General features: G+C 43.4%; 1 protein-coding gene across 1 annotated transcript; it reads right to left on the bottom strand.

The window, feature by feature from the left end:
- Nucleotides 1-40,556: 40,556 nt before the first annotated feature.
- TSEN15 (tRNA splicing endonuclease subunit 15) lies at nt 40,557-68,479 on the bottom strand. Its single transcript, XM_075528289.1, has 5 exons — nt 68,266-68,479; nt 64,686-64,767; nt 64,178-64,313; nt 42,519-42,660; nt 40,557-42,125 (listed from the first exon to the last, which is right to left on the bottom strand). The coding sequence occupies exons 1-5, from the start codon at nt 68,380-68,382 to the stop codon at nt 42,105-42,107; spliced, it is 498 nt and encodes a 165-aa protein (XP_075384404.1). The 5' UTR covers nt 68,383-68,479; the 3' UTR covers nt 40,557-42,104.
- Nucleotides 68,480-72,089: the final 3,610 nt, after the last annotated feature.

The following is a 72,089-nucleotide window of genomic DNA, read 5'->3' as shown; positions in this document are numbered from 1 at the left end:
CTGTACATCGATCAAGAGAGAGTCTTACAAACAGAACAAGGCAATATCGCATGTTTAAAATCAGGACGCCATCAGGGCTGTGGTCTTTCACCGTATGTATTCATCTGTATGTTGAGCCAGTAACCCCAGAAGCTGGACAACTACATGAAGAAGAACCTGGTATCAAGATTGGACTAAGGCTTATCAACAACCTGAAATATGCAGATGACACAACCATGCTTGCTGCACAAGAGGACTTGAAGCATTTTCTAATAACTATCAAGGCTTCAGTATGGATTACAACTCAATGTACTAAAATAAAAACCCAAATCCTCACAACTGAGCATACAGACAACACCATAATACAGCAATCGTTAGACGTGTCAGAGAGTCCGTCTTGCTTGGATCTACAATCAATGCTCAGGAAGCAGTAGTCAATAAATCAAATGTCACAATTAATGGGCCAAATCTGGGGCACAAGACCTCTTCAAGGTGCTGAGGAGTAAGACTGTTCCTTGGAGGATCAAGGGGTGCCTGACCCCGCCTGGGTGTGTTCAATCACCTCATACACGTGTGAAAGTTGGAAAATGAATAAAGAAGACCACAGAAGATTGATGTGCTCGATCTATGGTGTTGGTGACAAATATCCAAAGCGCCTCAAACTCCAAAAGTACAAAGAAATCTGTTTGGAGAGAGTGGAACCTGAATAGTTCTTAGAAGTGAGGATGGTGAGACTTGATCTCACGCACTTTGGATGCGCTATCAGAGTAGTTCAGTTCCTGGAAAAGGCATCATGCTTGGCAACGGAGAGGGTCCGAGCAAGAGGAAGGCTCTCGGGGACACGGAGTGACAGTGACTGAGCGTAAACATACCAATAACTGTGAAGCTGGTGCCACACAGAGCGGCGTTTTGTTCCATTACACATAAGGTCACTAAGTTGTAAGCACCTGGACGCAGCCTAACAAGAATATGTATGTGGTGACATCACCAGTTCAGAAAAGAGCTCTCATATTATGCGTAGCTAGTTACACAACTTACGTGCTCACACTCAGGAACTCCTGAGAGTGTCCAGACTGGCTTGAAATGAGCCACCATAAGCAGACCAGGTATATCCTTCTAAAACCACATCACAATAAGGCCCATGTAACAGCCTTATTGTGTTTTTACCTGGAAGTCTGTCGTCAGCATTTTTCACCTAGATTTGTTTGAATTACCTTCCGACTTCCCCCCATGAATCCATGGATTTTCCTCCGGCAAAGAAAGACTTTTTTTCTTCTGAACTGTAAGACAATACTTCTCTGTTGTTTTAAGCCACATATATTGTGGTAATTTCTTATTATACTCCAAGGAAACTAAGACAGTTTCCTGGAAACCAATTTTAGAATGATGCAATCTGAATAGCATTTATAATGTATTCATAACACATTTTGGCCATCAACATAACAAACTAAAGTCTAGCTAATTAAATATAATGTTCAAATGAGAAAGAAATATAATTATATTCATCTTAATATTATTCTCTATAATTAAAAAATATCATTTTGTTTCCACTTTTTCTGAGTACTTCTTAGTATCAACAAATGTATTTCTCATGGTTCTAATATAAGATCAGTCCATTGTTGGTTCTTCTGAGGTCCACGGGAACCAAGGAATTCAATGTTTTAGTTCGGATCTTTGGTATTGGTTGGTTTAAATCTTATGAATGTTAAGTAGAAGCACTGTTGGACCAATTTGTCTACTCCTGGGTCTGTAAAGGATTATAATTAGGAAATGAAACAAATGGATTCGCATGTGAAATTTCTCAAGCGCATAAGGTAATTCTTTCCTTCCTCCCTTCCTTCCTCCCTTCCTTCCTTCCTCCCTTCCTTCCTTCCTTCCTTCCTCCCTCCCTTCCTTCCTTCCTTCCTTCCTTCCTTCCTTCCTCCCTCCCTCCCTCCCTCCCTCTCTTTCTTCCTTCCTCCCTCCCTCCCTCCCTTCCTTCCTTCCTCCCTTCCTTCCTTCCTCCCTTCGTCTCCTTGCCTCCTGTTCCTTTCTCATCCTCTTCCTTCGTTCTTCTCTTATTTCCCTTTTGCATTTCTCTCTCTTCCTTTCTGATGTCAAATCATCACACAGTGCAGCTATCCCACCAGGGCTTCTATCTACTGAGTCCATTTCCTGCTACTCAAGCTAAGTTGCCTGCCGTCCACCCTGACATCACCAGCTGCTTTCAGCCACACATCAAAGGGATTGATTCTCTTAAAAGCAGCCTGCTGACAACTTCTTTTTTCCCATCATATTCTTCCTCCCACGATTCTCCTCTCTTTTTCATTCTCTACAGAAAGGCCTCCTCCATGCTTCTTTGTCCACTCTTCAAAGCTTTACTCCGTGCTCTATCCTCCTCGGTGGCCATGCATTAGGACCTGCTTCTCTGGGTCTGCAGTGAACTGGAGCCCTTTGAGGGTAAATTCTGAGTCTCATATGCTCAGTTTCCTCTTAAAGAAGAACCGGTACATGGTGGGTTGCAGAGTAAATGTTGTATTCAATGAATGTACCAACAAACATACACTTCGTCCCTTCGTCTCTACACTTCTATGACAGAGGACCAAAGGGCAATGGCTGTAATGCCCCCCTGTCAATGCAGACTGTTATGTAAGTGATGAATTGCCAACTGAAGTGATGGTTCACATCCACCAATCCCTCCAAGAGAGAAATATGAGGCTGGCTGCTTTCATAAAGATTGACAGGCTCCAAAGAGTCAGAATCAACACAATGGCTTTAGTTTGGGGTTTATGAAGCTAGGATGGGTGAGGAGGTGGTACTAGGAAAAGACTAGAAATTTAAACTGTGCCTTATAACGTAGTCTCTGGGGATGGATATTTTTGCTACATGAAATCTTTTTTTTTTAAGTCTTAGGGGAAATTTTTGCAAAAGAATGTCTTCCACGTGGTTTTAATTAAGCCAATGTAACCCCCTTCCCATTTATCAAAATTCAGCACATTTTTTCTCCATCCTACACCATTTATAGCTCTGACCAGCGATCCCAGATGGTTCTGTTTTCTCAAATAGATTTCAGTGCTGTCTCTAATGCGAGTCATTTTGATCTGGAAATGAAGACGATTGCAATTGCTGGAGAGGCCTCTCTGCTCCCCTCCCCGGCATATGTCCAGGGGGATCTACACTCAGAGAGACCCGACAAGCATTAGGCAGACTTCAAAGAGGGATGGAACAACGATTAGCTGAAGCTCTCTTGTATTATATAAGTGCAACCAGCAATTCCTAAAATCAGCCAGACTGGCCAACTCCCATACACAGTCTAAACTACAGAGAGGTTAAAGCAAACGCAATCATCATATTTTAGTAGTGCCTCTCTGCCTGCAGCTCTCAGCCCCAGCATGTGGTCACCTGACACGTTCCCTTACTCCATCCCGAGGGAGGGAAGCATTTGGCTCACCAGTTAAGTGGTTGCTGTGAGCACATTTTGTTCCTTGGAGGAAAGACTGTCATAGTATTTGACACAAATCATTATGACTTATGTGCAACAATAGAATTGAAAATTTGAGTAAATGCAGTTTGCTTTCTTTTTGATGCCTCAATTTCTCATTAGAAGCTTAAAGTGGATTTGCAGGCTGTTTGGTAGGGGGATTTCCAGAATTTTCTCCTTCTAAATAAATCGGCATTGTATGAGACGCAATAACAATGGCATTATCAAACCCACTGTCATCTAGTCGACTCATAGGGACCCTCACAAGACTAAGTAGAACTGCTTCTTAGGGTGGTTGTTGTATTTTTAACCTCATTTTTAAAATTAATACATCATTTTATTGGGAGCTCTTCCAACTCTTATAACAATCCAAACATCAATTGTATCAAGTATATCTGTACATATGTTGGCATCATTATTTTCTAGACATTTACTTTCTATTGAGCCCTTTCTATCAGCTCCTCTTCCTCCACCCCCCACCCCACCCCACCCCACCCCCCACCAGGACATCTTTATGGGAGCCGATAGCCTCGTCTCTCTTTTGGAATGGCTGATGGGTTTGAACCACTGATCTTTAGGTCAGCGCCCTAGTCTCAGCCAACTGAACCACCAGAGCTCCCAAAAAGGTCATAGCAAAATACTTAATGAATCTCTTTGTGCCAAGTTCTATATCAAGCCCCCACTGAATCCCCACTAGAAGCTTTGGAAGACCAGCAGCATTGTCTGTATTGTATTGCTGGGCAAACTGAAGGTTGCATCATTTGCCCAAGGTCGCACAGCTACCACTGAGCTGGTGGGGCGGTGCTTTTCCTTTTGATAAGAGAACTGGAGCCACGGAGAGCACACTTGGGGAAACATTGCTAGGTGTCACAGGTGGATACTGGCTCATAGTGACCGCTCCATAGGGCCGAGGAGACAGTACCTGGCGCCGGGAACGTCCTCGCGAGCGTCATGCTCCAGCTCATTGCTGCAGCCCGGGCGTCCGTCTGTCTCGTTGAGCGTCTTCCCTGTTTTCATCGACGCTCTACTTAACCAGCGCACGGTCAATAGTAACGGTGGGCAGGAACGGACAGGTGAGACGGGAGTAAGCAGTAAACTCGCAGCAGTTCCGGAAAATGAGTCACTGCTCCCTGTGATGAGCTCTGGGGACACAGAGACCCGAAGACCTGGTCTCCGCCCTCCAGGAGCTCATAAACCAACAGCTGTCGCCAGGAAGTCTTCCTTCGCACCCTCAGGTTGAAACGAAATTGTGAGATAAGAAGCGTTCGCTTGCGCTCCTTGGTTTTCTGAGAGCATTTTTGGCCCCTCTGTGATGCTCCTAGGAGCCCTGGTGGTGTAGTGGTAGCATATTGGGTTGCTAACTGCAAGGTCGGCAGTTCAAAACTACCAGTTGTTCAACCAGAGAAAGGTAAGACTTTCTACTCCTGTATAGAGTTGCAATCTCAGAAACCCACAGGAGCAATTCTTTGCTGTCCCAAGGCGTCACCTGGAGTCAGAATCACCATTCAGAATCACCTAGATGGCAGTGCGTTTGTGGTGACGGTGTCGTCTCCTCAGATGCCGCCACTTCAGTGGCCACCTCGCCCCCACTCGGCACACAGCACCCCATAGTACTGGGGGGAGTACTCATGGCTCTCCCCTCATTCTCCACCACACCATCCAGAACTTTCTTGACCTTTCCTCCACTCAAACATCGTTGCTCTTTGTCTCATTCCCTTGAGGCCAGCATCTCAACGAGGAAACCAAAAGTCATAGCTCCTTTTTGACTCTTCCTGCATAACGTACTGACATTTTCCCAGTGGTCTCTGGAGCTGGGGACTCACAGCACACATTGTCGGCACCATCACTGTGGTGGGGATTTTTTTTTGAGGGTGGAAGGGTCTGTCGGTGGACATCAAACCCATGTTTGGGGGGAGGGGGTGCTTTGGTTTCACGAGACTGTTCCTGTAACCACACAGAACTGTGTTAACGGAGGTGTAATGGGCTCTACCAGTCCTTCCCTCACCTCCCTGGGGCCCTAAATACCAGTTTGTCCCCGGTACCATTATCTACATCTCCATGCCTGAAGGCCTTTTACAGAAGTGGAAGCCATGCTGCTTCTGGTTGCCTGCTGAGGACATTCCTGGGAGTTGCCTTCAACCACCGCCTCTCCAGAGATGCAGCAAAAATACCTCAGCTCTCGGGTAGGAGGTTTCTGAGACACGTGTTTATATCATGACCCCAAGTTTCCCTGTGACATTTTAGACACTCCCTGTGGAAGATGGTGTCATGGCACACCCATTGTGGGCTCTTTCCCCTCCCCTGCATTATATGTCTACTGCCTCAGGAGGTTTCCAGTACCTAATACATCAACTAATGCCCCGCCCGAAGCAACACCCCAAGCCTACCGCCATTGAGCCCATTCAGACACATAGTAACCCTAAGACCAGCTACAATTGCCTCTGTGTCTGATGCTGGACATTTATAGAGGAGCAGAAAGCCTCCTATCTTTCTCTCAGGAAGCCACATGGGGTCCAAACTGCTGAGCCTGCCATTAGCAGCCCAACTCATAACCCACGACAGTACCCACCAAACCAAAGTCAAACTCACGGCCATCCATCTCCTTGAGGGCCTTCTGCTCCCTTGCTGCCTCTCCATTTTACCAAACACAGTGTCCTTCTCCAGGGACTGCTCTTTGCTGATAACATGTCCAAAGGATGTAAGGTGAAGTCTTGCCATCCTTGCCTCTAAGGAGGACTCTGGCCACATTTCTTCCAAGACCGTTCAGGTTGACATTTCAGCAGTCCAGGATACTTTCAATATTGTTCTCCAGCACCGCAATTCAAATGCATCGATCCTTCTGTCTTCTTTAGTCAATGTACAACTTTCACTGTATATAAGAGAATTGAAAATACCCAGACCTGGATCAAGTGCACCTTAGTCCTCAAAGTAACATCCTTGCTTTTCAATACTCTACGGAGGTCTGTGCAGCAGATAACCTAATGCAATGCCTTTTCCGATCTCTTGACTGCTGCTTCCATGAGCACTGATTGTGGGTCCAAGCAAGACAATATCCTTGACAACTTCAACCTTTTTTCATATATCATGATGTTACCTATTGGTCCAGCTGTGAGGATTTTGGTCATCTTTATATTGATTTGTAATCCATACTGAAAGCTGCAGTCCTTGATCTTTATCAGCAAGTGCTTCAAGACCTTCTAGCTTTCAGCAAACAAGGCTGTGTTATCTGCATATCACAGTTTGCTAATGTCTTCCTTCAATCCTGATACCACAATCGTCTTCAGATAAGCCATCTTCTCTGGTGATTTGCTCAGCCTGCAGATTGACTAAGCATGGTGAAAGACTACAACCCTGTAATGCACCTTTCCTGATGTTGAACCATGATGTCCTCTGTTTGCACAAGTTCCATATAAGCACAATGAAGCCCTGGAATTCCTATTCTTCTCAGGCGAATACATGATTTGTTGTGAGCCATACAGTTGAATGCTTTGGTGTATGCAATAAAACACAAGTGAACATCTTTCTGGTATTCTCTGCTTTCAGCCAAGATCCACCTGATCTCAGTAATGAGATCCCTTGTCCCACCTTCTCCTCTGAATCTGGCCTGAGCTTCTGGCAGCTCCCTGTCAATGTACTGCCGCAAATGTTGGTGGGCGATATTCGGCAAAATTTTAACTAACATGTGATATAAGTGATATTGTCCTCTAGTTTGAACATTCTGATGGGTCACCTTTCTTTGGAATTGGTACAAATCTGAATTGCTTCCAGGGAGTTGGCCAAATAGCTGTTTTCAGAATTTTTTGTCATCGGTGAGTAAGTGCTTCCAGTGCTACATTAGCGCATCAGAACATTTCAGTTGGCGTTCCATCAATCTCTGGAGTCTTGTGGTTAACTAATGCTTTCAGTGCAGCTTGAACGTCTTCCTTCAGACCATTGGTTCTTGTTCACATGCTGCTTACTGAAGTGGAATGTTGACTAGGTCTTGGGGACAGTGACTGTAGTCTTTCTATCTTTTTTGATGCTTCCTGCATCATTGAACGTGGAGGCTTGAATTTTTTCTTTAGTTCTATCAGGATGAGTGTGTTCTTTCTCTTTGGTTTTCTAATTCTAGGTCTTTGCACATTTCATTATAATATTTCGCTTTTTCTTCGCACGCTGCCCTCTGACTTCATCATTTCTTCCATTTCTTTAGTTAGCACTCCAGGATTTAGCGCAAGTTTCAGAGTCTCTTATGACACCCACTTTCATCTTTACTTCTTTTTCTTAAGCAGTTTTATTGTCACTTCATCCACTTGTCATACGATTCAGTAATTCAACCATATCAAGAAGTATTGTGGTGCAATCTTTACCACAATCAATTTTAGAGTACTCTCCTTTCCCCCTTTCTTACCTGCCTTTTAAAATGAACTTTTTGCTTTTCCGTGAATAATGATCTTGATGTCCTCCCACAGCTCTTCGGGCCTTTTATCATTAGTGTTCAGCGCATCAAATATGTACTTGCAATGTTCTTGAAATTCAGGTCGTATTTTGGCTCCCATGATTTTGGCTTAATTTTTCTCAGCTTTATCCTAAAGTTACATATGAGCAACTGATAGTCTATTCCATATTCAGCCCTGATTTGGTTTTAGCTTACTGCATTGCCACTTATCATAGACGTTATCAATTTTATTTCTGTGTATTCATCTGGAGAAGTCCATTTGTATGTTGAAAAAAAGACAGTTGCTTTGAACAAATTGTTGGTCTTGCAAAGTGTTATCATTCAATCTCCAGTTTTGCTTCTGTCACCAACTCCATATTTTTCATCTACTGTTCCTTTCTCTTCATTTCCAACACTTCCATTCCAATTGTCACTAATTATCAATGCATCTTGATTGATCAATTTCTGACTGAAGTCACTGGTAGAGTTCTTCAATTTCTTCATCCCTAGCTTTTTTGGGTGGTGCATGAAGTTGAATAATAGTAGTATTGATTGAGTTTTCTTGAAGGTGAATAGATAAAATCCCATCAGAGACAGCATTGTACTTCATGAATGATTTTGAAATGTCCTTTTTGACGATAAATACCATGTATTCCTCTTGATTGTGCTTTTCCCAGCATAGTAAATCATACGATTTCCTGATTCAAAATGGTCCATATCAGTCCATTGCAGATCACGAATGCCTAGGATATCTATATTTATGTGTTCCGTTTCATTTTTGATGACTTCCATTTTTCCTAGACTCACATCTTGCACATTTCAACGTTTCATTCATTAGGAGATTCTCGGAATCATTTTTGCAGCTGATTCTCCTTACTTTGAGTAGTGGCCCATCAGCAGATGAAGATCCCAAAACTCCACTCCCACAGGCTCGTCCTGATTCACGTCACCGTGGTTGACTCCATGCCAAGCAATCAACTCCTCCTCAGTCATATTTTGAGTACCCTCCGTCCTGAGGGGCCCATCCTAAGGCACTGGCTCCAACCATGTTCTCTTTCTATTCATTGGGCCTTCAGTGTTTGAAATGTTTTTAATCTATGCATATAGTTTTCATGGGTTCCTTCCTCCTGAAGCAAGTAGAAAGTCTAGCCTTTCTCACACAGAGCCGCCAGTGGTCTCAAACCTCATGGTTAAACCGCCCAGCAAGTAACCCCACACCACCAGGGCTCCTTTAAAGCCATCAACCACTTGCAGTAAAATCGTTTCCTCAGGATTTGCTTTTCGGGGAACCAAAGCAGCAATGGTGTCAGTTGGAGAAATGCAAAAAGAAGGCAACTGGATGGTGCACAACCCTGGTTCTCCCATCACATTATTCGGGGGCCAACTGGTAGAAGTGGACTAGAAACCCTGACTAGCACCCTACTTTTTCCTCCTTTGCTTCAGGATGGGAGCCTCCCCACAGCTGGTCTGCCTTTGGTGAGATACGGAGAAGTCAGCCCCAGCTCCTCAGTGGGATCTACCTCTCAGACTGGATTCTTAGCCGAGTGACCCATTTCAGAGCCTGTCAGGAGCCCTGGGAATTCATTTGCTGCCACAGAGGCGTGGGCTTTGGAGTCTGCACCGCTGTGCTCGGACTCCAGCTCTACTACCTGTAAGCTATGTGGTTATCTAACTTCTCCGTGTCCTGTTTTTCTCATCTGCCCTAGAGGACTGTTTCTAGATACTGCTATTAGCTGCAAAGGGTCCAAGAAGCTTACAGGAACGTAACACATGGGTGGCCATGAGTTGGAATCAACTGAAGGGCAATGGTTTTGTTTTGTTTTTGAAAGGCTTAGGCCAGTGCACAACACCTCCACAATCCCTTACCTAAGACGCTTGGCTCCATAAGTTAAATGAGGTGCATATAACATATAACATGGAATTCAAGGAGGCCTGGTGGCGCAGTGTGTTTCCATGCCCCCGGTGGAATCTGCTGACTCTGTAGTCCAGCACACTTACCGTTCTGTGCTAGAACATGGGCATATTTACCATAAGAGTGTGCAAACTCTTTTCGGTAAAAGCTTTGGTTTTTAGATTTGGGAATTGCAGATAATGGGTTGTGACCCAGGGAAGTCAACAGCTTGCTCAAGGTCATACAACACAGTTTGAACCCTCGAGTCCAGCGCCACTGTCCCCTGCTCTGGCCACCAAGCTGTGTTTCATCTCAAAGGATGTCCTCTCACAAGGATGTCCTCTCACTCAAGGACTTGTAAATGCTTTCTAAAGGAGGCGAGAGATGCTTCTCCTTAGCAATGGAAATGAATTTATAGAAATTATGTCTTCCTGAAATAAAGTAAACACATGCTCATATTTAAAACATCAATGCCACGAAATACTAGCCTGCCCTGGTGGTGCAGTGGTTACGTGTGGGGCTGCTCATTCAAGGTCACCAATTCTAAACTACCAGGCGCTCCGTGGGAAAAGGATGAGGCTTTCTAATCGGAAAAGTTACAGACTTGGAAAGCCCCAGGCGCTGTCCTAGTCTATCCTATAGGATCCCTGGGAGTCAGAGAGGACTCCATGGCAGGGAATGTTGGACCGAATGTAACATGAACTACAATTTCTTGAAAGCATGGTGAGCAATGTGCATATGTGTATATCATTTAATCCTCACAAAAGTCCTAAGAGAGGGATTGTATTAGTGGCACCCCAATTTATGGATAAGGTTTAATAACTTACTTTAAAATATTTGGCGGGGCAGGAAATCTACCCTGGGTCTGGTGAATCATAGACTCCTTCTCCTGTGGACTCCTGGGAGTGAAGGAGGGATGCCTTACTTATCATCTTTGTGTGGTTTGCCCAAGGTCACAGGGAGAGCAGTACTCAGCGCTGAGGATCCTGGCCTTCCTGACTCAGAAGGCCTTGCAAGGGCTGACTTGACTTCTGCTTGGGAAAGCTTCACCACTCAGTATCATTTCGTTTTGCTGCCCACTCTTGACCTTCTGAGGCGAGAACAGTACTTTGTGTTCACCAGACGATGCACCAGAATTGATTGGAAAGAAAATTTTATCTTATTCCAGTCTTGTCTATATTGGTGTACCGTTCTATATTTAGATAAATGTTCCACACGGGCAGAGAGGCAATAAAAACAGGTTAAAAGGGAATAAACATGCCAGGAGTCAATAAGCTGTAAGCTCCCATTTGCTGCCCTAAGAATGACTATTAAAAAACAACAGAGACTAAAAATAAGCAAAGTCCATGAACATAATGATGCTTTGAGGTCTGAGGCATCGGATAATCTCAGTTCCAGAAGGATGAGGACAGCATGATCCTCTCCTGCTTTTACAGAGACTAGACCCTGAGGTTGGTACACACCCTTCTGAGGTCTCAGCCCCAGCTGCTTGTCAAGTTGGGAAGAAGGCCGGCAGGGAGGGAAGTCTTGCATTGTTCTGTGGGAGATTCTCAGTGTTCCAAGTTTCAGCTGCCACCTCTGGGTCAAATGTGATCTCTGTTGCTTCAAAAGGCGGGAATGAGTTTAAAAGACAAATGAAGTTCATTTGCTCATGGGTTTGTGGCCTTGATGGATAACCAACCTGTAAGCTCCCTGTATCCCTGAGAATCCCTGCTGTGTGCTCTTCCAGAACAAAGCACATTCTGGGAATTCCTCTATTTTTTATAGTAATGTGTGACTTTTCAGAGGAACTTCTTTCAACACAATTATTTGTGTACATCTTAGATGTTCTAGAAAATTCTGGACCCCTTGAGGGCAGAGAACAATCCCTTGATATGCCATAACCTCTGTAGAACCTAGTAGCTCACTGCCAGTCCATTCTGGATCATAATGGCCTTGTAGAACAGAGCAGAATTTCCCCTGTGGGTTTCTAACACTTCAGTTTTTACAGGAGTAGAATGCCTTGTCTTTCTACTATGGAGTGCCTGGTACATCCTAACTGCTGACCCAGTGGATAACAAACAGCCCAATGCATAACTCAGTACACCACTTGGGGTCCCCAGAACCTGGCATGGTGTCGATTAAATTGAGATTTTTTCATGGACATTTGTGGCTCACACCCTTTCGACCTTTCTTCTACAGGTTGGGGTCAACACCCAATCAACCCATTCAACCCTATAAAACAGCACATTCCTAGACTCTGTCTCACCCCCTGTATTTTACACCCCTAAAAGTTAACAATACTTGTCTGAACACCCCTCTGTCTATGATACCATTCTAACCAACCTCTTCCAAGGAGATAAAGGATTGTCAAGTACTTGGTTTGTCTTTGAAATTACCACCAGAAATGAATTTATCAAATGCTTTGCCATCCTTTCTGCAGGTCTCTATGTTCCCAAGCTTGGATATCAGGGTCTGTACACCCACAGTCCAATAGCGAAGACAATCCATACAATACATTCTAGATTTTGCTACATTAACCCTCACTGTGTGGTGACAATACCGAAATCTTCTAGGGTAATTAACACTAGTGTGTGTAATAAATAAACTACAGAAGCACAGTTATCTAAAATAAAATAAGCTTGTTTCTTCCTTATCATAATCCAAAGCAAGTATTCCCAAGTGGTAGATTCCTTTCATCCGTGTAACTCTACCATCTCTCTGTCGGCTGCTTCCAGCCAGTCAACGGGTAAAGAGATCTTGGAGACGCCACACCCTCTTCTGCAATCCTCCTCTCAGGAGGGACACCCCCCCTCCTATTTCATTGTCTGTAGATTGTACATCCAAACTTCAATGGAAAAAAGGCCGGTAGTTGTTTTCTGCTACAATAACCTAATATAATTATAGATAAAATACATTGTAGATTTTTCAAATTGTGTACATTATCTCATACAATATGCACAATCCTGGAAAGTAGGAATCATCATCACTGATTTGGAAATTGTAAAACTATATAAATAAGGACCTGTGAACATTAGTGACCTTAAACCTGGGTTTCAGAAAGTTCGTGGGAAAAGTAGAATAAAAAGACAATGGAATGTTCCCACCAATGTCTGAAGTCCCTGGTATATAAATGAATATGTTCTGGCCTGGCAGACACAGGTGGCAGTCTGCTTCCACAAAGATTACAGGTTTGTGAACCCTGTGGGGCAGTTGTATTCTCTGCTGGAGGATCGCTGTGATAATGACCATTTATGTCAGCGTGGGTGGGCCAGGATTTTCCCGTGACCTGATCTAGCAGAGTGTGGTCAACTCCATCATGGGATCTTGTGTGGAGCAGGGAAAACAGAGGGAGGTAAAAGGTCATAGCCTTGCTATAATTGAGAAAGCTTTCATTGAGGGCATTGCCTACTGAGTATAAACTGAATGTATGTTGAAGCTAGTTGACTTCTACTGCTGGGTTTGGGATCTGTACCTGATGAGTTGACCTCCTGGTTGATTGCCTGCCAATCCCAGGAGCCAGCAGCAGATTACGGACCCGTTCAGCGCCGCCTCCACAAGCCTGCGGTCTCATTGCTTCATCTTCCTGCTTCCTTTCAACCACCCAGGCAACTACGGAACCAGGCGAAGCCTTCCGCTTACATCTGACCCGCAGACAGGAACAGGACTGGACTTCCCCACGGCGTGAGCCCTGTCTCGAGATACATATCTCTCAAGATACAAACACACACAGGTGTCACAGGCACGATGAGTGAGAGCTGACTCGGCAGCAAGAGTTGGGATGGGATTTTTAAACGTACAATCTGGAGCTCCAGGCTGGGTAATTTGAGTCGTAAGAGTATGAGCTCTTTGGAGTCTGGCTTAATTTGTTCATAAAATGTTTTGAGATCCATCCATGCTGCTGTGTTTTTCAGTGGTTTGTTCCTCTCTATTGCTGAATGTATAGATTACATTGCTTGTTGCTTGTCCATGTACAGATTGACAGACATTGTTTCCGGTTGCTGTGAGGAGTTAGGACGCCATGGACATTTCTGTGTTAGTCCCTGGGCGGGCACTCTGGGTGTGATCTCTTAAGGTCAGTAGCCCCCTGCTGGCAGACACCGCCCAGAGTCCTAGACTCCTGCCAACTTCTAGCAACTCTGCCCCACAGGGCAGGAAAGAAAGAGCGAGAATAAAGAAAAGGGGGGAAGGGGGTCAACCCTTCTCTGCCACAATCCTAAGGCATGTCGCTCCAAGCATTTACCCCTTATTTTCCATCCCCAGTATTCCTCCTGTATTTGCCCTCACCTCATGCCTACCTCAATTTGTTGTTGTTTTTAAAACATCTAGCCTTAAGCAATGGAAAAGGAAAGAAATTGTTTTTACACTCTGAAGCCAGATGCTCTCCTGAATGAGCTTGGTGTTTGTTGCATGGAGCGATTCAATACAAGCTCGCCTTTGAAACTCCTGAAAGTGCATTAGAGGAGTCTCCACCAGGAAGTGAGCCAGGACCACTCTTCCCGCACCCTCACTGTGAAGCCCAAAGCTGCCAGCACACTGCCGTCTTCTGCGTGTGCTGATGTTCAAATGGGAAACGAAGGTCTCGGTACTCCACGGAGCACTGTCTACCTTCCAGAAGCGGGATGAATCAGCAAACTGGATCTGACGCATTTTCCCTCAGATATTAAAAATCAGCTCCCCCCCCCCAAAGCAAACCATGTGTACATTCAACGTTACAGTTGGAAGCATAAATAGGAAAAGATCATTAAATATCTACATAATTATCTACATAATGACAAAGTGTTCAGGCTGATGTCACAAACTGCTAGACTGTGGGCTGATTAGAGTCCACAGGCATCTTTTATTTGGCTTTTAGCATTTAGGTGACATTGCTCCAACATCTGAGTCTGTAACCCTACAAAAAATAAATCCACACACAAAATCAAATTATTTGACAACTAGGCACAAGTTGTCACTTGACACAAATCTAATGGCGCTGAGGAGCAGCAGTTCCCTGTGGTCAGGCAGATGCATTTTGGAGGGCTTGCTGGATGTTACATATTATCGATCTGGCCCTTCTCTGCATTTCGGTTTCAGCCTTTGCATTAAGAATCACCTCTGCTTATGAAAGGAAGTGGTCCAACAGACCTCTCTGTCAGCACACAGGCATCAAGGGTGGAGTGACCTAGGCCACATTCCAGGACAGAAAATCACCACTTCTGACGCCTTACCCAAACACGACTCCCTTCTGCTTGTACCCCCACCATGGTTCCTAGGCTCTTAGCTTCCCCATCACACGGAGAGGTGCCTGTGTCCCCTTGATATCATCCCTTGACATGTGTTCTATAAGTATGAAATACACAACAGGTTTTGAGGAGGTAATACAAATAAAATAAATATAAAATATCTCAATATTTTTTGTACAAGGATTAATGATTTAAATAACACTTTCTTTCTCTGGATATATATATATATATATATATATATATATATATATACTTATTGTGACCCTATATAGGCTTGATAAGCCTATAAATCTTTACCTAGTTACACTTTTCTCCCTGGGAGTGCCTGATTGGTTTGAACTGCTAATTTTACAGTCGGCAGTCCAACACTTACCCAATAGTGTCACCAGGGCTCTCTCTCTCCCATTACATAAATAAGTAAATATATATTATTCTATGTATAAATCTATTTGGACCCAACAAAATATATTAAAATTAATTTTACCTACTTCTTTTTGCATCTTTTAGTGAAGCTACTAGATAATAAAGTAATACAGATGTGGGCTGCATTATGTTTTAGACATTGTCCTCACTATATCTTCCTGCTTCCCATCATTGCCATCCTCAGCTAATTGCCACTGAGGCCCTTCTGACTCACAGAGACCCTATAGACAGGGTTGAACTGCCCCCGTGGGTTTCCCAGACTGTAACTCTTTACGGGAGTAGAAAGCTTCATCTTTCTCCCTCAGAGGAACTGGTGGTTTTGAACTGCTGAAGTGCTGACCTTGTAGTTAGGTTAGCAGTCTAATGAGGAACCACTAGGCCACCAGGGCGACCTATCTTCTGTCAAAGTCAAGCGTGCTAAATGACTGACAGTTTTCTAAAACAAGCCATGTTATTTCTTGAGCTTACTCATGCAGTCTTCTCTAACTGAAAATTAGAAAGGCTTTCACCCATCATAAGCTATCTCATTTGTGGTTATTTTAAAGAATGCCCACACATCTTCTCACCTCTTCATTTCAAAAGATAGACTCTAATTTCCTTCTCCTTGATTGTAGCCTGGGCTTATTCCCTAGAAGCAAAACACAGTGTTAGCGTGTGATTTCCAATATTAGGTCATAAAAAACCTAACTCACTGCAATTGAGCCAGCGCTGACTCATAAGGCCATAAAAGGCATTGGGTATTCCGCCTTGATCTCTCTATAATTTCACAAACTCTCATAAAGTCAGCTCCTGTATGATTGGAACACACAGCATGGAGTGCCACTATTGTGGGATTTTGTTCCAACTATTTTCTACCAGCCAGCAACTGGGACTCCTTCCAAGAGTCGTGTGAGTGAACCTTCTTAAAAGTGGGTCTCCATCCCCAGTCAAGCCTTCAGATGACTGCAGTTCCTACCAATGTCCTAACAGCTATCTCATGAGAAATCTTGAACCAATGCTAACCAGCTAAGCTGTTCTTAAATCCCTAAACCAGCTGTTTTGGTATGATTTGTTACATAGGAATACATGACTAATACACCACCCATGCTCTATACCCCTCCTTCCATCTAAGGCCACAGAAGAGAAAAAAGCAATTACGAAGAGAGCAAGCTCTTTACCCGCTCACCCACCACGACACAGTAGAAACCATTCTCTCTCACTAACCCACTCAAGGGGAGGGTATTGTTTTTATCTCCACAGGGAAAGAGGGACCAGGCTTCAACCAGGTGCTCCAGGATGTGAATGCAACATACCTGCATGAAGCAGGGAACCAGTAGACAAGTCTGAGGGGGTAGCCCAAATCCTGACTCTGTGGACAGCCACCTCTCCCCCCAGAAGAATTCATTTCAGAGGACAGCACTGACGCTGCAGCTCAGGGAAAGGGACATGTCTGATCAGAGCACACAGGAGCAAATGAAGGGGAGGGCGGGGAGAGTGGAACACATCCTGGCCCACCAAGCCTTGACGATGATATTTCTGCTCAGAGCAGCCAAGGCACAAAGAGGATCATATGGTTAGCCCCACTATGAGACATGACATCCCTCACTGGCCCATGGCCCTACAGGGAACAACACTGGAGACATAGTGTGGAAATTGTGCCCAATCTGACCCCACCACACTGAGGCAAAACACTAAGGGCGTGGAACAGAACAGCAAGGGGAGCAGAGCAAAGAAGTCCCGAGGTAATACTAAAAATAAACTTTGGGGCCAGGGCGTGGCACCCCATCAAACTCCATCCAGAAAAAACTCCTAAAGATCAACAAACAGACACTGAACTATTTACAGGTATTTCTTTTGGTCATTGGTGTTTTTTTGTTGTTGTTGTCATTGTTTTGTTTCCTTTGTCGCTTTGTTTTGCTCTGCCTTGTTTTTTTGTGCATATTATTATCTCTGCAGTTCTATCTAGATAAGATAGGCTGGATAAACAATCTGGAGGAGAACACAATGGGACCAGTGGTTCCAAGGGGATATGGGAGAGGGGGAGGTGGTGAAAAGAAGTGATGTTAACAAACACAGGGACAAGGGAACAACAAGTGATCCAAAATCAGTGGCAAGAGGGTGTAAGAGGCCTGGCAGGGACTGATCAAAGACAATGTTGCCAAGAGGAATTACTGAACCCCAAATGAAGGCTGAGCATGATAGTGGGACAAGAGGAAAATAAAGGAAATAGAAGAAAGGACTAGGAGTCAAAGGGCATCAATAGAGGTCTAAATACAGGCATGTACATAGGTAAATAATTTTTATATGATGATGGGGAAATAGATCTATGTGCATATATTTATAGGCTTAATATTAAGGTAGCAGATGGACATTGGGCCTCCGCTCAAGTACTCCCTCAATGCAAGAACACTTTGTTTTATTAAACTGGTATTCCATGATGCTCACCTTCCTGACATGATTGCTGAAGACAAATGTGTGCATATGCAAATGTGGTGAAGAAAGCTGATGGTGCATGGTTATCGAAAGATGTAGTGTCTGGGGTTTAAAAGCTTGAAGGTTAAACAAGCGGCCATCTAGCTGAGAAACAACAAAGCCCACATGGAAAAGCACACCAGCCTGTGTGATCATGAAGTATTGAAGGGATCAGGTATCAGGCATCAAAGAACAAAAAAATCATATCATTGTGAATGAGGGGGAGTGTGGAGTGGGGACCCAAAGCCCATCTGTAGGCAACTGGACATCCCCTTACAGAAGGGTCACGGGGAGGAGATGAGCCAGTCAGGGTGCAGAGTAGCACCAATGAAACATATAATTTTCCTCTGGTTCTTAAAAGCTTCCCCCCCACCGCCATTATCTTGATCCCAATTCTACCTTACAAATACGGCTAGACCAGAGGCTGCACACTGGTACATATAGGAAATGGAAACATAGGGAATCCAGGACAAATGATCCCTTCAGGACCAGTGGTGAGAGTGGTGATACTGGGAGGGTGGAGAGAAGGTAGGGTAGGAAGGGGGAACCAATTACAAGGATCTACATATAACCTCCTCCCTGGGGGGCGGACAACAGAAAAGTGGGTTAAGGTAGACATCAGACAGTGTAAGCTATGACAAAATAATAATAACTTATAAATTATCACGGGTTCATGAAGAAGGGGGAAGTGGGGAGAGAGGGAAAAAAATGAGGACCTGATACCAAGGGCTCAAGTAGAAAGCAAATGTTGTGAGAATGATGAGGGCAACAGATGTAGAAATGTGCTTGAAACAATGGATGGATGGATGAGTTGTGATAAGAGTTGTATGAGCCCCCAATAAAATGATTTAATTAAATAATTAAATAAAAAATAAAATTTTTAAAAAGAAAGAAATCATCCTCTCTGAAGTCTTTCCCAGCAAACCTCAACCCATTTCCATATGTTTATAGAATGTCTTCAAATGTAAAACTGTTTTATTTACTTTGAACTCAGTATCTTAACATTGCCTGTTTTTAATTAACTTTGAGGGAAAAAAATTTTCTGTAAAGAAATTATAAATGGTAGATGTCCTAGAGCAGTCTAAAAATAAGGGAAATGTAACCTCACAGAGAAAGCCAATCCTGATGTCTTCAGTGGGAACTCTGTTGGCACAGTCAGTAGGTTGTGTGCTGGGCTGCTAAACCCAAGGTCAGCAGTTGGGAGCACAGCAAGAGCTCCTTGTAAGAAAAACCAGGCTCTCAACTCCTGTAGAGACTTACGGTCTCAGAATCCCACAGGGACAGTTTGCCCTGTGGAGTCATGATGAGTCAGAATTGGCTCAATGGAAAAACTAATCATCAACTTTATTTGGAAAGAAAAGAGATCCCAAGTAAGCAAAGCACCACTAAACAAGAACAAAGTACGACACTTCTACCTTTCTGATCTTAAAACTTACTACACAACGAGAATGCAAAACACTTCATGACGCAGATGAACCTGGAAGATATTATGCTGAGTAAAATCCGTAGATTGAGGAAGGACAAATATTGTGTGAAACTACTTGTAAAAAGTCAAGAAAATATTTTCATACTAAAAGCAATATTCTTTAATGGTTACCAGAGATAATAGACAGGGGTGGAAAGTAATGGGCTAACACATTATTGTTATTAATTTCATGTCAACTTGATGTTATATAAAATTGTATGCGGTGGTTTCTAACCTGTCAGTCAATCACAGCCTGATGGAGTAGCCTTCGCATAAGGAAGGCAGCGGGAACCTCACTCTTCCCTCTGCCTTCATCTTCTGGCCACTCTGAGAGCTGATGCTTCCATGCCATCGGATCCACATGACCTTGCACCCACCAACCTGTGACATGCCTGCTCTGTGTCACAGCTTGTGCTTTCCGTGAGGCTGAAGAGGGACTCATGGGCTAGTGTCAGAGTTAAGGACTTGAGTTGACTGGGCTGGGATGCTTTCTTGACATACGATTGCTTCTTGATACAAAGCTCCTTCTGGCACATATACGAGTGTCCCTGAACTTGTGTCTCTAGTCAACCTGGCCTAAAACACACATCAACGTGGGTGAAGGGAAAGGCAACATACGAGAGAGATCAGTTTTAAAAAGGGTAAAACAGCTAAAGACAAGAGATAAACACTGTTGTATACAAAACTCTGCAGTAATAGTGATTTATGGGTAGATGCATGGATAGACTTGTGAACTGGATGAGTGTGGGAGTAGGACTGTATTCACAAATATATATAGAAAATATATATAGTATACATAGTATACAACATACAGTGTGTACTAGACAGTGTATATACTGTATGCAGTATGTACTATGTGTTATATAATGTGCGCCACATGCTATAGACTATATATACTATAAATAATTCTTTACTGTATTACGTATATGTGCTATATGTTATAAAATATATATTATTCATATACAATAGTGTGGTATTTACATAATCTGCTGTCCACTTGAGACTATGAACAGTGAAGGGGAGGAGTTTAGTCTGTCAGTCAGGTCACAGTTTGATGACTTTGCACTAAGGAGATAAATAGCTCACTGGAGGTGGGACACAGACACTCTCGCTGAGAGACATTCCTGTTGACAAGCCACAAGGAGCTATGCTAACAGAGCCAGAACCCTGGAGCTGGAGGAGCTACATGGAGACCCACACCAGTGCTGAGATGCTTCTATCACCACTGGATCCATAATACTTTCCATCCACTGGCCTGTGGTCTTCCTCCATTCAGTGTCATTGCATACGTTGCGTGAATCTGAAGAGGACTTTATAGATTGGTATCGGACTTATGGGCTAATATCGGTTTTATGGACTTGATCTGGACTGGGCTGGGATGTTTTCTTAATATACATTTACTCTTTTATATAAAGCTCTTTCTTATATACATAAGTGTCTATGAATTTGTTTCTCTAGTCAATCCAGACTAACACAAAAATATACTATATATTATATATGTGATATGTTGTGTACATATGCTATATATAGTATATATGCTATACAGTATATATAAATATATGTTTGACAGAGTGTATTGCTGCAATTATATTTATGAATGTGGTGGATCACATGGGGGTGAAGTTAGGAAAACTGCTTAGACATTATCAAGCACATTGCGGGAATGAGACATTGGGACTGAGAGCTCAGGAATATAATCTTGGGAGACAACAAGATCGATCAGCATAGCATAGTCCACAAAGACAATGTTCTATGTCCTATTTTGGTGAGTAGCAAATGGGATCTTAAAATGTCATATAATACTCTATACAACTATTGATATCTCCCAATCTGGACGGGGAAAAGTGAAGAAAATTAAAGACTCATAAGAAACCATTATTCCAATGGACTAGTGGATCACGTAAGGATCAGTCTTAGACTAGTGGATCACATAAGGATCAGTCTTGGACTAGTGGATCACATAAGGATCAGTCTTGGACTAGTGGATCACATAAGGATCAGTCTTGGACTAGTGGATCACATAAGGATCAGTCTTGGACTAGTGGATCACATAAGAATCAGTCTTGAACTAGTGGATCACATAAGGATCGGTCTTGAACTAGTGGATCGTATAAGGATCAGTTTTGGATTAGTGGATCACATAAGGATAAGTCTTGGACTAGTGGATCACATAAGCAAGCGTCAGTCTCCATGATCATGAGACCAGAAGAACCAGCTGGTGCTTCAGCACCACTGATTACTGTGAAAGAGATCACATCAGAAAGTCCTGAGTAGTATGGGAGAAAAATGAAGAACAAAACTTAAAATCATAAAAAATAAAAAGATCAGGTGTAGAAGATAGATAGACACTTGTGGAGTCCCCAAGAATATGATCCTTCAGGTCTGGAAATAAATTCACACTGATGGTTAGAGAAGATGGAGAAACGGAATCAGAAAACACAGGGAGAAAGTGGATAAGTGATATTACTTTTCAGGGTTTACAATCAATGACATGAAGCAAATATTATGAATTGTTGAATGGAAACATATTCTGCTTTGTAAACCCTTATCCAATTCACAATAAAACACCACAAAATTGCTTTTAGTATTTTGCTTAAACAGTATATGATACCACCATTTGTCTATCAGTTTGTTGCACGGTGGTGTTTGTGTGTTACTGTGGTGCTGGAGGCTTTGTCACTAGTATTTCAAATGCCAGCAGGGTCACCCATGGGGAACAGGTTTCAGCAGAGCTCCCAGACTCACAACAGACTACGAAGAAGCCATAAGTTGTTAATTTCAGAGGAATCAATAAGTGAAATTTTATAGATAGCATTGAAACATTGTCAGATAATAAAAGTAGATGCATTTAAATTATGGTGTTGGCAAAGAATATTGAAAGCACCATGGACTGCCAAAACTACAAACAAATTTGCCTTGGAAGCCAGAATGCTCCTTAGAAGCCAGGATGGGGAGACTTCATCTCACACACTTTGGGCATGTTATCAGGAGAGACCTGTCCCTGGAGAAGGACATCATGCTTGGTAAAGTAGAGGTCCAGCAAAAAACAGTCAGCCCCTCAACAATATGGATTGACACAGTGGTTGCCGTGACAGGCTCCAACACAGGAACAATTGTGTGAGTGGTGCGGGACTGTACTCTTGTACACAGGGTCACTATGAGTCACGATGAACTTGACAGCACCTAACAACAGCAACAGTAAATGACAGCAACAAGATGAGCAATATGTCTCTGGTAAGAGAAGAGTTTGTGCAACTTCTTTCCAATAAACTGGAACTATTGATGAAGCGCATAACTTTTCTAAGAAGTTATTCAGTCTAAAATGAATCTCAACATAGGTGAAGGGGATCAAGGACCTACTTCTGAGTGATCAGTCAGGTTAGATAGGTTTGCAAGTGTAGTCTATACATATCAGAGAACACATATTGTAGGAGTGTTGTATTGCTCAGAGGAACGGGCGTGCACACCTTCAGTTGCTTGGCACTGCATTTGTCTTGGGCACTTAGTGATGGTCGCTCTACAAGCTAAGCATGTCCACGGCCAGTTGTCAATGTTTCCTTCAAGGCCAGTGCCACTTGGGAGACTGGTGCTGGAATGAGCATCCAGGCATCAGGGGTGCACGGTGGAGGGAAAGCAGCAGCCTCAAAAACATCCCTCAGGTAGTAAAAGACACAGATGGAATACCCCAAACCAGCGGCACTCCGGTGTCATCCAACCATCCAGCTTCTCCAAACCTATGCCGTGGTTGGGGTGGGGGTGGGCGGGGCGTAAAAGGGGCAGCAGAGGTCCAGACTAGCCATCAGAAGGTTCTTTCCAGTAGTCTCTCAGATCACATTTGCATCACTTAGCACTGATGAGCAGAAAGACAAAAAGAAAATTTTGGAAGGAATTGTGAAAGATATGGAAGCCTATGGATCTACAGGGCAGTGGATGTTTCTTCTTTACTCACCAGTGAAAGAGAAAGCTAGTAATTCAGCACTTATTGCTATGAAATCCTCAACAAAGACATCCAAAAAAACTATTGTTTCCTCAATGGGATGAAGGAAAACATGTTAAAAATTTTCAAAGAATTCAGAAAAACAATAGAAGAAAAAAACAAGGAATTTAAGAAAAAAGATAGAAACTTTAAATAAAATGCAAATAGAAAATCTGAAGCATAATAATAAAATAAGAGAAATTAGAAGCTTCTTAGAAGAATGCACTGATGTTTCTTTGGTCTTCCTTATTCAATGTCCAACTCTCACCTGCATGTGAGGTGAATGAAAATACCATGGCTTGAGTCAGGTGCTACCTAGTCCTCAAAGTAACATCATTGCTTTTCAATACCTTAAAGTGGTCTTGTGCAGCAGATTTACCCCGTGCATGGTATAGTTTGATCTCTTGGCTTTTATTTCCATGAGAACTGAATATGGATCCAAGCAAGACAAAACTATTGACACTTTCCATCTTGTCTCCATTTATAACACTGTTCATATTGGTCCAGTTGTGAGGATTTGGGTATTTTTGCATTGAGTTGTAATCCACACTGAAGGCTGCAGTCCTTGACCTTCATCGACAAATGTTTCAAGTCCCTTTGGCTTTCAGCAACCAATGTCGGATCTTTTGCATATCACAGCCTTCCTCCAGTCCTGATGCTGCATTCTTCCCACGCAATCCAGCTTCTCTGATGATTTGTTCAACATAACAGATCGAATAAGTATGGCGAGAGGATACAACCTTCACATACACCTTTCTTGATTTGAAGTCATGGAGCACTCTTGTTATGTTTGCACAACTGCCTCTAGATCAAGGTGTAGCATCCTCGGAGCACAAAAGGTGTCCTGGGATTCCCATTCTTCTCAAGGTCAGTTATGGTTTGCTATGATCCAGTCGTGTGCCTTAGCATAATCAATAAAACATAAGTCACCATCAGCAATGACAGCCTTTGCTTCCAGTCCTCTGCTGAATCCAGCCTGACTCTCGGGCAGCGCCTCGTCAATGTGCTGCTACAACTATTGCTGGGTGATCCTCAGCAAAACGTGTGTGTGCACGATATCCAGGATGCTGTTCTATAATTTGAGCACTCTATTGGATCTCCTTTCTTTGGAATGAGTACAAATATGTACCTGTGCCAGTCAGATGACCGGGTAGCTGTCTTCCAAATTTCTTGAAATAGATGAGTGAGTACTTCCGGTGTTTCATCAGCTTGTAGAAAAACTGGTGTTCCGTCAGGTCCTGGAGTCGTGTTTAACTGCTGCTTTCAGTGCAGCTTGGACTTCCTCACATTTCACAGAACCTTGAACCACCGAGTTCAAGTGAGCCTGGAGTTCTTGTTCATATCCTACCTCGTGTAATTGTTGAAGGTCGACTAGTTCTTTTTGTACAGTGACTCTATATATTCTTTCCATCTTCTTTCGATACCTCCTGCATCCTTCAATATTTTCCCCTAGAATCTTCCATAACACAAGTTTCGTCCTAAACATCACAGCCCCTCTCAAAATGAGATATTTTGAATTGGGCTTTATATTATAGAGCTAAATTAACTTCATTGTTTTAAATCCCAGTGAATTGTCCTAGTACAGCTTCCTTGAAGTAGAAATGTCTCTTATTTGACATTAGCCTCCAACGACACAGCTGGTGGTTGTCTTGTTCCTGCGCAATTTATAGGAGTTCAAAGGCTTCCCCAGTGTGAGACTAAAAAATTATAATCGTATCAGCAGCAGTAGCGATAATAGTAACAATTACAGTAGTGCTAAACCTGCTGAAATATTCATAAGGCAAAGTTTACCTTTGGTGTCTTCCCGCCTCTTTCTCCCATACAATCTTCTGATCTTGAGTGTCCATTTGGTCTCTTTATTTATAAGTTCCCACTTAAGGTGGCAACTTGCCCATTAATGAGAAGTACTTAGAAACAGCAAAAGAAAAAGAACACTGGTTACTTGTTGCGAGCCAGGTTTCATTTATCCACACCCAAATACTTCATATGTGAGCAAGCATAACCCTGGGAGGACATATTTTGTGCCTCATTTTGAAGACAAGAATCTGAGGTTCAGGGAAAACACCCAACTCAGCCACGTTACCCTGGAGGACCTGAAATCCCAGCTCTGCCTTCAAGTCTCTTGAGTCGTAAAGGTTCCGTGGGACACCTTTCTAATGGGGGTTATGAAAGGACAGGTCTGGAAGGACTTTGTGGAAAACGGCGTGGTGGGGAAGAGAATGATGATGAGAAGATGGAATCTATACTGCCAAACTGTTACCAACTTTAGAGCTAAAAGGGCTCTTAGATATTATCTGCAGTATTTTATTAAGATGAATAAATAAAGATGAAACTCACTGCTTGTAATTGATTCCAACCATCTATGCTGTAGAGTACAACTACCCCACAGGGGCTCCAGGGTGTAATCTTTATGGAATCACATGCCATATTTCCCCCATGGCATGGCTGGTGGGTTCAAACCACCAACCTTCGGGTTAGCAGCTGAACAATTTAACCACTATGCCATCAGTTTTCCTTCATGCAGAAGTGGAACTTTGATGCCCCAAATGGATACATTATAATAAATCATTGATAGCGGAGAACATACAGCTAAGGAAAAACCTAATTATATAATAATATTCACAAGAAGTAAATTTTCTAATAATTGTACTTGATATGGAAAAAGGGGTAAATATATTTCCACTTATTTTTTTAAAACAAGAACATTCCTATCCACGGTCAGCAACAGAAGCCCAATCACCATCATTTTCTTCTCATGAGTGGGGCATTCCAACTTCTAGCAGAACTGCCAGTTTGAGAAATGCTTCTTGTCTCTTTTTCCCCCCTAAAAATGTTTGATAAATGAATGCACGTGTTTGAAGTAGGAAAGAATATTTATATCAGGTAGATATATTTTTGTTTAGACTTCCTTGGTTTGATTTTTCAAAAATACTAAGGCAAGCGATAAAAATATATAATATCTCATGCATAAGCCCAGCATAAACATGCTTACAAGAGCTTATAGCATAGAGTGCGATTTTTCTTGTCATCCAGGGAAACCGGCACTCCTCCTTCTAGACTGGGGGCCAACAGAGAGGCAGGCAACAGTTTCCTACCCTGCCATGGAGTAGCAGCAAGAGGATGAAGTGGAGAGCAGCCCATTTAGAAACATTGTAAGATAATAAAATACAACATTGATTGAACCCCTAGCATGTTCCAAATACTGTATTAGCAATAGGTGTGGTGTAGTCTGGTAGACAAGAGATACACTAAGAAAATGAAATCATTTTGTGAGTATAAATATACTTGTTAATGATAATTAACACCTTCTGTTTGCAAATGTAACAGGATAATATTTTGATATATTAACTGATGTTTCCTCTTCTCAGAAATGTTTATTACCTGTGAACTTTTTCCCTTGCAGGCTTTCTTGGCGCCCTGCCTTGGGGAGAGGATTATACCACAGAACAAAAGAGGCAAGAGCTTGGCTTCAGAATTTCAAAATTTGAAAACTTGGCACAAACAGTATCTTGGGGAAGAAAATAGGTTGGAAGTGCCCAGAGTCACTTTTCTCCACCCCTAGGAACAAGCCAAACCGAGATCCAACTAGAGAGATGGGACAACAAAAGCAAAGAGTTAGCCCCGGGAGTGGGTCCCTGACCATAATAAGGCAGCATACGGTCTGACCGATTTCCTAGTGGAGAGAAGAGAAAACAGACACTGCCATGAGGTTTGGGGGACATCAAGGGAGTCTGTGCCTGGCAGCCCAACCCCATCTCCCCAGTGGCCTGCACGCAGCTCAAACCGCCACAGACCCCAGGCTCTTAGGGGCTCTCCACAGACTGTTGTAGGAACAGCAGAAATAAGTGGTTAGCTAGGAAATAATATATAAACAGAAAGGATGAAAGATAACCTAAATGTTTCCCCCCACCCCCATGCCTAAGGAGCTCAGGGACAAAACTATCATATATACTCGTGCGTAAGCCGAGTTTTTCAGCACAAAAAAATGTGCTGAAAAACTGGGGTTCGGCTTATACACGGGTCAGTGGTACCCAAACGAGGTGTAACATCTCACCCCCCCCCCAGGTAACGGGATGAGCACCCGTTATCTCGCGGGGTGACTGCCGTTTCTCTGCTGTTCATTCAAAGCCCCGCTGACACTGCAGGGTTTTGAATGTTTGTTTACTCACATCTAACCAATCAGAGCCGCCCAATGACGTGTATCTTTGAATAAGCCTTTTAAAGACCATGTGCGAAGGATGTGGCATGAATGGATGTCATCTGGTCAAGCCCGACTAACAAAAGGAGGAAATCTCATGAAGCCTGACATAGAGTTAATAGCAAAGTGGGTACGAGATGCATGGGAAGACATTCCAGAAGACATGGTGCGACGTGCCTTCCAGAAATGTAGTATTAGTAATGCTATGGATGACAGTGAAGACTGCGCTTTGTATGAAAATGACAGAAGTGATGGTGATGACGGCGATCTCAGTGAGGACAGCGTCTATGATGAACTCACACCAGCTGAAGCTCTGCATTGGGATACAGATGATGATGAGGAATCCAGTTTCGAAGGATTTTAACTCTTTACTTTTTAACTTGGTTGATGATTGAGTTCAGGGAATAGTACTCCTAAGGTATCACTGTTGATACCTTATTGTTTTTGTTGAACCTATTTTGCACTTACTGTGCTGGTTTACTAATGTTAAATGACTTGTCCTTTTATGGTTTTTATTTAAAATAAATATTTAAATACATTACTCCACTGATGTCTCAATTTTTAGTAATTTTATTTTCATTTGTTTTGATTATTGAAACTCACCAATAGCTTCTGCATTTTCCACTGTAGGCTTATACTCGAGTCAATCAGTTTTTCTGGTTTCCCAGGTAATAATTAGGTAACTAGGCTTATACTCGGGTCGGCTTATATTCGAGTATATACGGTAATTATTTTCCAAGTGCCCAAAGGAAACAACTGAGGGAGACTAGGATCTGAAAGCTCTGTCAGGGAGTAGGAAGACACGGCAGTGACTTCTGCGGGCGCGTAACCTACGGTCCTGCAAGACGATGCTCAGTTCAGTTGGTGTCAGCGTGAACTGAAAGGGGACCCTGAGGAATGACGTCCACCTCCTCTTCCGAATGTCTGTTCGCAGAGTTCATGTCAGCACACCTAGAAAGTCCTCCAAGGCAGGACTGGGTAGTGTCTGGCCCCTAGGTCATATACGGGCCCCAAAATCATTCATACCAGTTGTGTCACGTGTCTCACCAGAGAGGAGCGGTTCCAGCCATCACACCGGGGTTGAGTTCATTAAGTGTGTGACGGATATGGCCCACAAATGATGTTATGAATATCCACATGGCCTGTGGCAGTGAAAAGACTCCCCATCCCTTCTACAGCAACATAAATATGATCCTACACAGATATTTATGAACTCCAGAAGCACTATGTCCCCCTCTACCCACCCAGCATCGACTTCCTTCAGAAATATACGTTCAGGGGTCAGTTAAACTGTCTGTGCCACAGGCACATCGACTATTTGTTCCATTCTTAAGAAAGAACAGACCGGAGCAACACAGTTTGTGCAATACCCCACTCTGCGTGTGGTATGAGTTGGGGAGCCACTAATCACGGGTTCAGTAAGCACAACTGTACAGTTCAGATACATAAGTGTTATATGAAAGTCATCGAGAGCAGGAGAGATGGAAGAGAGACTGAAATAATGGAGTCAGACACAATTCCTGGTAGCATGCTCACCTCAGCCCCACTTGGTGTCCACGTGGACAGAGGGGAGGGGAAGGAGATCAGGGGAAAGGGAACAGGGGAGTGAGGATGGGAGAGCAGAGGGGGAACCGAGAGGTCAAGGGAGGAGCCGAGAGATCTATAGGCTCTATTGCTAACCCAGGCCTATATAACTTTGGGGGCGTGCAAGCCCACTAATCACAGGTAAAGGCATACGTCACAGGAAGGGGCTGCACTGTGGGTTATACAGCAATGAGAGGGGGACAATCTAAGGACATACATGCAATAGGAAGAGAAGGGGCTGGGGGAATACATGTGACAAGATGGGCGGATCCTAGATTTAGGACGGCAGCTTCACTTTGGATGTCTCCAAGCAGGTTTGGTCTGTTCTCTGGATCCCCATAGGAACCATTATCAGTAGGGTGTGAACCCCACCTATAGGAACCAAGCTAATGGTCCCAAGTCTTAGCCCACTGTCCCCAGCAGCAGGGAGCGGGGCCTACCTTAGTCTGGTGACTGATTGCCTTCAGGGAGGATGTCTGTAAGCATCTGACCTCCCCCCCAACTATGCGTAGGAAGAGAAAGTATACAGGGACCCTAGATTCCGGAGCCAGACCATGGCTGCCTCCTATGATAAGATACTAAATGGAGACCCAGACCAGGGACGTGAGAAGCTGATCTCCAGACACTCTTCTTCGCCTCGGCTCCCCAGATGACCGTCTCCGACGCTGCTGTGCTTGTTGTTCGGTGCCATCAAGTCAGGTCCCTGCGCACAACAGACCAAGAGCCGCCTGCTCCTGCACCCTCCTCAAGGTCACGGGCAGTCACTGTCCACCCATCTCCCGGTGGTCTTCCTCTTGGTTACTGACCTTCCACTTTGCCGGGCATGATGTCCTTTTCCCGGCACTGGTCTATGAGACTCCAGGGGTGTTTTTATCCCCTCTTCCCTGCAACGTCCTATCGCTGTATTCCCACTGCAACGGGAAACCCTCGTATGTCAGTGACACATGATCTAAAGGAGGATTCTAAACATTTGTGGGAAAGTCCACTTTTTAAAATTTTAATTTTTCCGTGAACCTTCGGAAGCTCCCTTGTACTGTGAGGTCTGACTCTTTTCCTTCTTGGTTAGTCACGGCCAATCAATTGCTAAACGTAACCCCTTCCTACCTCTCCTTTCGGTTCCTTTAGCAGGCAATACTGTTCTTCCGACATTTTTCTACTCCTTAGCCAAGGCATCGGATGGACGGTCTGCTTCTTGAATTTGATCATGACCAGCCATGCAGCTGGCAATGTGAACAGGAATGATATTCTTTCTTCCCGTGGAAACACTTAGTCACAGCGTAAACACTCCAGCGTCCTCTTTCACAGACCAGGAGAACAAACAATATTGCAGGCAGTGCTTTCTCTGTCAACGTGGTTACTAGAATGTCTTAGCTGATTCTCTAGCGAAGAAACTCAGTGACGTTTAGATAGATATATAGATAGATAGATAGATAGATGCATAGATAGATAGATAGATAGATAGATAGATAGATAGATAGATAGATAGATAGATAGATAGATGATAGATAGATAGATAAAAACGACAGACTGCTAGCTCCCAGGCTATGGAAGCTAATAAGTCCAAGAACAGCAGGCAATATGGCGGGCCACTGGCTCAAGCCCCAAGAAGAAGGGGTTAAACAAGCCAGAACAGGGTGATAAATAAGCCAGCTGCAAGAACCAGAGTGAGCAATATTGGATCCACAGACATTGACTGGATCCATCTCCAGCATTTGGGACCACTTACATTGGATGTAGGTCACATCAAGAGAAAGCATCCTCAATGGACTGACAGCTCCTAGGCGATCTCAGTATGGAGGCAGCTGCATTATCAATCTCATCATGGGGGAGGGGGGAGTGACTACAGCATTACACAGCTTCCAGACTGCATCATAACTACCAGATCACTGAGAGCCACGGCCCACCCAAGTTCACATACAATCTTAACCATCCACAAAGGAACCTCAGTTGAAGTGCAATGGGGATGTAATGTGAGCAGGAAACAAGCATGTGTTAGAAGCTATTGCATCCGAATGTAGTCCATCTTGGGTGCCTGGGCTCCTGCCGGCTTCAGGCACTTCTCCTCTGCGCTCAAGCACATGCTATGCAAAATGTGGGGCACACATGTGTCAGTCCACAAAAGAGCGTGTCAGAGGTAAGGTCATTTAGAAGATCTTGTAAGAATGTCACTCATTGCGTGTCTTGAGTATCATAATTAAACATTTGGATCTGTATCCCCCATAATTCTGGCACTGTGACTTACCCACGGAGGTGCTACAGAAGTATTTGTCAGATTTAAGCTGAATCAAGGCTTCGTGATTAAGAATTATGGTAGGCTTTACGTGATTTCAAGAAGCGTTGGGGGATATTTGAGTTGCAAGACCCTTCCTTGTGATGACATGATGATTGAAAAGTTCCCTGGGTCTATTTTTTGTGACAGCATAACATTTAGCTGTTGAAAATAGGGAAACTTTTCGTTCTTTCTCGCTTAAGATTAAATATTGTTTGGGATCTGCCTGCATAGAAAACATGGACATCAATGCATATGTCCTTTGGAGTTCGGTTTTGCAAACATATTGCCTATGAATATAGATGTCTAAATCATCCACAAACAGTTTGACATTTTGTTCAACAGTGTAGAAGACACATCTGTTCAGGATCCCTAGATCTCTTCTTATGGCCCCCAGGGCTAAATAGAGTTAGGTTTGGTTTTTTCTCTCAAAGGCACTTTGGCAAACAGGCATACTTTGTCTTATTGTACTTTATTATTCTTTGCATATATCGGGTTTTTTACACACATTGAAGGTATATGGCAGCCTTGCCCCAAGCCCGTCTAACCGGGGACATTTTTCCAGCAGCACCTTCTCACGTTGTGTCTTTGTGTCATTGTGGTAATTGTGGCAATGTAGAAAACATTCACATAATGCTACTGCCTGTTTCATAGACTACAGCACCATGCAAAGACAATCTTTATATGAAAAGGGAAACAAAAAACCCCGGGACTTACTTTATTGCAATATTTGCTTTATGGTGGTGATCTCAAAGAGCATTCATATTGTCTCCAAGGCATATAAGGTGTACGAAGTATCGGGTGTATTTCTCTGCACTACACCAGTGATTGCATGTGATTCTGAAAAGAAGAGTGGACTGGATGTCAGGGGAACTGGTTCTGAGGCTCACTTCTACCCACTCACTTGCTACGAACACTACATAACTAGTTGGTGCCCTGGTTTTACCATCTATTAGATGGGGATTATAATATATGTAAATAATAACAGTAACATCAGCCTTGCTGTGAGATAAAGTTGTGGCAGCTCTTGATCGTGAGAAAGCTCTACCCAACGATAAGGTAGTCTTTAAATAGAACGGTACCTGTAACGCTGCTCTCAAATAATTTCAAATGCATGATGTTTCTCCTCTCTAGTCAACGGGCTCCCTCAGAGGTTCACGGTGAAGTTCAGCACTTGCTGGCATCATAGTGCATGTCAACACTTAGGGAGAGTTCACCCACACATGGACCAGAAGCAGATGAACTTCTTCACCCGTAAGTAAACGCCATAAATTCCACAAACTTCATAAACTGTGTGGGATGAGTGTGCACTTTGGTGAGATGTTTTTAGAGTTTGGGCTCTGGAGAGTTTTCACTGGCGGCCAGAGTTCCCTGAGGGCAGGGGCCATGCCTTCTTCATCTCTGCACGTGCGCACACAGGTGGGGTCGCTCTGAGTCAGAATGGACTCGTTGGCAGTGAGTGTGTTGGGTTTGTTGTTCTTTTAAGACACATAGAAGAAACTTAGTCAACAAATGAATGAGGTGAACGTTAATGAAATACCTCTTAATACTTAAAACATGTCCATCTTGATGTGATCATGATTGAATCGGTTTGGGGCAAACCTTCCAGAATCATCTAAACATTTATGATAGCACATCCACCCCACAGACATGTGATTTTCCCATCTTCTTTCCACAGTGAGCCCAAGCAGGTCTGAGTAAAAGATCATGCAGAGGCTGGAGGAGTCAGGGTGCTGAGAAACAGATCGTTTATCGGCCAGGAAGGAGAAACTACACTGCGATTGTTCCAGGGCTAGCATGTTGATCAGCCATGTAAACAGCTACGCTAAAATATGGCAGACGAATAAAGCGTTTCTGAATTGAACTATAAACCAGTCAGAGTCACTGCGGGGTGGTCAAAGGCCCTTGCTGGGGCAGCAACGGGGGAAAAAATGACCTCGGAGAGGAATTCAGGACAGAAAGGAAGAGAATCCTCAGAACAGGAAATTCAGAATTGAAGTCGAAGATGGAGCACGGTGACATTTGGGTTAGATTATTTGGTCCTAGGCTTAGAAAAGTGTAAAGGTTTTTTTTGTTGCAAAAAAACACAAACAGATTACTCGAACTGTATAAGAGGATACTATTCTAATTCTAGATAGGGATTCCTAAGTGCCTTTGTACTCACATGCTTTCAAGAAATCTATGATGCTTAGGAACATGTTCTAGAGAGACCCAGCCCAGGGAAGAAAAATTAATCTGAAGCCAATGGGCTAAGATTGCCCAATGTCCCCTTGAGCCATCCCAGACAAGGAGAAGCAGTAAACAAGGAGTCGTTCATCAAATCAATAATGGGAGCTCAGCACCAAAGAGGAATCAACCACCCTCTCCTACCCTAATGTAGAGAGGACCTCCTTTGATGGGATAAGCCAAAACCGCCATTAAGTCAATTCCGACTCATTGCAACCCAGTACAGATCTCCAAGGTTTTGTAAATCTTTTCCTGGAATAGACAGCCCCGCCTTTCTCCCAAGGAGTGACTAGCAGACTTGCCAACCTTGAGGTTAGAAGAACAGTGCTGATCCCAGGGGGCCATAAGGCGGCCTTTTTAAGGACTAGCACAGATACCGCATGTGATAGCAGTAATCTATGTCTCTAACCACCAGGGTTTATTTAGCCAGTACAACAAGTGTTGCAGCTGGGATTTCTTATTGCACGAGCTGATCCGGAAATTAATTGAATAAATCCGGCTTTTGCAAGGAAAACTTGAAATGTATAATTTCATATGGAGATGATTTCACGGACTGAGGTGCATGATCTTTTCCATTGCCTCCTAGGCATGTGAAAGTTGAGCAATGAGTAAAGAAGGGGGCCAAAGGAGTGAAGCATTTGAATGACGGTGCTGGCGAGAATATTGAACATGCCATGGCCTGCCCTGCGAGTAAACCCCTCTCTTGAGAGAAGTACAACCAGAATGCTCTTTAAACAGGAGGCTTCATCTCATGTGCTATGGGTACGTTTTCTGGAGCGTCCAGTCCTGGAGAAGAACACCATGCTAGGTAGAGAGTCAACGAGAAGGCCCTCAAGTACATGGACGGACGCAGTGGCAGCAACCACAGGCTCGGAGCTGACACTGACAGTGGGAATGGCAGAGGACCAGCTGTGCTGCCCTGCCGCACACAGGGTCACGCTGCGTCGCACCGAACAATCGGAACTCGCCTAATCTTGAAACAAAACACTTCCCAAGCAGCTTCCATATTAAAAATAAAAATTCCCATTTTCAACAAAGCATGAATCGAATCACATATTGAAGAGTGTAAATTTAGGGTCAACACCCCCCTCGATAGAAGGGGGTGTGAGCACATAAACCTTTTATTTTTACTTATGCTACTTCCTACAGATTGAAAATAAGTTTTCAAGAGCACCAGTTTTTAAAACAAGCCTCCGCAGCCTGTGAGTTTGTGCTTATCCAGCAGCGCCCTCTGCTGTCCAAGTGGATCACGTCTATTTACAGGGTGGGCAGGACACAGCGTGGGCTGTGGAGAGCTTCCGTTTGTAAACGGGAAAATTTTTGTTGTTCTTCAGTTTCCATAAACTTTTTAAAGCCGTGTGTGTGTGTGTGTGTGTGTGTGTGTGTGTGTGTGAATTCATCAAATGTTTCTTGAGCGCCAACTACTGTATGTCAGACACTATGGCAGGTGATGGGAAACAGACGTAGGAAAACAGACATGGCTCCTTATTCTGTCTTAAGGGGCTCGTAGTCCAGCAAGGGTAACAAATGTGAAGATGATTACAAAATCACCTCATAAAACAAATCGAGCCCCTTCACCTAGTTTCCCACGTAAATGAACAGACAGGGCTGAATTGCCTCCCTTTCCAAACCGTTCTGGACGATTACCGTGTTGGCAGACAGCGGCCAGGCTTTGGACACAGGGCACATTCTGAAAGGGTAAATGCTCCAGGCCAGCCAGTAGCACCGAGGCTTAGTCTTAAAGGTTTCTTTGAGGAAGCACTTTTCACAGTCAACCACAAAGACACTTTTAGTCTCGACGGACACCAATGAGATCGGACACACGCTTCTGACACTTGTTAAACCTTACACTTCTTTCTGGAAACACAGCCTGTTTTGCTAGGACTATGATGGACAGAGGTAAAAAAATAATAGGATGGAAGAAGTCCCAAGGATTGATGATAAACTGTTTTAGGGTCCTTAGATCTGCACAGGGCACACTAGTCACAGGAAAACAACAACATATTGTTCAGAAGTCTGCATCTTCTGTCCTGCTAGGGAAGCAGAGGGCATCTGAAGGAACTGCCAATAACTAGTGGAGCACATCCTGGCCCACCAGGCCTGGAGGACCACATCCCCACTCTGAACAGCAATGCAGTGACCAGATGTCTGATCCCACAAGACATGCCTTCCCTTGCTGGCCCAGGGCCCTTAGAGCGACAACACTGGAGACTCGGGGTTGGGACTGGCCTGGACTGACCCCACAACACCGAGGCAAACCACTAAAGGCGTGCGGCAGAGCAACCATGGGAGCAGACCACAGATCCCCCAAGGGAGTACAAAGGACAGACCCTGGGGCCAGAGTGTGGCACCCCATCGGACCTGACTGAAGGACACGCATAGAGGTCAAAAATCAGACCATGATCTATTTACAGGTTTTTCTTTCTTTTTAAAATCTTTTTTCTTTTAATTAATTTATTCTTTTATGTGTCATTGGTTTTCCTTTTTGTTGTCATCGCTATGCCTATCTTGCTTTGGCTTGATTTCTGGTGCATATTATTATCTCTACAGATCTATCTAGATAAGATAGGCTGGATGAATAGTCTGGAGGAGAAAACAACGGGACCAATGGTTCCGGGGGACATGGGAGAAGGGGAGGCGGGGGTAAGGAGGTGGTGTTGATCAACCCAGGGGCAAGCGAGCAACAAATGATCCAAAATCAGTGGCAAGGAAGGTGTGAGAAGCCTGGTAGGGATTCAGCAAGGGCAAAGAGAAATTACTGAAACCCCACATGAAGACTGAGCATGATAGTGGGACAAGGAGAAAGTAAAAGGAAATAGAGGAAAGAACTAGGTGACAAAGGGGATTTATAGAGGTCTAAATACTGGCATGTACATATGTAAATATATTTATATAAGAGTGTGGAGAAACAGATCTATGTGCATATATTTAAAGGTTTAGTATTAAGACAGCAGATGGATATTGGACCTTCCCTCAAGTACTTACTCAATGTTAAGAACACTTTGTTCTACTAAATTGGCATTCCAGGATGCACATCTTCCCAACATGATTCCTGAAGAAAATGTGTGCATAAGCAAATAAGGTGAAGAAAGCTGATGGTGCCTGGTTATCAAAAGAGATAGCGTCTGGTGTCTTAAAGGCTTGAAGATAAACAAGCGGCCATCTAGCTCAGAAACAACAAAGGCCACATAGAAGAAGCACACCAGCCTTTGTGACCACAAGCTGTCAAACGGATCAGGTATCAAGCATCAAAGAACAAAAAAGCCATATCACTGTAAATGAGGGTGAGTTCAGAGTGGAGACTCAAAACCCCATTGGTAGGCAACTGGACACCCCCTTACTGAAGGGTTGTGGGGAGGGGATGAGCCAGTCAGGGTGCAGGGTAGCAACGATGAAACATCTAACTTTCCTCTAGTTCTCAAATGGTTCCTCCTCCCACTATCATGATCCCAATTCTACCTTACAAATCTGGCTAGACCAGAGAATATACACTGGTACAGATAGCAACTGGAAACAGGGAATCCAGAACAGATGACCCCTTCAGGACCAGTGGTGAGAGTGGCAATGCCTGGAGGGTGGAGGGAATGTGGGGTGGAAAAGGGGAACCAATTATAAGAATCTACCGTAAAGAGTTATAGCTATAACCCAGGTGGGGACGGAGCATAATGGGGAAGGAGGAAAGTCAAGGGAAACAGAGGAAAGAGCTGGGAGGCAAAGGGCATTTATAGAGGTCTAGACAGACATGCACATATGCAAATATATATGTGGATGGGGAAATACATCTATGTGTCTACATTTATAGGTTTAGTATTAAGGTGGCGGAAGGACCTTGGACCTCTACTCAAACACTCCCTCAATGCATGAATACTTTCTTCTATTAAATTGGCACTCTATGATGCTCACCCTCCCGACACAACTAATGAAGCCAAAGCGGGTGAACAAGTAAATATGGTGAAGAAAGCTGATGGTGCCCAGCTATCAAAAGAGATAGCGTCTGGGGTCTTAAAGGCTTGAAGATAAACAAGTGGCCATCTAGCTCAGAAGCAAGAAAGCCCACATGGAAGAACACACCAGCCTGTGTGATCACGTGGTCCTGAAGGTATCAGTTATCAGGCATCAAAGAACAAAAATCATATCATTGGCTGCACACCTCCATGATACAATCACCAAGGACAAACGGGTACATATGCAAATGTGGCGAAGAAAGCTGATGGTGCCCGGTTATCAAAAGAGATAGTGTCTGGGGTCTTAAAGGCTTGAAGGTGAACAAGCAGCCATCCAGCTCAGAAGCAACAAAGTCCACATGGAAGAAGCACACCAGCCTGTGTGATCATGAGGTGTCAAAGGGATCAGGTATAAGGCATCATCAAAAAAAATCTTACCATAGTGAATGAAGGGGGAAGTGCAGAGTGGAGATCCAAAGTCCATTTGTCGGCCACTGGAGATCCCCTTGTAGAGGGGTCTAGGGGAGGAGATGAGTCAGTCAGGGTGCGATATAGCACCAATGAAGAAAATAGCTTTCCCCCAGTTCCTAAATGCTTCCTCCCCCCTCCAACTACCATGATTCGAATTCTATGTTGCAAGTCTGGATAGAGTAGAGGTTGTACACTGGTACATATAGGAGCTAGAGGCACAGGGAATCCAGGGTGGACGATACCTTCAGGACCAGGGGTGTGAGGGGCGCTACTGGGAGAGTAGAGGGTGAGTGGGTTGGAAAGGGGGAATCGATTACAAGGATCTACAGGTGACCTCCTCCCTGGGGGACGGACAACAGAAATGGGGGTGAAGGGAGACGCCGGATAGGGCAAGATATGACAAAATAATAATTTATAAATTACCAAGGGCTCATGAGGGAGGGGGGAGCGGGGAGGGAGGGGAAAAAAGACCTGATGCCAAGGGCTTAAGTGGAGAGCAAATGCTTTGAAAATGATGAGGGCAAAGAATGTATAGATATGCTTTATACAACTGATGTATGTATATGTATGGATTGTGATAAGAGTTGTATGAGCCCCGTTAAAAAAAAAAGAATCTACATATCGCCTCCTTCCTGGGAGATTGACAGCAGAGGGCAGGGGAGACGTCGGACAGAGTAACATATGACCAAATTATAATTTATGAATTAAGAAGGGTTCATGAGGGAGGGGGAGTAGGGAGGCAGGGGGAAAATGAGGAGCTGATATTAAGGGCTCAAGTAGAAGGTAAATGTTTTGAGAATGATGATGGCAACAAATGTACATATGTGCTTGACAAAATGGATGTATGGATTGTGATAAGAACTGTACAAGCCCCCAATAAAATTTTTTTTTAAAAGAATAAAAGCAAATACTGTCAAAGGAAAAGTCAGAATCTCTGCAGACCAAGAGCCATGCTAGGGGTCCTGGTGTCAGTGGGTACATGTTGAGCTGCTAACCACAGGGTCAGCAGTTCAAAAGCACAAGCTCCTCCTCAGGAGAAAGATGAGACTGCTCGTGTAGCTACAATCTCAGAATCCACAGGGGCGGTTCTATACTGCCTCTAGGCTCACTGAGTCACCGAGTTGTAGGGACATGCTCTGTATTCTTATGCAATATTCCTAATTTTTTAACTGTTTTGAATCAGGTGGCTTATAGAAATCAAATTTCTATTCAACAATTTTTTAATAAAAGATCACCTTATTGGGGGGGGGTCTTACAGCTCATGTAACAATCCATACATCAATTATAACAAGGATATTTGTAAATATGTTGCCATAAGTTTCTAAACATAAATTTGAGCCCTTGGTATCAGCTTTTTTCCCTCCCTCTTCCCTCCCACCCTTGTGACCCCTTGATAAATTATAAATTATTTTCATATCTTACAATGGCTGCTATCTCCCTTCACCCCATTTTTAGACAACCTGTTTAATGCAACTGACAGCATGACCCCACAGTGCACCATTCCTTAACCACTTCCTTGCTGCGTTTCTCACTTCTGGTCCTCTTTCCTAACCTTTCTGAATGCTGTCCTTGGGTAAATGCTGCATCTGATCTCAGATGGACTATTCTGAGGAGTGTACCCTCAATCGTGCTATTTTTCCTTGGACCACTGTTTGGTTGAAACTTGAGTGTCAGATCTGAAGGACGACTGAGTGCCATCGTCTTGGGGGTTTCGTTGGTCTCTATCCAACCATAAATCTGGTCTTTTAAAAATTTTGAATTTTATTCGCGTTTGCTGTCAGGAGCATGGAACGTGTCGCTCTCAGAGTAGTTGGTGGCACCATGTAGTTCTGATCTCCAGGCCGTAGAGGCTACTGCTCCAGATGGTCCATTAATCCACTGGACGGATTTGTTTTCATGTGTCTTCAAGTTTCTCCACTGGTCTTTGCTCCAGATGGGGAGAGACCAATACTTGCACCTTAGAGGGCCACTGGTGAGTTTTCAAAAGCCCAGTCCCTCCCCCCTCCCCCAAGTATAATGTAGATCACTATGTGGACTGTTATGTTGATCCTGGTAACCCCAAGACTTTGTCATTTTTCTGATTTTGTCATTTTCCCATTTTTATCATTGTGCCCTATTGAGCTGTGAAATTTTAGAATATGGGTGGGATCTTTGTCTTGTTTCTAACCAATAGAATATGAAAAGGAAGACAGGGTGTAATTCACTATGTTACACAGACTGTAAGGGCCGTCTTCCTGAGGCTCTCTCTTGCTGGTACTGGGGATGTAGCCACCACGTCGAGAAAGGAGGCCAGGGATGAAGGGTGGCTTCATCCAACTGAAACCTGAGGCCTCAATCCAACAGTCGAAATGAACTGAAGACTGTGAACAAGCACAGGAGTGATGAAATGAAGCCTTCCTCAGTATAACCCAAGACTGCAGCCTGGGAAACACCGGCCCAACTCAGCCCACAAACGTTACAGAGGACCAATGAACCTGTGCTCCAGCCTCAATCCACAAAAGCTGTGAGACAATTAGTGTGAGCTCTTGTAAGCTTCTAAGTTTATGTAATATTTTGCAATAATACATATTTGCAGAAAGGACACATATTTTCAAACACTTTAAATCTTAAAATGTTTTTATTATAAAAGTAATACAAATCATGGAAAGAAAAACTAAGATATTGGGAAAAGTCAGTCACCCATCCTACTCTATCAGTTAGCAATATGGCTTACTTTGCCATTTGTAAATTTTATGCTTGGTATATTATTTACAGCCATAATCATGCCTATTCATGTGCTTTTGTACCTCCAGTTTTCACTAACAATTTATATTTTTATAATATTCATATATTTTACTAATTTTTAATTAATGTGCCATTATATATATATGTGTGTGTGTGTTTAAAAAAACTACTTCACTAGACTAGGGATTACCAAATGAACTAAATTTGGTCTAGAATTTTTTTCATATAGTGTCCAAATGAAGTACAAATTTTGCATTTTTAAGGGGTTGTAAAGATAAAGTAAAATAGTCTGTGTAAAGCTTACAAAACCTAAACTATTTACGACCTGGTTCTACTTAAGATTAAAAGAAAAAAAAGGCTGGCCCTTGCCCTTAGAGCAAGGTTTGGCAAATGATGGCTGCGTGCTTATAAACAGTTTAACTGGAAAAGACATGCGCACTTTGTTGACACATTGTCTGTGCCGCCTTCACACCACAAAGAGCTGAGCAATTGTGACAGTTACTACATGGCTTGCAAACTGGCTAAGTTTTACCATCTGACCTTTTACCAAAAAAAAAGTTGTTGATCCTGTCCCCAGATTTTCAAGTGGTTGATCATGTGGGGCGTTACAAGTCATGCTACCGGAAGCTCTGTGCAGAGAGCTTTCCGTGCTCTGGACAAGAAGCTGGAGGAGATTCATGAAAATCGAAGGGGATCCAGCTAATGAAAGCGCATCTCTCACAGGGTTCTCTGTGTGGTGCATCAGCGATGGTGCGTCAGAATGAAGAGGAAAGCCTTTACTTCTCTGGCCACTATTCTCTGCTGGACTGCAAGTCAACAAAAGTGAGAATACGAGTGATTGGGATATAAAAGCCAATGAAAAGAAGCCTTGTACTTTCTACTATGCACTGCATAATAACGGTAACAAATTTTTATTAAAATGTACTTGTCAAATTGTTAAGTAACTTAGTATTTCATTTAAGAAGCATTTTATTTAAGTGTCCTTCCGCTTAAAGCTTCAATTAATCTTTATCTGCTATGTAAGTTATTCATTAAAACTCTCTAAGAGGCAAAGTGGATGTGAAATGCCACTCCAGGCTAGCTTTAGGGTTAACATTATGTGGGGGGCCGAGTAAAGGAAAGTGATGGCTGACTCAATAAGAAGCTAACAACAGTGTCACCGAACAAGAGAGGCAGTGCTGAGTATTCTCAACACATCGTTGGCATATGTCTGTCTACATCTGTAATGATGCTGTAATTAAACTCTCTCCAGATAAGAACATTATAAAGCTGTTGTCTTATTTTCTGTCTGGAAACGCTTATTCTTCGGGAAGAAAACCTCTGGAAAACAAACCAGTTAAATCAAGTCCCTTTCTGAGATGAAGCTGGTAGGTCTCAAATCCAGTCTTGTATGAACAAAGCAACCATCAGGAAATAGAGCTGTCATCTTCTAAGTGAAATATTCTAGAACATAAAATTTTTTAAAAGATCAGAATGTACCTTTGTTAAAATACACTTGTCAGATTGTTAAGCAACTTAGCATTTCTTTAAGAAGTGTCCTTTAACTTAAAACGATAAACTGCTACCCAAGTTACTCATTACATAACTGGTGACATTAAATACTCTGGGAAAGGATGAATTTCTCAACAGAGTAGTAGAATCAAGTTACTGTTTCATAAATAACTAGGAACATATTACTTTGAGTTAAATACAGCCAGTTTTCTAAGGTATAAAAATGAAGCAAAAAAAAAAATGAAGCTTTTTTCCCCTTAAATTTCTTCACATTGCTAAAGTAGTTTGAGCCACACTTCAATCATCTCGTACTTTACCCCGCTGTCTTAGGGGCCTCAAACCAACCTGCGGGTCTGGCAGCATGAAGCCATCCGTGAGCTTGTAGTAGACTATCGTGGAATCCCAGTCCACTATGGCCAAAGTAAAGGACGTCGGCAAATCCGGGTCACTTTGCAATTTTCGAGATGCCTTTAAGATCTCCCTTATCCTGAAAATAAATGTACAATATATTTAGGATTCACAGAATTATTCCGTTAATGATAAAGGCAAAGACTGTAAAATGTGGAAGGTGAGCAATTACATTTGTACTGAGTTGAATATTAGTTTCCAAAAAATATATATATATCCAACTCCTAATCTGTGGTACCTGTGTGATTGTTAGGTGTTGGGGAGTCGGCGCAGACTGACGATGCCCACCTTCTGTGTAACAGAATAGAGAAGCGTCCAACGCCTCACAATTGCTGTTATGCCTGCGCTCACTATTACAGCCTCTGAGTCAGTCCTTCTCGTTGATGGCCTTTCGCCTTTCACTGACCCTTTGAAGCCTCTGTTCAGCTCCTTTATTTCAGCACTGCCTCACCTGGATTTAGGTATCTGACACTGAAGATCAAGTTTTAAAGTCTCTTCTGACATCCATTTGGTCTTTTCCTTTGTACCTAGTTTGAAGGACCTTCGTTTGCTTCGTGAATTCCTTGATGTCATGCCACAATGCATCCAATTTCCAGCCTCCAGCATTCAATGTGCCAAACTGATGAATGGGTGATCTCTAAAATCTGCTGGCCGGTCGGTCACTATGGTTCCGAAGCAACTCAAGGCAGTGAGTCCGGAGTTTTCGTTCTCGGGGACTTGTTTTCATTTTCTCCAGCTCCCGCGTGAACTTGTAGCAGCGGACGGTCTGTTCTACAGTCAGTCCCCGGCCATATTCTGACCAAGAATGAGCGAATCCATCTGTTCTTTCCAAAGCTGTAGCTGACTTGATCCCTGTGTCTGTATGCTGGCTGTACAGGCACCGTTTATGTTGTTGAAAGAAGACATTTGCAACGAGGAAGCCAATGACTGCAAAACTGCATCATTTGATCTCCAGTGCTATTTCGTCACCAGCGCTCTACTTCCAACCACTGACCCTGCTTGCTCTCCAGCTTTTACGTTCTCATCGCCATCATTACCCACGCATCTGGATGGGGCATGCTTGGTCAGTCTCAGACTGAAGAAGTTGGAAGAAACCTTCAATCTATTCAGATTTAGCATATGAGTTGGTACATAAGTCTACATAGTAGTTGAAATAACTAATCTTTCCTTGTAAGTCACAAAACAGGGACCTACAAGGAAGTCATATTGTCAAGAGCAGTGTTTATCGTTCAGACCAGGTCTTGGAAGGTTTTTTGATTTTCCATTCCCTGCATAGTAGACCATATGATCGGCCAATTCAAAATAGCTAATACCAGACCATTCCAGCTCAGTAATGACTAAGATATTGATCTTCATGTACTCCATGTCACTTTGGCAACCTCTAATTTTCCAAGATTTATACTTCAGCTATTGCACATTCTGATTATTAATGGATGTGTGCCGCTCTTTATTCTCATTTTACGTCAGGCCACAACAGCAAATGGAAGTCCTGAAAACTTCACTCCATCATGCAGTAATGCTGACTCTCTAAGGCAGCTTGTTCCCTGTCGGATTTTGGGTGCCATCCAATCTGAGAGGCTCATCTTCTGGCTCTCTATGAGAGAATGTCCTGCTGCTATTCATAGATTTCTCTGGTCAGTTTTTAGAATTAGAGCACCAGCCCCGTCTTCCTAGGCTGTCTTAGTCTGGAACCTCAGCTAAAACCTGTCCGCCAGGGGTGACTGCTCGCACATGGGAAAAACACTGGCCCCGCCTCCAGGATTGCAGCAACAGGTAAGCCAGCACAGCGTGACAAACTGACAGGCAAGTGATGGTGGCACCTGTGAATGTGACCTTCTTGGAAACAGGGTCTTTGAAGATGTAAAACATTAAGGATATTAAGATGAGGTCAACTTGGATTTAGGGAGGATCCTAAATCCAATGACAAGTGTTTTTATAACAGAAAGACGATGTAAGACTCAGAAGGGGAGCCCATGTGAGGTTGGACGCACAGACTTGACGTGACAGACCTACCAACCACGTAGCCACCAGAATGTCAGCAGCTAGGAGGAGCCCTGGTGGCACAGTAGGTTGCAAGTTGGGCTGTCGCCGCAGTCAGAAGTGTGAGATCACCTGCCACTCCCAAGCACAAAGATGAGGCTGTCTACTGCCGTGCGTAGACGCGCTGTTATGGGAAGCCAAGGGCAGTGCTCATCTGCCCCATAGGCTTTCCGAGAAGGAGCAGAAGCACGGGACAGACTTCCCCTGAGAACCGCCAGAAGGAAAGCTGCTTGATAACAGATTTCGGGCCTCCAGAACCAGGAGAGAATAAAAGTGCATTGGTGCAATCCCCTCCTCTGTGGTAAGGCTACAGCGGCCCTAGGAAGCCAAAGGGCACTGTATCCATTCTGCTGGCCGCATAAGCCTCGGAAGGCTCTTCTCCACACAGTCCTGCACTAAGGATGGCTTGCTTAGGGCTGCCATAATCCAAGTGACAGGAATGGGGCCTTTAAAGGACATGAAGTTATTTTCTTACAGTCCAATAGGCTAAAAGCACAAAGCTAGGGCGTGATCCTCCAAGGCAGTCCTTTGTTGATTTCAGCTTCCAGCAAGCCGCAGACGGAGCTCTCCGTAATGCATGTCTCTTCCTCTCCCTCCTGTGTGCTTTGTGTCCATCGATTGTTCAGATAGCCCAAAAGGGACTCATAATTAACATAATACAGGAAACCATATTACCAAGCTTTTTTTTACCTATTTATAGGTATGCAACCAAAGCCAAATCTATTGCCATGAAATTAACTCGACTCACAGTGCCTCTCTCTATATGGGGTTTCTGAGGCTGTAACTCTTTACTGAAGCAAGTAGCCCCATCTTTCTCCCACAGGGTGGCTGATGGCTGGGAACCCGTGGCTTTGAAGCTAGTAGCCCACTGTTTACTCACCAGCACCAGCAATCAGTGGCCAAGACTTACTGCATATTTAGAGGGATACAATTCAATCCATAGTGCAGGGCTATCCACTGACTTTCTGTCCCCCCGCCCCACATCTCTTGATCATCACCACTAAAAGAATCAAACAGCTCATGAATTTACACTTGGTATTCAAGAGACACTATCCTATTTTTAAGCAAATCATGTTCATCTTGTATTTTTTGCCAGTCACACCACTCCCTGTCGTATGAACTGTTTTCTGAATTGAGATGATTTTTTAAAAATAGCAACATGTAAACACAATAGCCTATCAATAGTATAAAAATACCTCTTTGGGGGAAGAGACAATGTATAAATATTAATCTATATAAAAATACTTATTTGATGTGACCTCTTCCCTGGGGGATGGATAACAGAAAAATGGGTGAAGGGAAACACCGGACAGGGCAAGATATGACAAAATAATAATTTATAAATTATCAAGGGATCATGAGGGAGGGGGAATCGCAGAGGGAGGGGAAAAAAAGAGGACCTGATGCAAAGGGTTTAAGTGGAGAGCAAATGCTTTGAAAATGATTAGGGCAAAGAATGTACAGATGTGCTTTATACAATTGATGTATGTATGGATGAGTCCCTAATAAAATGTTTTAAAAATAAATAATAAAACTGATGTTATTTAATTTAAAAATACTTATTTGTGTAATACTATGGCAATGGTGTTTAGTACATCTAAACTGCTAGGGATCCTTGGTATTCATTTCCAACTTACCAACTTGGTATATTAAATATGTGGGTCACAATTTGGTTGTCTGGCTTTTTGTTTGTTTTTAATAAACTACAATAAACATTTCCCCTATAGTCTTTATACTTTGAATTTTAATGGCTAAAATTCCATTAAGTTGACAATATTTCCCCAGCCTTTGCACTGTTGCTGTACAGTTCTTTCATTGGGGGCTAATAAAATCGAGCTGCACGATTATCTGCCTACATATAGCTGCCGCTTTCTGTTCACTAAACAACTAGCACACTAACAAACAGCATAGTAAATAACTGGACTTCAGCTTTCCTGCTGTGGAAAATAACAAACCAAGCCCAACAGGTTGGTCTGCAAAGCACTATTAATCTTAATTTACCACAAACTAAAATCCTTATTACTTACTCGATCCCGCTGGGTTCAATAATTCAGCAAAATACAACCTCCAGAGGAACTTTCTTAAAAAGGTATTTCTCCTGCCCCTCCCCCGAAAAGAACTTGTTCCAAAGGACGACATTGACCCTGCAGCTATGGGAGATGGTCATATTTGACCAGAGCACACGGGAGCAGATGAAGGGGCAGGAGGAGAGAGTGGAGCACAGCCTGGCCCACCAGGCCGTGATGATGATGTTCCTGAGTAGAGCAGCCAGTCCACAGAGAGAACAACATGGCTGGCCCTACTATGAGACATGATGCCCCTCAGTGACTAAGGGCGATACAGGGGACAGCACCGGAGACACAGTGTGGGAATTGCACCTGACCTGATCCCACCACACCGAGGCAATGCACTGGGGGAGTGCAGCGGAACAGCAAGGGAATGGAGTGGCAAGGTCCCCAGGGAATGCTGAAAGTGGACTTTGGGGCCAGGGCGTGGTGCCCCAACAGACTGGACTGGAAAACGCTCCTAAGGGCCAGCAAAGATCCCTGAACTAACTACAAGCTTTTCTCTTGTGAACTGTTTTGTTCTGTTCTTTTTCAGTGGTTTGTTTTGGTTGTTTTGTTGTCCGGTTATATACTGTTGCTTTGTGTTCCTCTGTCTAGTTTTCGTGCATGTTAGTGACTCCACAGGTCTGTCTGAATAGGACAGGCTGGATGAACTATCGGGAGGAAAAACAACGGGACCGACAGTTCCGGGGGGACTTGGGGTGGGGGGTAGGGGGGGTAAGGAAGTGGTGTTAACAAACCCAGGGACAAGGGAAAAACATGGGACCCCAAAGGGTAGAGAAGGGGGAGTGGCAGGCCTGGTGGGAAATGATCAAGGGTAAGGTTGATTAGAGAAGAGGTATACTCTAGCCCAGGTGGCAATGAAGCATGGTAGTAGGGCAGGAGGAGGGTCAAGGGAGATGGAGGAAAGAGCTAGGAGTCAAAGGGCATTCATGGAGGTCTAGACAAAGACATGTACATGCAAATATATATAGGAGGTTGGGGAAATAGATCTTTGTGTCTATATTTATAGATCAAGTATTAAGGTGGCGGAAGGACCTTGGGCCTCTACTCAAACACTCCCTCTATGCATGAATACCTTCTTTTATTAAATTGGAACTCTATGATGCTCACTCTCCCGACACAACAGCTGGAGCCTACATGGGTGAACAAGTAAATGTGGTGAAGAAAGCTGATGGTGCCCGGCTATCAAAAGAGATAGTGACTGGGGTCTTAAAGGCTTGAAGATAAACAAGCGGCCATCTAGCTCAGAAGCAACAAAGTCCACATGGAAGAACACACCAGCCTGTGTGATCGAGTGGTCCCAAAGGGATCAGTTACCAGGCATCAAAGAACAAAAAATCATATCATTGACTGCACACCTCCAATGATAGGATCGCTGAAGACAAATGGGTGCATAAGCAAATGTGGTGAAGAAAGCTGATGGTGCCCGGCTATCAAAAGAGATAGTGTCTGGGGTCTTAAAGGCTTGAAGGTGAACAAGCGGCCATCTCGCTCAGAAACAAATAAGCCCACATGGAAGAAGCACACCGGCCAGTGCGATCACGAGGTGCCCAAGGGACCAGATATAAGGCATCATGCAAAAAAAAAATATATAAGTGTGTGTATGTATGTGTATTTATGTGTATATGTATATATGTATGTGTATATATATATTATATTAAATGAAGGGGGAAGTGCAGAGTGGAGACCCAAGGCCCAAGTGTCAGCCAATGGAGATCCCCTCATAGAGGGGCTTAGGAGAGGAGATGGGTTAATTAGGGTGTGAGGTAGTATCGATGAAGAACACAGCTTTCCCCCAGATCCTGGATGCTTCCTCCCCCCAACTACCATGATCCGAATTCTACCTTGCAGGGCTGGATAGGACAGAGGCTGTACACTGGTACATAGGAGGGTTGGAGATACAGGGAATCCAGGGTGGATGATACCTCCAGGACCAAGGGAGTGAGGGACGATGCTGGGAGAGTGGAGGGTGAGTGGGTTGGAAAGGGGAAACTGATTACAAGGAGCCACATGTGACCTCTTCCCTGGGAGAGGGACAGCAGAGAAGGGGGGAAGGGAGACCCCGAATAGGGCAAGATATGACAAAATAACGAGGTATAAATTACCAAGGGCATATGTGGGAGGGGGGAAAAGGGAGGGAGGGGGGAAAAAAAGGAGGACCTGATGCAAGGGGCTTAGGTGAAGAGCAAATGCCTTGAGAGTGATTGGGACAGGGAGTGTATGGGTGTGCTTTGTACAATTGATGTATGTATATGTATGGATTGTGGTAAGAGTTGTTGGAGTCCCTAATAAAATGTAAAAGAAAAAAAAAAAAAAGAAAAAGATTAGGGCAAAATATGTACAGATGTGCTTTATACAATTGATGTATGTATATGTATGGATTGTGATAAGTGTTGTATGAGCCCCTAATAAAATGTTTAAAAAAAAAAAAAAAAAGGTATTTCTTAAAAACATAAAACAATGATCAGTTTTTTTGGTGTTGGTTGGTTGGTTTTTCATTAAGTCAACCAATTCTCTCCAGAAATGGTGGGAGGGGGGGAATTTGCGAGCATATTAACATTCTACAACAGAATACACAAACAAATTACAAGTATATTCTCCTTAATGAAAGGTTATTTCTCCTTTTAGGTCTCCACTTCGCAATCTCAAATGAAAATTCTGTGGTCCCTCTTTACCTAGTCTATTAGCTATAGAATAGCTAATATAGTCTAAATGGAAAAAATCTCTGCAGAGAAATATTATCACAATTATCATACTTTTTATCTGTCATAAAGACTAGATTTTAAGAGTAATTTAAAACAGCAGTAAGCTTCTAGAAGAGTTCTAGCTCTCGGTAGAACTCACAGTACCCCATGACAACACAGCTCTGCCTCTGTAGTGACCTTGCGGCTGGTTGAAAGCTGATAGCTCTTGGTAGAACTCACGGTACCCCATGACAACACAGCTCTGCCTCTGTAGTGACCTTGCGGCTGGTTGAAAGCTGATAGCTCTTGGTAGAACTCACAGTACCCCATGACAACACAGCTCTGCCTCTGTAGTGACCTTGCGGCTGGTTGAAAGCTGATAGCTCTCGGTAGAACTCACAGTACCCCATGACAACACAGCTCTGCCTCTGTAGTGACCTTGCGGCTGGTTGAAAGCTGATAGCTCTCGGTAGAACTCACAGTACCCCATGACAACACAGCTCTGCCTCTGTAGTGACCTTGCGGCTGGTTGAAAGCTGATAGCTCTCGGTAGAACTCACAGTACCCCATGACAACACAGCTCTGCCTCTGTAGTGACCTTGCGGCTGGTTGAAAGCTGATAGCTCTCGGTAGAACTCACAGTACCCCATGACAACACAGCTCTGCCTCTGTAGTGACCTTGCGGCTGGTTGAGGGCTGAACTATTGCAATGTGTAGAGGGAGTAGGACCGCCTCTCTTCCTCACTGACATCGAGTGGGTGCAGACTCACAGCAAACCCATAGGGCAGGGTAGAACTGCCCTGTGAGTGTCCGAGTCTGTAACAGTTTGTAGACTCAAAGACCAACTAGTAACCACTACGCCACCAGGGCCCCTTATGCCTTTCCTCCTCGTCTGTCGTCTGTCTTATTCTGGAAGCTCCGTTTCATACTGAGCAGCCCGCAGCAGCACACGGCCCTCACTGACAGGAGGACGGCGGTTGTCCTGTCGAGTAGCTGGGACTCAAACCCAGGCTCCCACACGTAAGGAAGGTAGAATTCCACCACTGGACTGCCACAGCCAGAGCGACAGCTGGTTAGCTAGACACCAGTTGTACAAAGCTGCCGAGCTAGCATTTCAGCTCATAAAGGCCTATCATTAATCCTGGAGAGAATGGGCATATAAGTGTGCTCCCTCACATTCACAGATGACATGACCTGACATACACAGACAGCTGTTAAAGATGATAAATTCACAGAACAGTGGCAGAGCGCAAGGTTAACATGATCAGCTGGGTTTCTATATGGAAACAATGAACAATCTGGAAAGGAAATTAAGAAGAAAAAAATCCACTTATAATAGCATGTAAAAAAGTAAAATACTTAAGAATGCATTTAATCAGGAAGATAAAAGACTTGTACATTAAAAACTATAAAACATTGCAAAAAGAAATGAAAAAGCCAGTGCTGTTGAAAACACTAAAATTCATAATCTGCCTCCTTTGGTTCCTGTAGGATTTTCTTTATTGAAGAAGCACACTGCCACATCTCTGTTATGTCACATAGGTGGGTTCAAACCACTGACCTTGCCATTAGGCACAGTGCTTAACCATTGTACCACTGGGGATCCTTGAAAGAAACTAAACAACATCTAAAGAAATGGGAGGGTACTCCATGTCCATTGATTAGGAGAATGTATGTTGCTTAGATCATGCTGTCAATACTGCCCAAAACAATCTACAGATTTAATGCCACTCCCCTCAAAATTCCTACAGCCTTCCTTGCAGAAATATTTTTAAGTCAATTTTCAAATTTATATGGAATTGCATGGGGTCCCAAAGAGGCAAAGCAATCTTGAAAAACAGGTAAGAAGACGCAAATATCCCATGAAAGCTACAGTAATCAAAATAGTCTGGTACTGATATCAAGGTACACATATAGATGAGTGGATCAGGATTGAGAGTTTACAAACCCTATAGTCATCTATAGTCAACTGATTTTCAACAAGGCTGTCCATTCCATTCAGTGAAGGAAAGGACAGTCTCTGTAATAAAGTGTGCTACATCTTGATCTCCACATTCAACAAAGTACAGGTGGGTCCGCACCACTGCACCATCTATGAAAATGAACTCCAATTGCATCGAGGCCAAAATTCACTCGCAGTTACTCGGAGCTGAAAGACGGAGGAAATAGGGAGCTGTTCCTTAAGGGTGTCAGGCTTCTGTTCTAAGGGTTATGAAAAATGGAAATAGAAAGTAATAATGGTTGCATAACATGGTGAATATCATTCATGTCAACAAATTAAACACTTAAAACAGGTTAAAATGGTACATGTTAATCACTGTGAAAACAGGAAGCCTCCATGTGAACACACAGGTTTACTGGAAGTATCAAACTAGGTAGCACAGACAAAAGGGTTTTGCACTCCAACAGTTGTAAAACACAAGTACGATTACATAGTACTTATACCAAATCTGTGACCTTGAAAATGGGGACATCATATTTGTATTTGTCCGGTCACACGTGGCTATAAGTAAAAAGTTAGCATTAACGCAGATATGCTAGCGCAGAGAGCACCCACAGTAGAAGGACAGAAAATGCTCCATACCATTTACGAAAGCAGCGAGCATGGATCCCCGAAACGGACTGGTAGTCCTTAAAAATATACACTTCCATCTGGGTCAAGCTACGTGACATAACAGAGATTTACTGTAAAGAGAGGTATTCAGATGAAGCAACCAGAAACTGTATCCGCCTGGAGAGGAAGTGACATCCTCAAGAAAAGATAACCTTCTTCAATAACTTCCTGAAGGCAGATTTTTTGTTTTAACTATTTCCTTCTTCAAAAGTAATAAACCACAGTCTGAACAGTGGTAGGGGGGAAGAAACTATTGTCAACTCTCCATCTCGAACTATTTTTTTTCCTAAAGAGATAGAAAGAAGATCCAGAGCTTGAATCGACAGAGATTTTAAATTCTCTAAACCTCTCTGCCCGCAGGCACTGGCATCACAGTTACTCGCTAGTAATATCCAAAGCCACTGCGATGCATTCAAGGGAAAAGTGGGTGCGACACTTCTCTCACTGGCCGAGTGTGGAACGCAGACTAGAAAGGGAAAGCACACAAGAACTCAAACTACAAAGACTGCGTACACATGTTCTCCACTTCTCGAGACTCAGAAGGCACGTCCATTTACCTCTATATCTATTTACCTCTATATCCTGGGGCAGGAGGGAAGGAGGGATATAGGATTAGATAGATAGATTAGATAGATAGAATAGATTAGATAGATAGATAGATAGATAGATAGATAGATAGATAGATAGATAGAAAGATGGATAGATAGATAGATACAGATTTTCCCCCCTAAGGCAATTCTTTCCAACACGTTGAAATTTAGGGCAGAAATTTCCATTTCATCCATCTTCTTTTTCTGTTCCAAACTGATGCATATTCTCAGGGTTCTCTGCCTGGTACAAACACCAAAACATTTCAGACTTACCCCAAACACCCATACAGGAAACCATAACATTTGGAAACCAGCTCTGAGTTGTAAAGGGGGTTTTGTCTTCAGGGCTGAGGGAAGTCACTGTCAAAACTGAAGTGGAAGTTCCCATCTCTGAGCTCTTGTTTATCCTCCTTGGTGAGTACATGGAGGAAAACTACCAATGAATCCTCCCAGTAATAACTGAATAAAATAGTTTATCACTCTGTTACCTAAAATCACCTGGAAAATCTTACAAAGACTCCAGTTCAGGATCTCCTCCAGTCTATTTTCATGTCTACTTAAAGGAATATTATCATCTCCCCCATTGAAGATCTTTCTTGTTTGTGTTCTTTATAGGATATCTCACCAAACTCTTAATTTGCCTTCAGGCCAATAGATTGTATTTTCTCAATCTATTATGACTATTATTACTACTAACTTATATATATTATATATGCCTTAAAAGCTCAATTCTTTGGGAAAATAACACGAACACATTCATTGCAGAAATCTAAAATAAGGTAGTTCATACTAATGTAACATATAGTTCATATAAACTATTAAGAGGCTCTGAAGTTCTATCTAGGAAATAGCATATGGCTGTTAAGTTTCAGAAAACAATAAGAACATCAGATTACTATAATCTCATTTAACGTCTAGCATTCTTAGTTTGAAAATCTTAATTCAGAAACACAGAACAAAGTCCATACATATATGTGTGTGTATATGAAACTTTCTAAGGCTCAGCCCTGTGGAAAAAATCCTATACAGCTGGTCATCATACAAATCTGAAACAAGATAGCAGACGATCCAATTCCGTATCATTCAAATGGAGTCCCTGGGTACTACAAACAGTCCACAAGTGTTCAGCTGCGATCTGAACGGTGGGAGGATCCAGGCCACCCAAAGACCCCTCAGAAGAAAGGCCCGGTGATCGGATTCCAAAAACAAACAGCCTGAGAACAACGGAGCACAGCTGGACCCTGACTCCCAGCATGAGTCACAGAAACTCCTCTCAAAGGGGAACAGAGCGTATGCAAGTCTCACACAAATCCATGCAGGACCAGAAACTGAATTATCAATACAAGAAATTCAGGTTTGAGTTAGTTGTAGCTCAAGAGAAATTCTCCACCTAAATTCTGAGTCACAATCCTTATTGATCCACAGTCAGAAAATGTGACATTTATAGCAGGTTTCCCTTTCTCAGAGCTACTCATAGAGAGAGATGGGCACAGTAAATCGGCTGATTCTAAATCTAGATGTGGCTAATTTGGAAATAATCCTGAGGCAAACACACAGGTAATATAATTGAAAACTAATGTCTTTCGACTAAGCTATTTAAATACCTTCCATCAATCTTGGCATTAATTTTTCTATAACGATCCTATAACAGAAATTAATTCATCTCTGGAGATGTACACAAAGTGCAAGAAAGTTGGAGGAAACCTGACTTTTCACTGCAAATGGTGCTGCAATGAGAGCAAGGTGTTCTGGGTGGGAAGCCCTATCCATTTCAATCCACACAGATATGTCGCCGCCTGTCCTCCTCGGTGTGGCCGACCTGGGTCATGCGGTGGCCTTCTCCGGAACAGAGATAAACTCCTTGGCCTCTAACCTGGAACGTGTATTAGAACAGAGACTGGAGCAGCACACCAAAGTGTCCCAGCCACAGAAGAAGCCTTATTCAGCCACAGGCTCAGTCTGAAGAAAAGTCTCAGGGATAACAGACCACTCCCTTGGGAATCATGCAAATGCCTGGCTACTGCAAACTTAAGGCAGCTGAAATCCCAAGGGAATCTCCTGAACAATCAAATGCTTCTTTGTCTATTCAGCCCAGTGGGAAGTCCTTCTGCGCAAATAAACTGCAAGCTGCCTTTCTGAGAGGAAGAGAGAAAAACACTGGGTCAGGTCAAAGAAGCTGCCAGAAACTGGAGGTTGCACTAAGGAGAGAGATTTTCCACAGAGGCAGTGTAAGGACACATCTCCTGATACCCAGAGAAACAAAATGACACATCATTTTACCCCGCTAATAGACTTCAGGCCTTAAATAAAATAAATCCACTGCCATCGAGTCAATTCCAACTCAGAGAGGCTCTCTACAGGGTTTCGGAGACGGAAAATCTCTCCAGGAGCAGAGCGCATCTCGCTACTCTCTGAAGCACCGAGAAGCTGTAGCTAGCAGCCTAACTCATGGCACCACCAGGGCTCCTTTCAAATAAAATCAGGGTCACTCAATGAATTTGCCAACGAGAATAAACATCCTTCTTGAAAGGGGAAATGTTTTCAATTACAGGGAGATGGTCATGGAGCACACATGTTAGAAAACATGTATCACTTCAGGTCTAAAGCTTATAAATGGTGTAGGGAAGGACTTCGATTAGTCTGGTAACCAAAAAGCCACCATTAATGTAGTCCCTTTCCCAAGCGACAGGGGAAAGAATACTAAGGACAACAGGAGGAGGGGAGACTGCGGATGTGAAGGAATTCACCCACAAGAGGCAGGCTAGTCATGGTCCCAGCAGAGTGCTTTCTCAGACTTGGCACCAACGGCGATTCCACTGACCGTGGAAAGGTGGAGGTGGGGTGACAAAGCTTGCAAGCTGGTGGATATTGCAGGCACTCGACTTTCTGGAAACTCTTGCCAGTTTGCTTCTAACACATCCTTACAGTCATTAAGGTATTATTTTAAAAGTCTCTACAGACAAACCTCTTGACTTACTTTCTCTCGCTTTTGAATTCCTTGCCAGCTTCTGTTTCTGACCCACACTTCGGCTCCGCCCTTGCCCCACTCTCTCGCCTACACACACATTACCCTCAGTCTCTCTCACCGCCTGCTGGAACGACCAGCTTACTGCAGGCAAAGTGGGTTTCTACCTTCACATCTATTGGAGACGGTGCACTCCCAGTCTTCATCATCTTGGTCAACTGTCTACCACTGCCCCTGCCAGCACAGTGCCTCCTACCTGGGCCAAGTTGCAATGGTCTTCTGAGCTCACCCGAGTGCAGGCAGCACTCCCTCTGGCTCTTCAAAGTTTCACTGTGGTATGACTTCGCCAGATGCAGTCCTTCCCATGCTTGTTCCACATTAAATGCCTACACATATTTCAAACGACGTAACTTCCAGGAGTCTTCCTCAGACTCTCTGCCCCTAGGCCAGCTTGAATCTCCTCTCTGTATTCCTGCTCAGTATCCTGTACGCTCCCGACATTTAGCACATGGCATGTCAATGTCAGTCTGCTTCAGCCCCTGGACGATGGGTCAGCACTGAGAGCAAGATCCCTGCTGCTTTGTATCCCACGGAGCCTCACACAACATGAAGGAGCAACCCGGAAAATATTCGAGAATGTTTCCATGCTTCCATTTTGCCTCTAGAGCAGTGGTTCTCAACCTTCCTCATGCCGTGGCCCTTTAATACAGTTCCTCATGTTGTAGTGACCCCCCAACCATAAAATGATTTTCGTTGCTACTTCATCACTGTGATTTTGCTACTGTGATGAATAAGGCGACCACTGTGAAAGGGTTGTTCGACCCCCCAAAGGGGGTCACAACCCACAGGCTGGGAATTACTGCTCTAGATAGTCTGTAACTATATTTGTAGTCACTTACATTCATGAATGTTTAAAGAAAATTTATAATTCTACACATTAATTACATTTTTACTGAAGAATATATTATTTCCCTGTAAGAACTAAAATTTCAATTTTCTTTACACATCTCAATCTGCATGGATATGATTCTTTCCTTCCCACAAAAGCATAGATGCAGTGATTTTAAAAACAAACATTTGGTCCTTTTTTATTCATATGTGTTACTGCTGTGATAACACATACATAGATAACAAAATATTTTTAAACTAAACACATCCTTCACAACAGAAAAAGGACTACTTGTGGGCTTTAAATACTAATAAATTAGGAATAACTCCTCCTGAAAAAGGTTTGATATGACTTGATTTAATCTCTTAAAGAAAACACTGGCTAAGAATCTGTGGCTCTGACACATTTCTGATGAATACTGGATTTTTACTTTTCTTAGGACATCAATGTCATTATTTTTACAAGAATCTTGTCAAAAGGGTTTTGACTTTTTTCCCATGTGGCAGCTGAATTCTTCAGAGACCACACTCACCATCATTGAGTTGGTGCCAACTCCTAGCCGTAGCCACCCGACAGGGCAAGGCAGAACTGCCCATTTGGGTCTCCGAGACTGTTTATCTTCAGGGGAGTAGAAAGCTCCCTCCTTCCCCCACAGCAGTTGACTGGTTGGAACTGCAGACCTTGTGGTTAACAGTCCAATGCAGACTACCCCACTACACTACCAGGGACCCTAGGGGCTGAATTCGTAGATGGGAAATTCAGTATATGTAATGTGAAGACATTTCCCAAAGTTCTAGAGCCATATTCAGATTGGAAGGTGCCAAGAAAAGAGATTATGTGGAACAATTTTCTCTCAGATCAGATAAAATGGTTGCATGTGAGCCACAGTAACCAGAAATAAATAGCACTAATGTGTGGGACTCGAGGGGTAAAATAGTTATGGGCAAGTTTTCATCCTTCCATCTACTGTTCTTCGGGCTCCAAAGCCAAACTAAACTCACTGCCATCCAGGCCGGGCTGACTCAGAATGACCCCTGTGGGTTTCCGAGATGTAGCCTGCTTACAGGAGTAGAAAGCCCAGTCTTTCTCCTGAGGAGATGCAGGTGGTTTAAGAAGTTCCATTTATAACTTAGTCAGTTCAGAGGAATGAATGATTTACTGCCGCTATCAAGCAAGAAACCACAATCCTCTTGGTAACAAGAGAGATGAACAGATAACCTAAAAACAAAACAAACCCTTAGGTTAGCTAGGCTTCCCTGCCCCACCCACCCGCCAGCATGTGGGGGACTGCTTTTCCTAGCTTTATTTATTTTAAAACGTTTTACTGTGGATTGGGCAAAGGCAACCATCCGTTTTACATTCACTATTTTATTTCAACTATTCCACTGCAACAATGCATCCTCACTTCTCCTACATCTCTCTCCCTGTCCTGCTTCTGTTCCTCTGGCCTAACCTCTGAGCTTTGCCGCTGGGGAAAGGCTGCCTGGTTGATCTTAAATGGTTAAGTGGGGTGAGTTCACTTCCAGATCTGAGTGACTAGGGTTATACTAGCTTTGGGGATCCCCCTAGACAGTAAGTGATTGGGGGTTCTCAATCACATTTTCTCCCACTCTCTCCAGGACCTTCCAGTGTGATCTTCTTCAGAGTAGTTGGTAGAATAGCTAGGCGCTTTCTAGCTCTGGTCTCAAGGCTATATGGGCTAAGATTCACGTGTTTCATTAGTCTCTTGAACGAATTACTCCCATGTCTTTCAGTATCCCTCACCGTTCCTTGTTCTTGATGGGCGAGGCCAATAAGTGAAATGGCTGCTCAGAAGCTTGTACGACCCCTGTAGTTCTACTCACTGAAGTAGGATATAGTCATGGTCTTTGTGAACTATATTATGCCAGTTTACCTCGGTATCCCCCAAGAGGATGGTCCTGATCCCTCAGGCCCAGGGATTTATTCCATAAGTTCCTTGATTTTTATAATTGTACAAAATAGTTGGCTCAGTATTTTTAAAGAAAATATGTATACATTAACATGGATAAGCTTACAATACAGCAACTAAGCTCAAGTTTTCCATCCTAGCGCTCATGTCCTACTGGCAACACTAGCATGGAAATTGGGTGCCAACACTAAGTCTACTGAAAACCACTGGCTGTTAAAATACATATGTTTTTATCTTCATAACTTACTATGAGTTCTGTATAAGTCACTTAAGGTATTTACTTATTTGCAGCTATTATAAAATTATTATTAATTCTATTACAGAAACCTGTGATATTACTATGCTAACTTTGGGGTAATATATTTCTTCTTTTTAGGGTACTCAATAAATATCAATGGCTAGATAGCCCAAAGGGAAGCAAGTAAAGCTCCCTGAACAAACGTTTTGACTTCATTTGACACGTTGGCACTGAAAAAGACAGGTCTTGACTTTAGTTGGTATTCCTCTGTCTGTCTCACTTTTAGAGTATTAGATATCTTGACCTTTGTAGAGATAAGACTATGCTTTTATGCTATTGCTAGAGTTGAGAAAGCAACTTGTATTTCTGGTCATTTACCAGACTGGCTACATGGATTCCTTAAATGTACTGGAGCAAGAAGCAATCTATAATACTCAACATATCAATGTCACTATCTAGATACAAGTTTTAGTATGGTATTTTATAACATAAACTAAAACTATTTTATGTTAGCTTTAAGAAATTTCAGAAGCGTGAAGAAGATATACCCTTCCCTTTAAGAATTAATCACTTAATATTCCATCAGTACAAGTTTCCCTCCAGGTATCAGAAATGGGCATCTGACCAACTTTATGCTCCTACTGTAGATCAGCAATTACCAACAAATCAATGCTTTCACAAGGGGCTAGTATACCTAAGACCTTCTGACACCTGAAACATGTGACAACGTGTTTAACTACGACCATATATTATGGATAACTGCTGCAGAGGAAAGACTGGTCACAAACTGTACTTTCGCTCAAAGTAATGCATTCACTCATTGCCATTCAAATACACATTCACCTTGTAATGGAATGTGTCTGCACTCTCGCCAGAACCTATGTAAACAAAATCTCCTACAAAAGTAAGTTAAATTTCATTTAAAAATTTTACAGATACCCTCAGAAATGCACATGGATATAACACTGAACAGTGCCTACAGTGCTGACTGGTTAAGAAGTCAAAAGCCATAAACGGCATGAAGACAGATGGAAGGACTAAGCCATACAACGATGAGGGAGTTTCAAAAAGTTTGTGAACACATTCCATTGTCATTTAATTCCATTTTTCCACACACATTTTGAGGTCTCCTCACACAGGACACTCTACCAGTCGATAGGCAAGTAGCTGATAGCTTTTTTAATGATTCTCTATGCTACGAGAAGCATTAACTGCTGTCACTAGGAAAATGCCTAGCTGCACTGTAGGCAACTGTGTAAAGGGAAGAGTTATTTGGCCCAACATTCAAAACAAAACACTCCTAAACATGGGGACTCCGACAGGACTGTGCTAAGGAATAGACCGTATTAGGTTGAAGATGCTCTACACCCACTTTAAGTAACAGATAATTGCACCCCCATAAAGTTGTCATGTGTCCCCTTATTCTCAACTTTTCATGCAACCTAGCTTTCCTTTTAGTGAAGTGCTATCTGAAGATTTTGAGGAATGCAGAGCACAAGTGGACACACACACGCACACGCGCAGCTGAGCAGCACAGTCTACAATGGTCATTTATATGGCGGGAAGAAGTGGCTATTAACAAACCCAGGGACAAGGAAACAACAAGTGACTGAAAATCGATGGTGAGGAGTATAGAAGATCTGGTAGGGCTTGATCAAGGGCAATGTTGCTGAGAGGAATTACTGAAACCCAAATGAAGGCTGAGCATGGCAGTGGGACAAGAGAAAAGTAAAAGGAAATAGAGCAAAGAACTAGGAGGCAAAGTGCATTTATAGAGATCTAAATATAGGCATGCACATATGTAAATATATTTATATATGATGGGGAAATAGATCTATGAACATATATATTTGTAGGTTTAGCATTAAGGAAGTAGGTGGACATTGGGCCTCCTTTCAAATACTCGCTCAATGCAAGAACACTTTGTTCTATTTAACTGGCATTCCATGATGATCACATTTAGCGACATGATCACGGAAGACAAAGCGGGTACATAAGCATATGTGGTGAAGAAAGCTGATGGTGCCTGGCTATTAAAAGATATAGCGTTGGGGTCTTAAAGGCTTGAAGATAAATAAGCAGTCATCTAGTTGAGAAACAACAAAGCTCACATGGAAGAAGCATACCACTCTGTGAGCATGAGGTGTCAATGGGATCAGGTATCAGGCATCAAAGACCCAGAGCAAAACAGCATAATGTGAATGGGGGAGGGGGGGAGTACGGCGTGGAAGCCCAAAGCCAATCTGTAGGCAATTGGACATCCCCTTACAGAAGGGTCGTGGGGAGAAGACGGGCCAGTCAGAGTGCAGTACAGAACCAAGGAAACATACAGCTTTCCTCTTATTTGTTAATGCTATCCACCCCCAATATCATGACCCTAATTCTACCTTACCAATCTGGCTAGACCAGAGCATGTACATGAGTACAGATAAGAGCTGGACACACAGGGAATACAGGACAGATAAACTCCTCAGGACCAATACTGAGAGTCACCATACCAGGAAGGTAAGGGGAAGGTGGGGGAGAAAGGAAACCAATCACAATGACCTACCTATAACCCCCTCACAGGGGGATGGACAACAGACAATAGAGTAAAGGGAGACATCGGACATTGCAAGAGATAAAAAAATAATAATAAACTTTAATTATTAAGGGTTCATGAAGGAGGAAAGGTAGGGGAGGGAGCAGAAAAAATGAGAAGCTGATACCAAGGGCTCATGTAGAAAGAAAATGTTTTGAAAATGATGATGGCAACAAATGTACAAATGTGCTTGAAACAATGGATATATGTATGGATTGTAATAAGAGTTTTATAAGCTCCCAATAAAATGTTTTTTAAAAAAGAAAATATAATTCAAATTTTATAAAAACTCTTCCAGAAAATTAAAGAAGAGGCAAGAACTGCTAGCTCATTAACACAAAACCAGGCAAAGGCATAATTAAAAAGCTACAGAATAAAATCCTTTAAGAACAGTATATGAAAATCTTTATTAAATATTAGCAAACAATGACTTATGATGGAATAGGGTTTATCTCAGGAATGACAGCTTAACAGACATTTGAAAATAAAAATAAGTCAACAAATAAACATTTTAAGATTATAAAACAGATGGCATCAACAGTGTGAGTTAACATTGAACAAACTACAGCATCCATTCATAACAAAAATTCTCCACAAACTAGAAATAAAAGGGAATTTCCTCAGCCTGATAAAAACTAGCAAAAACTACAGCTAACATCATAGTAATGGCTAAAGACGGTTTCTCTCTATGCCTGGGACCACAGCAAGGGTTCTGCTCTCACAGCTTCTGTTTAACCTTAAACTGGTGGTCACAGCCAGTGCAATATGGCCAGAGAAAAGACCAACTGAGAAAGAATTAAAACTGCCTTTACTGGCAGATACCATAATCATCCACATAGAAGATACCAAAGACTACAAGACACTTCAAGAAGTCATCAGTTAACTTAGCAAGGTTAGCAGAATGCAAGCTGGATGAGCCAACAGTGGTTTCCAAAACACTAGTAATGATCATATTGAATTTGAAATGTAAAGATCCTTCTACAGGAGTATCATAACAAATATTTAGGAATAAATCTAACAAAATGCATATATAATTTATAGGATGAAATTGTTTTCAGAGCAATGAAAGAATTACCTAAGTAGAATTTATATGCATATTAATGAATCAGGAGACACACTACTAAAATCCGCTTCAAATGGATTCGTAGATTCAGTGCCATTCCAATCAAAATCTCAGCAAACTTTTTCTGAGAATCACCAAGCTGATTTTTAAATGTTATATATAGAGTTACCTAGAATAGTTGAAAACAACTTTCAAAAAGAACAAAGTTTTAAGACTTATACTGCCTGTTGTTCAAGTCTGTCTATAAAGATACAGTAACCTAAATAGTGTACTTCTGACAGAAGGACAGACATATGGATCAACAGTACAGTCGAGAGAGCCCAGGAATAAACCAACACAATATGGTCAGTATATTTTCGACACTGTTGCCATAGTAATTAGATGGAGATAGTCTTTTTAGTAAATGCTACTGGAACAAGGTATATGCGTTTGCCAAGTGAATCCGGAGCCCTGGTGGCACAGTGGTTCAAGTTGGGCTGCTAATGGCAAGGCGGTAGTTCGAAACTACCAGCCACTCCGCAGCCTCAGAAACCTACAAGGACAGTTCTACCCTGGCCTGTGGAGTCACTTTGAGTCAAAACTGACTCAATGCAATGAATCTGATTTTGGTTTGCCAAGTAAATTGACCTTGACCCCTTATCTCATGCAATATATAAAAACTAATTCAAAATGAATAAAAGTGAAACCTGAAACTATAAAACTTCGGAAATCTGCGTGACTTTGGGTTAAGCAAATAAATATTTCTTACATAGAATACAAAAACCACAATAGATTTTATAATCGATAAAACTGACTTCAATCAAAATTTAAAGTATCTACTCTCTTAAAGAAATTGCTAAGTAAGTGAAAAGGCATGTCACAAACTGGAAGAAAATATTTTCAAAAAACCATATTTGATAAAGGAATTGTCTCTAGAATAACTAATCAACACAACTCACAACACAACATAAAGCAACCCAAGTTTTAAAGCATGGCTAAATGATTTGTATGTATACTTGACTAAATAAACAATACAGGTGGCAAATGAGTACATAAAACAATGCTTTACGCCATTGACAAAGTGCAAATTTAAAACCAAATTTGCAAATTTAAAATGTGATGATAATGTATATTTAAATTTGAATCAATTTCAACTCACAGTGATCCTAAAAAACTGAGAAATGCCCCAAAGGATTTCCCAGGTTGTAAATATTTACAAGCAGACTGCCACCTCATTATAAATTAATACATGAATAAATCAGACAATACCAAATGTGGGAGGTGACATGTTTCCAAAGGATCTCAATTATATTGCTGATAAAAATGTAAATTAAAGCAACCACTTAGAAAAATAGTCTAAAGCTATCCCTAAAGTTGAACAGTAGCACTAACTCCACCATCAAGATAAACAATCTGTGGCACAAGCAAACCATGGAGTACTACATGGCTGCCCAAACAAATGAGCGACAGCAACAAAGTCTGAAAAGAGCAGAACTTCCCGCTGGGCTTCTGAAGTTGTGAATCTTTAGAGGAGTAGAAGCCGGCAGGCTTCCCCCACCCAGGGGCTGGTCGGTTACAATGGCTAAGCCTGTGGTTAGCTGCCCAGCACCTAACACACTCCGCCACCAGGGCGTGAGCAGAACTTTAAAAAGCAGAAGCAGTTGCCATGGAGCAGCCCCAGACTCATCAGTCAGAGAACATCGTGCACGGAGTTTTCCATGGCTGACAGAGAACATTGTGCATGGAGTTTTTCGTGGCTGATTCCTCAGACTGCCGGGCCATTTCTGATGGACTCAGACCTCCCACTTCTCAGTCAACAGCCACCACGCCCAGCGTTAAATTCATTTCTCAAGTAATTAGGAATGACACTATGATCTCTATGTCCCAAATTCCTTAGACACATGATACTACCACCGCTCATGGAATGCGTTCAGGAAAACAAGCACCTGCTTACCTGTTGTGGCTGAGGGAGGCACTGATGGGTGTGGGCACTATAGTCTGTGAGCCTTCACCTTCTATCTCAGTACCAACAAGGCAGATGAGTTGGAGTTCTGGTAAGCCCACACAGTTGACTTCATGCCAACTCTTACCTGAAAAATATCATTGAACAGACAGCAGTATTTATCAAAAATTAAAGATCATTATCTCCAACTTCTACAGACCTCAGCTGAGTAAATAACATGCATAATGATATATTTTCTCATTATTATAATCATGTTAATTCCCTATACAAATGAAAGAACGTACAAAATTAATTTATAAAATCAAAAATAAATGCATAAACAAGGGATGACAATGTGACCAATGCTATAAACTCCAAAAAGCAAATTCACTGCTGTCAGGTTGGTTATGAGGCATAGCGCCCGGTGAGTTTCTGAGACTGGAACTCTGTATGCGAGCAGAAAGCCTCATCTCCCCTATCCCCATGCATGCCCCAATTAAAATATGAACAGACAACTTACTCTCCATGAGATCCAGGTAAACCAAGAATGCTATGTAAACGTGGGTAGCGTCTCCTATGTCTAATTCCATCATCTCTAAATACTGAAAATCAAAATATAAGTGTCAGAGAAGAAAGGATCTTTTAAATTTTTTCTTTCATTTCAATGAACTTATGTTATAAAAACCAAACCCCAGGAAGTGAAATTTTGATTCATGATGACCCGGAAAGCACATGTATATTAGGGGTACCCCCAAAACTGAAAAAAAGCTCTATTGGATGCTTTTTTATAATTTATTTATTAAATTCTTTTATTGGCGGCTCTTACATCTCTGATCACAACCCAAACATTCATCCATTGTGTCAAGCACGTTTGCACATATGCTGCCATCATCATTTTCAAAGCATTCTCTTCCCACTTGAGCCCAACAGTAGCTCCCCATTTCTTTCCCCAACACCTCCACCCACCCTCCCTTCTCAGGAACCCTTGAGGAGTTGTAGTGCGCATTTTTCCCGCTAGGGGGGCATCGTGACACTCCCTCTGAATTAGTACACCCAGAGGCATTTCCAGGGAAGGTTCTCTCCGGTGAGGGTAACTTTTTTTTTTTTTTTTGTAAAAGCACTTGAACCTCTTTTTTATGTGATAGGCGATTGAAGAGAAGAGTGTGTGGCTGTGAAATTTCGCTTCCTGCTCAGGAAAAATGCCGCAGAAACTGTTGTGATTTTGAACACAGATTACAAGGACAGGGCTATGGGGAAAACTCAAGTGTACAAGTGGTTTTCTTCTTTCCAAAAAGGTTAAATGTTGATTGATGACAAACATCGTTCTGGACATTTGCCAACTTCCCAAAAAGGTGGGAACATCAACATTTCCTGCATTTGTGCTCAAAGACCAAGGAAGGACTGTTGAAGAGATGGGGGAGCTATCTAGACTATCTTGGAGCTCAATTTAGCAAGTTTTAAGGGAAGATTGGAGAATGGGAGGGGTCACTGTGAAACTTGTGCCTCGGGTTCTGGCTGCCCAGGAAAAAGAGGGCTGACTGTAAACACGCTGGGCTTTGAAGGAACAGCTCCGAAGCAACCCAGACTTTTCCCAAGGTCATTACTGGTGATGAGACCTGGTGCTATCCTTAAAAGCTCAAAACCAAACATCATTCAAGTCGCTGGAAGATGCCATCAAAGATGCCCATCATCACCTTGCCCCCCAAAAATGAAGTGAAATCAAAGATCAAGACGATGCTTACTGGTTTTGTTTTGATGTGAGGGGTTAGTGTATTTGGAGTTCATTCCACCAGGTTAGCCTGTTAATCAAGCTTCCTAGTTAAAAGCTTCCTAGGTTTTGAAAAGATTGCATTAATAGTGTGGGACAAAAAGGCCTGATTTGTTGCAGATGGGAGACTGGTTTTGCCACCACAATGTACCTACTCACATAGCCATTTCAGTGTGCCCGTTTGGGGCAGAAAACAGTATGCCTAGGCCCCGGCTCGTTCTCAGCTTCAAGGGAGATAAGAGGCAGTGAGTGGTACAGGCTGGACCGGCTCCTCCCAGGCCTTCCAGGAAGGCCAAGGCCAAGTCTTGGCCGCAGCACGTCTATGCCCACGCAGAGACCCTTTCCCTGACCCTGCCCCCAGGCCCGCCAGGGACGCCTTTTAAAAACAAAAAACAAAACAGCATGCCTCTCTTGCACCCGTGCACCTTCCTCAGCTTACCTCACTCTGTTTGATTTGTTTCTGGAATGAAGAGGGACATGAAAGGACAGTGATTTGACAATGTAGAAGAGGTGAAGAAAAAAATGAGGGGAGCCATCCAAACACATGAGTTTAAAAAATGTTTCCAAGAATAGAATCACAGATTTGACAAATGCATTAAGTGTAATGGAGAGTACTCTGAAGGTGATAAGGATGTTTTGTCAAAAAATTTAAATCATAGCTTTGGGGAAGGAAAAATAGGGGTGCTTTGGGGTACCCCCTCATATATATAGATAGATATTCTATACAACTTTATCTCAGGTATGAGAGTCACAACAGTTACAAAGCAATATAGGACTAGGAACTTGGTCTCCAACGAATTTGCAATTATTACAGTAAACACATGCATACTTGTAAATGCTAAGCAAATAATTTCTAACAGTAACTGATTAAAAGCCAAATAAGAGACTCATTAAAAATCAAATAGAAAACATGACACATCAAGTCAGCGCAGCTCTATTTTAGTTGCTTGAATAGTGTCAGCTTCAGCGGGGAGGTAAGATGCAAGATAACCCTTAAAGGGCTTGGGCATGATTTGCACAATGGGAGAATTCCTGACAAAAGCAGGAATTGTGACTTGAAGTTGGTTCTCTGGGCAACTTTCTATGTAACAGAATGAAACTTTGTCCAGTACTGTACCATCTTCATGATCGCTAAAGTCCACTTTTTAATCTGTGGTCACTGCATTCCCTGGTGGCACAGTAGATTAAGCATTGGGCTGCTAAATTACAAGGTCAGCAGTTCAAACCCACCAGCTGCTCTGCAGGTGAAAGGAACAGTATACTCTGTCCTAAAGGGTTGCTTGAAGTCAGAAAGGACTTATTGACAGTGGGCTTGTTTAACCTCTTCTAACCTAATCTTCCAGCATGGAATGGGACTCCTTTCTGTTATGATCCAAGTTGGCAGTGGAGCTTCCAGACTAAGGCAGACTAGGAAGAAAGGCTTGTTCGTTTCCTTTTGAATCTGCCAATGAAAGCTTTATGGCTCCAATCATGACGATGGTATAGAAGAAGTCTGTACAGTGTTTTGTTCCATTTTTGTACCTTATAGAGACTCATTTCTTTAATTCTATAACAATCCCATGAGATAAGAACTATTATTATCCCCATTTTATAGATGACAAAACTGAGGCAAAATGACATTAACTTGATCCAAATCAATAAGCTAGTAACAAAAGCAGGATTCCAATCCAGGCAGTCTGACTATAACCACCAAGACACTGTTCCCTTTTTGAAGGCACCGAATACCTACGCTATTGTTTTGCTTACCTTTTGTGAAGGGGACAGTGCAAGGGGAGGGGGGAAAAAAGAACACGTAAAGGGGGGTTTCGACCTTAACTTCGATGTTTTGCTTTTCTTCCCTGCTTTTGGATGATTATCTTTGCCTTACTCCTTTTCCCCAGATCTCCATCGCACTGAGTCCACAACATGCTTGGGTTAGAACCTATTCCAACTTTCCAAACATTCCGCCTAATTTGGAATCCCAGCTTCTGCACAAACAGGACTGCCCTCCTCTGAGCCTTAAACGTGTGGGCGGCTGCAGGACCATCGGCCCTGGGCCCCGTCCGGGACCCCCACGCCGCCTCGGACGGCCGGCTTAGATGAGAGCGCGCCCACAGCGACGGACGGCGAGACCCCGGGTCCCGACCGCCACTGCTCCCGAGGCAGCGGCAGCGCCTGGCGCTCGGCCTTCCATGGAGGAAGCGCTCGGGTGAAGGGGTGGGGAGCGCGGCCGCGCGAGGGTGGAAGCCGCCTCCACGACCAGGTGAGCGGGAAGCGGTCCGGCGGCCCCGCCCCGCAGGAAGTCGGCCGGCGGGGCCCGAGGGGGGTGCGGCTGCGGCCGGCGCCTCCTGACCTTAGGGTGGCTGCCCATCCAGGCGTCCCCCGGCGCCCACAAGTCGCCGCCGCGTCCAGCGCCCGGGCCCAGGCCGCTGCAGCCCGGGGTCGGCTCGGCACCGCCGCGCTCCTCCATTCCCCGCTGCGCCGCGTGCCCGGTGTAGCGCCGCCCGCGCCCGGCCAGAAGCAGCGGCGAGCGCGCCCGGGTTCCGCCTCCCGCCGCGCGCCCGCGGGCCCGAACGGCGGGGCCGGGAGGGGAGGGGCCTGGAGGGGAGGGGCCGGGAGGGGAGGCGGGCTGAGAGGGGAGGGGCCGGGAGGGGAGGGGCCTGGAGGGGAGGGGGCTGGAGGGGAGGGGAGGGGCCTTTGATGGAGGGGCGGGGCCTGGAGGAAGGGGAGGGGAGCCAGCTGGATTGGCCCGTCTGCAAAAAGTGACTGGAGCGCGCTAGACGGAGCTCTCACCTGGCTCAGCGATGGCTCCTCCAGGACAAACCCCACCGCGAAGGAGGCTCAAGGCCACTGTGCTTCCCCACGTCCTGACCCTCAGGCCAGGGGGCTTTGGAGCTCGCTGGAGAACGTGGGGGGCATTTCAAATCTGCTTTGTATGCCGCACTGACCTGGGGCTGTAATTCCTGAGCCAGAGGAAAAGCACTACCGGGCGACCTGTGGAGTAAGGTTGCCATGTGAAAGTGGATGATAAGATCGCTATAGAAAAAAAGTGAAAAGACGAAACACCAGACGCCATGAACGTCTTTTGAAGCTGAACCCGCCATGCAGAATTGGGGGAGCGAGAGCAAAGCGGTGTTCATGAACGGTAGTCAGAAAGGTAGGACGCAAACCCGGGTATCGCATAGGACCTGGAAGCCCAGGACAGTAAGTGTCAGGCCGGCAAAGTTGGACATTTTGACCCCTTCGGATGGACTCTTGAATGAACCAGGGAGCCATTGGAAGCTCCTGTTGCAGTTTAACAAGATCTCTTTGGAGTGGAGTGTTGAGAATAGACCATGGATGGGGCAAAAGGGTGAAACACCTGGGGTTCAGAGACTAGCAGTTGACAGGACTGGCAGGAGCTCTCAAGATCCAGAGACTCAGGCTGAGACCGAACCCCTTCCGATGTGATCAGTGAAGCACCATAGGACAAGCCTTCCAGCAGAAAACAGCGATAAAACTCGGACATCAGACAAAAATATAACGAATTTCAACAGGCTTTTTTCAGGGAGTTTCACTTGGCACAAGGGCTTACCAGCAGGCAAGATAGAAGCAGCAATGGCACACACATGTGGACAGTGTCTGGTCTGGGAAAATCAGTGTGTTAGTCTGGGTACATTAGAAAAAACAAATCCACAGAAACTCATGTGTAAAAGAGAGTTTTAAATAAAGGTTACGTGCACATCAAGAAAACATCCCAACCCAGTGCTGCCCAAGCCCACAAGTCCAACGTTAACTCATATGTCTGACACCAATCCACAAAATCCTCCGTCTCACAAAACTGATGAGATGCAGTGATGCTGACTGCAGGAGGAAAGCTGAGTCAGCGAATGTGTAAGCATCTCTGCTCTGGCAGGGGTCTCCAAACGAGTGCTCCAGCACCCAGGGCTGCATTGGGGTAGGTCTATGTGGCTTCTCCTTAGGGATGTCTTGCAGGAAGTCAGCCTTGCCAGCTAAAGCAGGGAACTGGCTAAGGCAGCTGCACCCTGTCTGACCATCAAAGACCCAAGAACTAGAAAGGCAGACTCACCGAGCCATTTATCCCTCCACCCTTCTATTAGGTTCAGTTGATGCCAACGCACGGAGCCCTGGTGGTGTCAGGGTGAAGCACCGGGCTGCCATCTGCCAGGTCCGCAGGGGGACAATACCAGGAGCTGCCTGAGAGGAAGATGAAGTTTCCTACTCGCTCAAAGAGTGACAGTCTTGGAAACCCCTAGGGGTAGCTCTACTCTGCCCCATAGGGAGCATTACAAAGAATGGAAATGCCCAACGAGTGACTGACTTCTTACTGGGGTCCCTGGATGCCAGAGGAGTGCCGAAAGAAAAAGGAAAGGGCGGGGAGGAAGGGGGCTGTCATTGCAGAATTCCATATTCAGCAGAAGAGTCTTCAAAAATGAAAATAGTTGTACATGTAGGAAAATAAAAATGAAGATTAAATAAAGACATTTCCAGGTAAAAGAACTTACAAATTTTGCCGACAGAAGAGCTGGGTTGTAGGAAATACTAATGGAGTATCTTCAATGTAAAGCAGTGGTTCACAGCCTGTGCATCGCAACCCCTGTGGGGATCAAATGACCCTTTCAGAGGGGTCACCCAATTCATAACAGTAGCAAAATTATAGTTAGAAAGTAGCAACAAAAATAATTTTATGGTTGGGAGTCACCACAACATGAGGAACTATATTAAAGGTTATGGCATTAGGAAGGTTGAGAACCACTGGTCTAAAGAGAAATAATACCAAATGGAAACTCAGATCCTTAGGGAAGAATCAAGAAATTTAGAAATTACAAACGTCTGGGTCAATATAAAACCCAATTTTTTTTCTTTTTGTCCCCCTCCTCTTAATTTCTTTATAAATCACATAGCAATTTAAAGCAAAATTATAACATGTTATAATAAAAAACATGTAATATATAACTATGACAGGAAGTGTAGACCTATAAGGTTGCAAGGTTTCAATATGTTGTATAAAGTAGTATAGAAGTAATTATATAGATTGTGAAAAGTTAAAGATACATAGTATATATGTATGGTATGGACAGTCTAGTATAATGGCCCATAGGACAACCACTGGAAAAAATGATTTAATAACTTAATAGTCTCTGGAGAAATGTAAATGATAATCTGTCAGAGGAGCCAGCCCTTAACAACATCACAGGCCCGTAGGCACAGTTATATGGCTACAATATATGAAGATTATAGTAAAGTCATAGAGAATAAGAGAGATACGAGAGAGTGAAATAAAGGAGTCAGACATATTTCATAGTAGCATGCTCACCTCAGCCCCTCTTGGCGGTCCACGTGGAGGTGCGGGAGGAGGAGAGGAGGAGAGAACGACTTATTTCTAACCAAGGCTTATATATCTTTGGGGGGGTGTAAACCCCCTGATTACAGGTAATGACTTAAGTCACAGGAAGGGATTATACCATAGGTAAAACAGCAATGGGAAGGGGAGATCTAGGAAGAGGAGGGATGAAGGGTACCCATGTGACAAGATGGGCGGATCCTAGATTCAAGATGGCAGCTTAACCTTGATCTTCCTTGAGCTGGTGGTTTGATTTATTCTGAACCCTCCAGGGAAAGCAATCCCTCCAGTTAGCAGGCGGGAGTGAGCCCCACCTATGGTGGACCAGACAGTAGTCTGATTGTATGGCTGATGCCTTCAGGGAGATAACTTGACAATCATTCACCACTAGTTGCAAGCAGTGTCCTAGCTCTGACATATATTTGCGGGAGACAAGCTAGGGAAAAGCCTTTTTATATGCCACAATAGTCTAAGATAATCAAGCTATCAAAATTAATATAAGACAGGAGGAACAATGGGACAAAACAAGTAACAAAGAGGGAACCAAAAAAAATAATTCGTAGGATAAATTATTCTAGTCATATCAATACTTATATTTACAAAAAACATGACCCAAAGCTATATTGTTTCTTGACTTTAGGTGCTTTAGAGTCAGTTCCAACACAGAATGACACTATATACACAAAATAAAACATAGCCTAGTTCCATGCCACCCCTCCGATTGTTATACGTAACCCATTGTTGCAGTTACTGTGCCAATCCTTCTTGTCAAAAGTCTTACACTATTTTGCTGACCCTCTACCGAGCATAATGTTCTTTCCCAGGGACTGGTT

This window comes from Tenrec ecaudatus, chromosome 1 (assembly GCF_050624435.1).
Source record: "Tenrec ecaudatus isolate mTenEca1 chromosome 1, mTenEca1.hap1, whole genome shotgun sequence".
NCBI lineage: Eukaryota > Metazoa > Chordata > Mammalia > Afrosoricida > Tenrecidae > Tenrec > Tenrec ecaudatus.
Note: the sequence above shows the minus strand (reverse complement) of the source record. Positions and strands in the feature narration are given on the sequence as shown.

Excerpts from the sequence above, each read along its gene's own strand:
- TSEN15 (XM_075528289.1), bottom strand. The coding sequence starts at position 68,382 with ATGGAGGAGCGCGGCGGTGCCGAGCCGACCCCGGGCTGCAGCGGCCTG. Across the intron at positions 64,314-64,685 it reads TTACCTGGATCTCATGGAGA|GTAAGAGTTGGCATGAAGTC; the intron begins GTAAGTTGTCTG and ends GATATTTTTCAG. Across the intron at positions 42,661-64,177 it reads GCCTCCCTCAGCCACAACAG|GATAAGGGAGATCTTAAAGG; the intron begins GTAAGCAGGTGC and ends ATTTATTTTCAG.